The sequence below is a fragment of the Notechis scutatus genome, chromosome 1 (genome assembly GCF_049901735.1).
Source record: "Notechis scutatus isolate UNSWTSFEM ecotype Mainland chromosome 1, rNotScu1.2, whole genome shotgun sequence".
NCBI lineage: Eukaryota > Metazoa > Chordata > Lepidosauria > Squamata > Elapidae > Notechis > Notechis scutatus.
In genome coordinates, this window is record NC_142009.1 from 270369616 (window position 1) to 270441704 (window position 72089).

Sequence of the window (72089 nt, forward strand, 5' to 3'; positions counted from 1 at the left end):
TCCTTCCCCTGCCACGCCCACCAAGCCACACCCACAGAACCAGTAGTAAAAAAAATTGAATCCTACCACTTTGCCACACCACCTGAAGGAAACTGAGGCAGAGGCTGAACTCTGGATCATTCAATTTTGTGAATGTTCTCACCCAGGTTTTTAAATGAGGCTATCTTGATTCACTTTTCTTTACCTGGTAAAAAGCTTGTTATTTGCTCTGCCTGGTTAATTTACTTTTGCATTTCTCTTTTAAAAATTGTTCTGTTTTTACACTTTAATTATTTTTATGCTTCATGCTTTAGATGTTTTGCGCTAAGTGTTTGTTTTCCCTATAAGCTCCACAGAGAACTTTGGCTGGGGTGTGAATACCAAATAATTTAAATCAGTGCGGAAATAAAACAAGCCAAGCAAATAAAACCCAATCAGACTTGTTTGTGTTTGGCTTAGCATACCCAGAAAGAAACTATGGGGATATTTTTTTTGTTAAACAGTGGGCAATTTTGGACATTGTGCCAAACCAAAAGAAAACAAACCACATTCTGGTTTAGCATGATATGTGCAAACAAGCCATTAAAATCATATTCATGTCTCATACACGCTTTTTTGAGTTTGAGCATGTTTTGTCTCTTCCCTCAAATCATAGCATTAAGACGGGTGAGGTTTAATCTGGATATGTGAGTAATGAAAGCTATGAAAACATTGTGCTGGGAGGCATATGTGAAATGTTACAGTGAAATATACACACATGAGAAAAGGAGATAGAGATATATCCAAAAGTATATTAACTGGGTACACAGAGATAACCACACACACACACACACACACACACACACATGTTTTCTTAAGTTTTCGCGGGTATTTACATTTTGGTATTCAGCTTTGTTCGGGTATTTTCCCATGTCATTATAGTTGTGTTTTTAAAGTTGTAGCAACGTTTCGGCAGAATCTCATCTGCCATCATCAGGCTTGTGTATTGTGTTCCAGGCTTGTGTATTATGTTCCTGATTTGTCTAGAAACTTGGAGAACTGTCTCGTATGTGTTTGGGTTAATTATTATTAATAGACATTCTAAAATCCTTGTTTCCACTAAGTATGGACCAAAATAACACCCTATAGCACTATTTTAAAGTTTAAAAATGTTTTGTCCTGGCGTTCAGCATTTTAATTGTGGGCATTGATTTTTGTATTTATATCTTGGCTTCTTAGGATCAGGCATTATGTTGTTTCACAGCCAGAGTGTTGTAGCAATTTAACTCTTGGACAAAACCTCAAGTCTACAATTATTAATTTGGACTTGGCTCTCAACAAGCACCTGGTCTCCATCATTTGCCAAATATCAGATCAAAGGGAAAGTGAAGACACAAAAAAGACCAGCAAAATATAACTCTCATGGTTCTCTGTTTCCATCCCCCAAAAAGAAAAAAAATTGTGGGAGGGGTCTAACCTTTTCCTTTGATGCCATGTATTCCATGGAAATGCCATGATCAACATAACAGTGTTTATTTTAAAACCAGTATCTGTGACAACCAATGGGTGGTCTCTCTGAGTAGTTGCAGGCAAGCATTAGTTGTGATGGAAGGAAGGCGAAGGTTCTGTTTGGGGATACCACTGTATTCCCTTCTTTCAGCAGGCAATTTTTTAAAAAAATTTATTTTATTTTATTTCATTTTATTTTACAAACAGCCTATCTTTCATTTAAACAATTTGTCATCTGGGTACAAATATCTCATGCGATAATATTTCTAATTAATACAAATTCCTTACCATAACAACAATAATTACATTCTTATTTTAAACTACTATATATAATATATCTTATCGTTATAAACATCCCCTTCTTAACTCCTTCTCCTCTATATTCTTATACTTAATTTCTAATTTCCATTTTCAGCAGGGAATTGAGAGCTTTATGGCACATTGGCCCCCAGAAGTACCATAACAAATATATCTTAATTTTGTTTCATTAGTTAGATTTGTATCCTGCCTTCCTCCAGAGGCTCAGGGTGAGATCATTCCTTCCTCCGTTTTTCCACCCATCAGAGCAATCCTGTGAGAAACGTTGGGCTGAGAGAGAATGACTGTCCCAAAGTCATCCAAAGTGCTTTTGTGACTGAAGATGGTCTTAATCCAGGCACCTCTCTGTTCCTGGTTTAACAGTTTAAGGACTACACCACACTGGCTGTCCACTTCAGTTACCTGAGTTGGAAATGCCATTCAAGTTAAGCAAATGTTGTGGTTAGCCAGCAGCAGGTGCAGACGGCTGAGGAGTGTGAGGACTCAGATGAGGGGCCAGGACCATTAGGGAGTGGGCTGCTGCCTTCAGAGATTGTGGGGGCTGGCAGCAGCGATGAGGGAGTTCCCAAAGAGCCTGTGCCAAGTGTGCATGCGTGCAGGGCTACTCGTAAGAAAGAGCAGCCGCAACAGCATGGGTGACTCAGGAGTAAGGCTGCAAGGCTGCCCCTCCTTCAAGAAGATAAAAGCCAGCTGTGAATCAGACGTTCTTTGTAGGAAGCAAAAACGTTTTGAAACTCCAGCCTCGTGGACATTGCAGTATCTTAAGTTGGTATTTGAAGACTCTTGTGTTGTAAAATATTTCTTAACTGTTATTCTTGGCAGACTTGCACAGTTTTGGCTTATGCTTATCAAAGTTAATTAGTTTGCAGCAGCCTTTTAACTGGGGATTTGTAAGAATCATTAAAACGTTTCTGTTCCCTTTGGTTCGGGTTTGTTTTATTGGAAAAGAGTTTGGGTTAGAACAACAAAGGACAATGAGACCTGATTACATGGTTCCAAAGACAAAGAATAGACAATTGAGCAACTGTAGGGTTTTTTTTGTTCTACCTTCTACAATATACTACAAGCTAAAAAGTCAAAGACGAATCTCGGTTTCTCTCTTCTTCTGTTCAAGGATGAACTGCCACATGTTGAACTTATTTCAGTTTTTTCTCTTTTCTGCCTAAATAGGTTATTGCTTCAATTACTATGGGATATGGTTACAGTTTAATAGGACTTCTTCAAGATCTGTTGTCTAGAATTGTTGCTAAACTTTGAAGTCAAATGATCTGCTGGACCCTTGGTGCGTAGAGTTACTACAATTCATACTATTATCAGAGCAACCTTTATTTCTATTTCTGCTGGTACTAAAAGTCATGGTTTAAATAATCCCCCGTGCCTTCTTTAATGAATCTCCTTCTTGTCTACCCCAAAATTGCCAACAATTTATGCTTGCTAAATTGATGTTCCTTTAGAAATAATTACAGTAATTTATATTAAATGGACTCCCACAGTGGGGGAAACAAGTTGTAAAGTGGTAGCTCATTTAGTTTAGTGTATTGCTTAGTCTGTACTCCAGGTGCAAAATTGGTAAAGTTAAAAACAATCATTCCAAATTATAAAGCATCTCATTCACTTCTTTGCCTCACATACACTTCAGTTAAAGCCTAGGTCCCACAAGGCCATTTGAGTCCTTTCCAATTGATCTTTGTCATCAGTGATGGGACAAGGGAGCACATAAAGAGAAGGCCAAGGGCTCACCTATAAAGCACCTTCCCTAGGGAAATATCCTGGTGCTCATATGTGAAGTATTTTGACACCTGTCCTTGTTGGCCCCTGTCTAGCTTGCTATTTCAATCTTTTCAATGTTGTTGCTTCATTGGATTTAACAACAATCATTCTAGTACTCCGTCTTTCTAAATTTTTAGAATTTAGTTTTAAGTGTTAAGTTTTAAGACTAAGATAAAATAATAAGCATTTAAAATGTATCAATGAAATGGAGCATTATTTGGATCCCTGCAACTTTTGATCCATGTTAAAGTCTACCCACTAACTACCTGCCCCCACCTGCTTCTTTGTTTAGAGACTGCTTATTTAGTGACCATGGTTTTGAAAAAGTAACTTTGTGACCAATCCTTGAATTTATGATGTTTGCAGGCCTGTAAAGCAAAGCTGAAGTAAGATAAAAAAACACAATAGCAATTTCACTTTGCGACTGTTATCATTAAAGACCAAATTGCCAGTCCCAATTCTAGTTGCTAAGCGAGGACTACCTATAGTCCCACAGAAAGAATAGAAATAGGATGTTATGAAACTCTTTTTAAAAAAAATATTAAAGTTTACAAATACAAAGATTAGAAACTAATGCAAACTTTAAGAAAAATATAAAAAGTAAATAAAAAAGAAGTGCAAAGAGATAAAAAAAAGATATACTGCAAAGGATGACTTCCCCTTCCCTCTAGACAAGTATAAACAATTTCAGTAACCTAACACCTTCTCTAATATTTAATTAAAAAAGATCTCTTCTTCCCACATCTCATCCCGTATCAATAATCAAATTATAAAAGCTCATCATTCAGTCCTATTCAGCAAAAATATATTAAGAGCTACCGGAAATAGTAACAAATCTATTTTATCCTTAATCAGATAAGTCCATTTTGTATTCCAAATGATGACTTTCTATAAGATATAAAGCAAAAATAAATAAATCAACTTTCCCCATTTATAAACACATCTTCAAAGCCCCCTCATTCAATCCTGATGAAAAAGAAATTCTATTAATTGCTACCAGGAGCCACCACATTTTTATTTGTTTTTATTTTTTATTTTTTTTTAAAAAAAGCTTGATCTTTAATCTCTTCAAATAACTTTCCTTCATCATTTTCTCTTCGTCTGCTGGGCAGCAGAACTGTCTGACTTCAGTGCCAAGGCACACTCAAGGCAAATTGTAAAGATAGCACTTTATGCATTTTTTGCTTTTTTCCTTCCATTGCAAGGACGAGAAGGAAGCATATTGACATTATAAATGGAGAATCCACAATGAATGAGACAATTCTGCAAAGTGAGCAAGGGCATATCAGGTGAATGGGTGGGGCTGGGATTCTACATTGGAGTAGTCCGAATGCTTACAGTACACAAACCAACGCCAAGAGTTAAGCAAGTGTTGTCGTCACTGAGCCATGATGGTGCAGTGGTTAATGCAGTATGGCAGGCTAATTCTGCTGAATGCTGGCTGCCAGCAGTTCACAGTTCAATTCTCAATGGCTCAAGGTTGACTCGGCCTTCCATCCTTCTGAGATGGGTAAAATGAGGACTCTGGGTAGAAAAGGATTTGCTCTTACATCCATATCAGTGTCTTCTCTCCCCAATTTGTCTGGCCAAAGTTTTTGGTAAAGTGGTTAACTGAGCTGTGGTGGCACAGTGGTTAGAATGCTGTAGTGCAGGTTAACTCAATGCTTACTCCAGAAGTCCTACTCACTCACAATCTTGAGTTCTGAATGGCTCAAGGTTGACTCAGTCTTCTATCCTTCTGAGGTCGGTAAAATGAGTACCCAGATTGTTGGGGGCAATATGCTGACTCTGTAAATCGCTTAGGGCTGAAAAGTTACTACAAAGCGGTATATAAGTATAAGTGCTATTGCTATTTCCTGCCAAAATACAGCAGAAAATTGCACCATCCCATGTTGGTGGCATACTGGAATTTTGGCAGGGCAGTTAGAATGCCACTTTACAGAATGTTTCTCTTTTTTTCAGCTGGGGTATTTTATATATGCTGCCTCAGCAAAATGAAAAAAAAAAGACGTGTATTAATATTAGGGAAGCATTATCAGTGAATCTAGCAAGATAAGCTAACGCTATTCCCCCACCTTACTGAAGGATATAGCTATCTGCAATTCATTTAACGCGTTGAAAATGAAATATAAACTGAGAATTACTAGATTAATTTTTTAGCTGTAAACTTAGGTCTGTTTAATTGGGAGTAGGTTTTGGTCATCATTGAGAAGGGCTCATTTCTAAATAAGCTACATTATGAATCAACACGTTCATTTCCAGGTATTAATTGTCCTGTCTGTTTTAATATAAACTCTCCTTTCTTCCCCTTTCTTTAATAGTTGAAGAAGCTATCATGTTTTCTTTTTCTTTGAAAGAAAGGACTGGAAACAGCTAAACAGTCTCTGCTGACATTTTCTAACTGCTAATTAGAAATGTCCCTTGCTTGCAAGGCAGAGACTTTTGCAGAGCTGCTAAAATGTAAAATTAGTATTGGTATTAATTAAGGTCTAGTTGAAATTCCTCATGAAATATGCCTTTGAGGAAGCAACAAGTTATAACAGGTCTTTCACGCACTGTGAGTTTTTGGCAGAATCTGATTGGGCTTTGGGGTTCTTTAGATTAAAATAATAAATTTACCAGCTGGGTTTCAGTCTGCTTTGAACTTTTATTTTGCATTTGGGAGTGTAAAAGTTTTTATTAGACTCCCTCCCCTTGTCTTGTACCTATGTGGTGTGTAGGACACCATTTGTTATAATCTCCATGTCACCTTACCTAGGATTAAGGGAAATGAAATATATTTACATTCTTGATTGGCCTAGGCTGGCGTAAGCAGTTTGGGATTGTTTGGGATTGTTAGGAATTTGTGAGTTGGAGCACTTTACCAGATTTCCTGCTTGCATTCCTAATCTTAAAAGTATGAAAAAAAAAAATACATGAGAGGATGGGTTGAAAAATTCAGTCCTGCCCATCTCTGCAATATCATTACAACCCTCAAACTGGTTTGGCGAAGTTTGTGATCTCCAATCCCGCAATAGGTGCCCACCTATTGGAATCGCTTGTGGAGAAATGACTTGCTTCAGTTAAGCCTTGTTCAGTGGTGGGATTCAAAAAAAATTTCTATAGGTTCTGTGGGCATGGCATGGTGGGTGTGGCATGGCATGGCAGGAGAAGGATACTGTAAAATCTCCATCCCCTCCCCACTTCTGGGGGAAGGATACTGTAAAATCCCCATTCCCTCCCCACTCCATTAACCTGCTTTCCAGCTCTGTTCTCCTATGCAGGGCAACAAAAGAAGTCCCAGCCGATCAACTGGGACTCAGGAGGCAGAGAAAAGATGGGGGCGGGGCCAGTTCAGAGGTGGTATTTGCCAATTCTCCAAACTACTCAAATTTTCCGCTATCGGTTCTCCAGAACTGGTCAGAACCTCTGGCTTGTTTGAACAAGACATCCCCTGCCCCGCTGCCCGATTTCTGGCACGCTCCTACACTTCGGGTGTCCTTCCTCTTGACCTGATTAATCCTAGATTCTGGCTTCCTTCTTAATCCTGTCTCTCCATTGGTTGATCAGTGACTTAATTTTATCATTCCCTGTTCTCCCAGTTTCTCCTCAGTCTGCTACATAGAGCACCAGCTGGGGTCAAAGGAAAAGGCAGAAAAGAAATGCAAAAGCTTCCAAAGGCCACAAAGACTGCTTTACAGTCCAGTGAGAGTTTGTTCAGCATTTGGATGTCTCCTATATCGTTGGCTCAGGTCTTTCTCACCCACTAAAAATTGCCTTGAAAGATATTAGTTAGAGCATTGTAAAAATGTTAACCAAATTCCCTATTTAGTCCTGAATTTGTTCAGTCCTATTGACCAAATTAGAAATACCAGAACTGGATGTGTATATCCATAATAAGATTAAAAATGAAACCTAAGCCCATTTTCTTGAATCTTCTTCTTCCAGAAGTTATACAGGTCCCAATATTGATACAGATGATATTTTTTTCTATATTAATCTCAGCAATTGACATGGTATGATAGCTCAGTTGCATACTGGTGGCTAGTGTTGCATTGTTTTTATGAATTGGAATGTATAACTTGCTTCTGTTGCATCATTGTGCTGTTTAACATTGCACAAAATTTGGAGATGCTTTGCAGGTCAGTTATCTATTCAATGTACAAGAATGAAGCAGGGAATGGATTTGGGGAAATGATGTCCTGGTCACTGCAGATAGTGACTAAGTTGTCACTCAGACAGGTAGACCTGGCATAGGGTAAGTATCTGGATTGATGTGGGCATGAAGATAGCCTTTCTTTCTTTCTTTCTTTCTTTCTTTCTTTCTTTCTTTCTTTCTTTCTTTCTTTCTTTCTTTCTTTCTTTCTTTCTTTCTTTCTTCCTTCCTTCCTTCCTTCCTTCCTTCCTTCCTTCCTTCCTTCCTTCCTTCCTTCCTTCCTTCCTTCCTTCCTTCATTTATTTAAAAAGTTTTTTATAATTGTATGGTGAACTACTGGGTATATATCCTGTTTCCCTGAAAAATATAGGATATATACCCAGTAGTTCACCATACAATTATAAAAAACTTTTTAAATGAAGAAAGAAAGAAAGAAAGATATATTACCCTGAAAGTAAGTCCTAGCTTGATTTTTACATGTGCACCCAATATAAGTCCTACCCCTCAAAATAAGCCCTAATTAAGATCCCACCCACTCCAGAGTGCAGGGGTAAAAATTAAGCTAGGCTGGGGATGGGGGAGTGGAGCTGCCCTACTACTTACATTTGGACATTTGTAGCCAGGCCTCGCACACCCCAACATCTGCCTTACTGGCCCATTTCTTCTGCAACTGGCAAGGCTGGCAAGGCTTTCCTGAAGGCCTCTGTAGCTGATAACAAAGCTTTGGATCGATCCAGAGCTCTGTTATTGTCTGCACAGGCCTTCAGGAAAGCCTTGCTGGCTGCAGAAGAAGGAGTTCCTGAAGGCCTCTGACAGCGAAAAGGAGGCCAGGGGCGATGCACGCAAGTGAGGTTAGTCAGTGGATGACATCCCCCCACAATAAGACCTGGTGCCTTTTTTGGTGGCAAAAAAAGACAAAAAAAGACAGGGTCTTATTTTGGGGAAAACACGGTAGCTCCATAACTGCATATAGCTAAAGTTATCAATATTTGTTTCCATTTTATCCAATAAATTCAAGGTCTACAATGGCTAACCTGCACCTCTGAGAAACACATTTCATATGAACACCCATACTGAATGAACAACTGCAGTTTTAATAGCTACTCAGATATCATTGCCATGGGATATTACTAAGGGTAAATAATGACAGTTATAGAGGATATAGATGCAATGGTTTTGAAAGACTGAAGGAAGAGCTGTTTACCAAGACAATGATCAAATAAGCAAGACTTGAGTCAGAAGGGCTGGAGGAAGAGCTGTTTACCAAGACAATGATCAAATAAGCAAGACTTGAGTCAGACCAAGCAACTGACTTGAGAATAGTCTCAGACAGAACTCTTCCTGGTTCACATGAAGTTAATGTGAGGGAGGGAGGAAGCACATTCAGTCTTGCAAAATTCTATTAATATAGCTTTTATAATAAAAGTAATCCTGAACTGTATGACACTGTTTTTTTTAGGGCTGAACACAATTGAGAGTGGAGGTAATATGAATGAATTTAAGAACATTTCCACCTTAAATATATTATGGTGTATGTGTTATTATTCCCTTTTATGTGTGCTGTGCCTTTTGAAGAGAAAAGAGATCAAATGTGCAGTTGGAAGACTCTTAATGGAGATATTAATAGTCTGAATGTGTTTGAAAGGGGAACAATTGGCAGGATGTGCCCAAAGCTTCCTTATGTAAGCTACAAGATTTAAGATTTCCCCCCAGAAAGCTAGAGGAAGCCAATTAAGGCCAGAGTAGATCAAGTAAGTAACCTTTATTAAGCTAAAGTATCTTGTGCTCACATCTGCCAGCTGCCTTTGAATCTGTTCTCAGAATGGGCAGCTGTAAAACTCCCATTGATTTTCAGGCAGGTAAATTTGAAACCTTAAAGGTCAGAGCACACTTGAATCAAAGTTCTCTGAGGCTATTAAATTTAACATTTGCTTCCATTTATGTGGCTATCTGGCACTATCATTTCTAGGATGGTGTGATGATATTGTGATTTTTTTTAAAAAAAAAATGTTTACATGAAAGTTAATCAGTTAAATGTTCAATTGATCAACTCCATTAAGTTGAACAAAATTATTTATTATTTATTCTATTATATTCTACCTTCGTTATAAATAATTGAAAGTGGCAAACATACCTAATACTCCTTCCTCCTCATGTTTTTCCCCTGTTGGGCTGAGAGGAAGTGACTGGTCCAAGGTCACTTAGCTCAGGGGTCCCCAACCCCCAGTGTATGAACCGGTACTGGTCTACGGCATGCCAGAAACATGTCCATGCAAACAAGCGAAGCCCCATCCATGGGATACAGGCAGCACATGAAACCATGCCCCCTCTGCTATGTGGAAAAATCTCTTTCCACAGAACTGGTCCCTAGTGCTCAAAAGGTTGGGGGGCACTGACCTAGCTGGCTTTCATGTCAAGGCAAGGCTAGAATTCATAATCTCCCAGTTTCTAGCTTTCGTGCCTTATCTGCCAGACTATACTGGCATTTCATTCTAAAGATATTAAAGAAAGTGTACCGTATAGGGTCTTGTCTTAAATGCATTGATTTGTTTCTCAGTATTTATATAATACAAAATATAGAAATAGTAGACAGTTTTCAAAAATAAAAATTCAGCATGTTAGATTAGATTAGAATTAAGAATTTAAATGGAAGCAGGAACCAGACATTAAACTGGAGTGCAAAGCATCAGGTATTCAATTTCCAAAAGTTTGCTGGAAGAGCCAAGTCTTAACAACTGTCTTATAAATAAGAAATGTGGAAAAATCCATCCATCCATCCATCCATCCAACCAACCAACCAACCAACCAACCAACCAACCAACCAACCAACCATATCTTATTCCAAAGTGCCACACTAGTTTTAAGCAAGTATGTTTTTCTGGCCCAATTGGCTCATTTACACCCAGGGGCAAGATAGCATCCTCTCCAAAACACTGAATGGGCTGGAGAGAATCAGTGTGGAGGATATGGTCCTGAAGTCACTGTAGGCCCAAGCTTGCAGGTTGATATCAGCACCTTGAATTGGAAGCTGATGTTGTACCCATTTAATAGATGCTATATCCCTTTTCATCCATCAGGCTGTGGACTCCCCATTGTACTCTCACTTGCAGTTTCAGAATATTCTTCAAGAGCAGCCTCAAGTAAGGTGCACAATATTAATGCTTTATAGAAATAATTATGGTGTGAGTTAACTATTTTTGCCAGAGGCTTCCACTCAAAAAGGGCTGCGGTGATGCACCATTTTAAGCTGGACGCCTACCTTCATCACAATCTCTAGCTCTTGATCCAGCTGGACCTGTGATTCCTGGGGATTCTCCAAGTTGTGGATCTGTTCCTTCAGGAAGAATGTCCTCCTTCTAGAGGCAGCCAGGGATATGGTGGGGCAGATGGGCAATCAACTACTATACCACAGCATCTCCTCTTCAGCTTCAGAACATGTATTACTGGCTATCATCAATATTTGATTCATATAGCATATTAAGAATTTGATTCACATAGCATATTAATAATCCTCCAGTCATCTAATTTTGGGGAAACGGGGGAAAAAAACCAGACAGAGTCTCTTTAGTGTATTAGTAGACACTTCCTACACAGTCTGGTTAATTTGGCATCCAAGTAATCTTAATAAAGTAAAGCAAATTGAATTTTTATTATGCCAGAGATGTTTAAATAGATTTGATGTAATTAAGTTTGTTTTATTTGATAAAGTCTTCTTTGGTAAACCATCCTGAAAGGCAGTACTGACATTTTAAAAGTAAGTAAAGAATGCAATTGGATAAACAGAAAGATACAACTGATCTGTGTTGAAGGCTATCTTCAATCTTTTCCATTTCATTCAATTTGGGAATAGGGGCATGTTCTAATTTCCAACATTGGGGTTACACCAAAGTCAAAGTGGCTTTTGCAAAAAGAAAAAAAATCAGCTTGATTTAGGACTGAAAAACATGCTAGCTTAGGAAATGAATTGATATTAAATGTAATTCTAGGAAGTCATATGTGAACTTATGAATTGTCCATGTAGCCAGAGTACGGACTGCAAAAACATCAGCAGGTGTTTTTACTGATAACCTAGCAAAGTATGTTTCTTTTCCTTTTCCATCTAAAACTATCCTAGGCAGTTACTTATTTTAATTTATTTATTACTAAGATTTTTATGCCATTGCATTCCAAACTGGCTTTGAACAGCCATTCACTCTAGCCAATTTATTGTCTGTTTTAAACACCTTTAAACTCCACTTTGATTGCCTATGTGTATATTTGCACTATACTTATATACTATCTCAAGTTGCATTCTTTTGGCTTCAACTATTGTGATTCTCCTTGCTAGAAAGAAAGCATGGAGAGCTTGACTAGGAATTAAGAACCAGTTGAAGCAAAAATGAATGGCACTCTCATAGACATTTGCTTTATAATGTCATCCTCACTAATTAGTCTGGAGGTGTAATTTGCCATTAAAGTTTTCCTTGTTTGAGCTACCAATAAAATTGATAAAGGCTTTCATTCTTGTTCAGAGCCCTTAAAATCAAACCAAATAAAAGTGCATGCTAGAAATCTTTACATTGCAGCCAATTAAAATGCAATAAAAGTTTTTGGAAGCTTCCATGTCACCACCTGAGATTACAGCTTTGGGAAATCTGAATTAGGTCAGTGTAAAGCTTACTGACATTTTTATGACATTGATTGCTTACTTATTTTGCCTTAAATTACATACTTGCCAAAGTGTTTCTGTGAATCCTAAAAGATTAATAATCTGTAATGTTCTTAAATGGCTAAAATATCTTCCTGTTTTCCCAAGTAGATTCCAAAGACGTTAGAAATACCGATTGCATTCACCCACTCTCACACGCGTGCTGTTGTAGTACATTTCAGTTTGCAGGTTTGTCCCAATCATTCCAGTGGATTGTTTGCTTTCAAGAATCTAATAGACAGGGGATCCCTTTCCAGGGACAAGGGATATAAAAGTTTCCAAGAGTGAACTGTATATTTTAAGAGACTAATCACTGGAACTTGATTTCAGGTTCAATGAAACCTTTGTTGCTATTGTTTTGACAAGTGACAGCACCTAGCCAACTTCCTGTACTCCTGGAAGCTAAGCAGAGTTAGGTCTGATTGATGCTTTGATGAGAAATTACCGGGGAATATCAGAGCAAGAGACAGTAGACTAGGAAATTTACAAAAAGAATCAGAATAAGATAATGACCAACCACTTTCTGCACTGATGCCAAAACAAAGGCATGGAGTCAAGTTTAATATTCAACAAAGAACAGCAGGAACTTGGTGAGGCAGACAGAAAAGATGTGTGGAACAAAAAAGAAATGCTATGAATTAAATTAACTATCTGACTGTCATACAGATTACAAAATTCACAACGAAATATGAGGCCTGCAGCCTTATATTTTCTTTCATGCCTCCCTTTGATCCTTTCCCTGACCTGTCTCCTGAAGAATGGGAGGGCTCAGGAGCCCTTAGGTAATAACTCCTAAAGAAACACAATCAGACTGTTAGAATCAAAATTCAGTATTTGAGTTTTCCTGACTAGCAGGAGATTTCACTTTAAAATATTGATCAGAAAGCAAAATAGTATAATCTTTTAAAAATTAAAATTGCAAAAGGAAGGAAGTATACAACACCTCGCAAGAGGTGGTTTAAAATAAACCAGAGCAAAAAGCAATATACATTTAAATTGCAGGGATGTCTCCTTCAGGCAGCATAAGATAACTCCACAAATACTATCAGATCAATATCAACACTGTGCAAGGCAGACAAAGAAAATTGAAGGAAAAGTAGCAGTACAGATAGAGGTTTTAAGAAGCTATATTATACAAATGAATCTTTGTTTCAGTACAAAAAGTAAAGAGTGCTACAAATCTTGTGAAGGACAGTTATGATGAAATCTTACATCTAGGCTGAATTGGATGCCGTTGACTCCTGGCAACTATATGAACAAATGTTTGCCATCTCAATTTGTAGCCCCTTCCTGGATATTTCAGCAGTTCTGTACGTGTTCTGTACATCTGAATGGAATGTATAAGATTGTGACTTTAATGCAATAAATGAGAAGTAGAACTGGGAGAACATTTCTATTGCTCATAATGGGGAGCCAATATTCTGGTGAGAGACACCATTGCAAAACAAAGATGTGCCAAAAAACCCCAAACACCCATTGATGAAATCTCACAACAATTTTGGGAGTGGTAATCTGGTGGAAGTTACATTGCATTTTACACTGCATTCCTTTATCTTATAAAATATGTTGTGCTTTAAGTAAAGGTCTACATCCAGTTGAAAGGCAACTATTTATTAGAGAGCTGAGCAATTTGACAGAGCTCAGCTTGTAAACAAAACAAAACAAAACAAAATTATATCCTTAATTAGGAAATTGATATAAGAAAGGGGAGAATACATGCAGCCAGCTTCTGCTTGATTCTTTTCCACGTGGTTTGGCTTTTTTTGTGCCAGTCTCTCTTAGGGCTACCAGATCAGGACTACAAAAAGTTCTTTCCTACAGGTTGGCCATATTTATATATTTGCTTCTAAGTTTGTTTGAAATTTATTTGCTGTCCATCTCATTTTAAAGCAATTCTAGGCAGCTTATAGCATAAAAACATTAAAATGATTAAATATGAATGTTCCCAATAAAATCACAATAACAAACAAAATAAAATCATTGACACAAGATGGAAAAAAGGGCAGCTGATGCATGAGGGAAGGCATGGGTCTAGCTCTTATTTAATTAGAGACATTCAATGCGATGCTCCCCAATTGGGGCCCCAATCCACCTGGAAGAGCCAGGTATTAAGGCTCTTCCAGGAAAGTCAGAAAGGTGGGAGCCAATCTTAACTCAGAGGGTAAGATGTTCCAAGGGCAGGAGCTTCCCTAAACAGGCACTCTGCAGTCTGAACTATGTGGGGATAAGCAGATCAGTAGAAATTACATGAATCTCTGTTTAAAACCTAGAGAGAAAAAACATGCTAGTTTATTTTGTGCCAGAGGGGAAACGTTAGCATTATTTCATTGTCTGAGTTGGCCAAGAATCTTGAAAACAAATATTCCAAGGACTACTACTTATGATTGACTATACTCTAAATGAGTAGTGCATTCCAACTGAATTTCAGATCTTTTAAAGAGGAAAAAACACTTTGTTCCTAATAACTTTTGTTCCACTAGACATTTCTTGGGATCAAAGAACTAATAGCTCTGGGCTGCAAAAAAACAGACAACCAGGTTCTGTAATGGTACAGAAAGATCTAGTTCTTTGATGTCATCTTTTAGTTTTTATTTTTACAGCCCAAATCTTGTTCTTCTAGCTGCAATTAAATAACCCAGATTTACTCCTAGTAGAGTGGTTGATGCAACACATCCCTAGATTTCATAGAAGGTTGCTTGTGCTAATTTTCTGAAACAAACAACACTTTCTGCCTTTATCATCATCTTATTCAATAAACAGCTTATTTCTCAGGGAGAATAAGGAGGGAGGGGATGATGAAACAAACATGACTACATCCATTGTGCATGTCCCAGATAATGGAACATTAGTATGCAAGCACACCATTTATGTGATTACATCACCACATGTATATTCTTATTTTAGTGCCACAGCAAGGAAGATCTACCCATTTCCCTTGTTCTTTAGCAGATGATACCATTGTTCTTTCTCCAAAGATAATTCCCCTTCTGCTATACCAATGGGCTTGGTTTCTAAAGGCAAAATTGCTGACATTTAGCAACCACCTAGTTAGATTTTCTCCAGGAGGCTCTGTCCCCAACAGTTCACTCTTTGTTGCTATAATTGAGTCTAGCTATCCTGATGTTGGTTGTCCTCTTCTTCTCTTTCCTTCCACCTTTTCTAGCATTATAGACTTCTCCAGAAACCTAGGTTTTCACATATTATGTACAAAGTAGCCTGATCATTTATGCCTTGCGTGAACATTGTGGGTTAGTTTGTTGGCTCTCCATGCTATCCCTAGAGTCTTCTCCAATCTCCAAGTTCATCAGTGTTAGTGTTACTGTATATGTTATTCTTATTTGTTAGTCAGGAGATCGTAGTTTCCCTTAATAGCGAAATTTCAATCTGAAGATATTTCAGATTGTAGTTTATATCCGGACAGCTGTGAAAATTGGATTAGCCTGAAAAAAAGCATCTGAATTTCAATAAACTGACAACTAGTTATGCAGATATAGTTATCAATTATTGTTTCATGTCAACAGACCTGAAATATAACATTCTAAACTATGTTGCCTATTTCCTAAAATGACACCAAGTGACTAAATAAGAAAGCAAATATTTTTTAACTCAACTGCTTAGACCATGACATAATGCAAGAATAAATGCAGGAGAAATCCACTTTAGATAGATCTTATCAGAATACAAAATGATTTGGCTGATATTTTTTGAGTTTACAGTAGGTACCATCTAGAAGAAAACTATACTACAATACATTTTAAAAAGGAATGGTGGGATACTTGTTAGTTTTAGGTCCTTGTTAGTTTTAGGTCAAAAATGCTTCAAGGCATCATGTTTGCATCTTGGACAATAATATCACCCAATTTCAGGCCCTAAATGCTAAGTTTGATCTCTCTTCTAAAATAATAATCATGAGAAGTCAGAAGAGACATTCTGTAATAAATTTAGATGCCAATGCTGCCTCCATTATTCTGGCAAACCTGCTAGACAAACTAATCATTTCATTCAGTTCCTCAATTGTAATATAACACATTTTATCATCTGCCAACAATATCATTCTATATAGGGCAAATAAACTAGACCATAAAAGTCTAAGGTCTAAGACTATAAAATGTGGTTTTATGCTCCAGGTGAAATGGTAAAACAAACAAACATTGTTTGTTTGATGGTCACTATGGATCACATTATATTTTCCTCACTGCTGTGATATACCATAAAATACCATGAAGAAGGAATGCTACATTCCCCTTAATCTGATCAAGATTAACAGGAGGAAAGGAATCAGGTCTGAGGTGCAAGGTCTTTTTCATCATTATCATCATCCAGCTGATTCTAGATTCTACTCCACGTTAAATATGCACTTGGCAACTGGAAAATAGGTAGAACTCTCTTGGCCCCAAGTCAAACCTCCTAGACTGAACTCCTCCTTCCCAGTTTCCACCATTGAAGTATGTAGGCGAAAGGAAGGGGAGTCACATGACTGCTTCTTCCCTGCCACCACATCAATTGTGGGCCTCCATGGCTCTCCTTGTACCGCATGGTGCAGCCCCCTCTTTGTTTCATTTCATCGTGATTAAACTAGAAGCAGAAGAGTGTGATGTTGCTGCTTCTGCTGATAGACACAACAGCTGGTTAAGATATAGACAGCAAAAGAGGAGCAGGTGGAGCAACAACAGCATAGTTCCTTCCTTGTTTGTGCCTGCCTTCCTCCCTCCCACGCTATTCCTATTGGAGCTCTGTGCAACCTGACTGTTGAAGGGTGGGGAAAAGCTAGTTATCCCCTTTGCCTCAACTATTTGTACAGCCCTACTGCCAGTAACCTATACTGCAACTCAGCCATCTGGGTGATATAGTATTATTTCATAAATCTATACAGTGCCTTTGGTTCCTTTCAATCTAAACTGTACATGTTTAGTTACCTGATTTTTTTTTTACTTGTTCAATATCTTTGATAGTGCGTATTAAAGATCCATACAACTTTCCTTTAGGTAGTCAAAGCATTAGGGAAAGATGTGTAAGATAGCTTATGCTGCAATTTTCAGAATCTCCAGCCAACGTAAGGAAGTAGGGAGTTGTTGTCCAAAAGAACTAGAGGGACATCTACATTTGATTTATTTGATTTATTTGATTTGATTTGTCAATTGCTTACAAAATAATAGGTGAAAGTATAAACATAGTTATGAATACATGGATACATATAAGAAAAATAAAAGAAACAACAGGGCAGGGACGGTAGGCACATTGGTGCGCTTATGCACGCCCCCTACAGACCTCTTAGGAAAGGGGTGAGGTCAATAGTAGATAGTCTAAGATTAAAGTTTTTGGGGTTTGGGGAAGAAACCACAGAGTCAGGTACTTTAAAGTACATGTACTTTAAATGTACCCACGGCTAAATGGGAGTTGCTTTCCTTTCTAGTGATCTACTATATGGGTTGGACCTGAATAATAAAACCACCCAGGCAGTCATTCCCAGGGAAGCTAATATTTCAGTCTTCAGAAAAGGTCATAAAATCTTAAGGACACCATGCTCAATCTTCAATAAATAACTTCTTGGCTGTGGCCCATTCTGGTTATCTCTACCCTAAAATGTATTAAATCCATTTGCTGTAGGTGATGCTCACTATGTCTGGTGCCTTGCATAAGAGAAATAACTCTTTCAAGGTGGCTGGGAAAGATTAGGGAGTATTTATTTAAAGCCAAATTGTAGGCAACTATGAAGTGTAACTTTTTTCTGTTTAAATTTCCCTTCAAGCTGACAATACCATGTTTACACATTTTCCCCTGTGTAGCATTGATCTATAAATGTTGTCTTTCCTTAGGTACTGTAGTAATTAATAAAGCCACATACAATCTTACACATTCTTACAAATTTTGCAGTTCTACAATTTTGTTCCTTTGCTAGGGAATAGCTCTGTGGAATTTTAAATAGTTCCCTCTTATTCCATTAGACAGATAAAATTGGGTTAATGCAATTAACTCTTTTCTTCACCCTAGGTTTCAAAACAAATGCATTTCTCCTCATTTTGCAAACAAACAAGTTGAAAATAAAATGTCTTGCCACAAGTTCCAGAGGAATTCATTAACAGAACTGATATGCTATAGAACCAAGCAGTCTGCTTAATGTGCTTCATCAGTCCAGTGTAATATTAGTCCCAAATCAACTGAAAGACTTATTTCTGGACTTATTTGTTGAATGCCGCAAAGCTGCCTCAGCTAAGGACTGCAACAATAATAGAAACAATAAAAGCAACCTAACTATTAAAGCATAGGCACAGATGAGAATAATTTATTGAAGTAAACATTTCACTTGTAAATAAGCTTTGTTCAAATTGAGAATTCCCCTTGACAAGAAACTATACTTCATTTGGTCAATTTTCAATTATAAGGTTTTTGAAAGTTGGAGGCTCCTATCTGTCTTTTCACTTTTGAAACCTATAAAGCGCTATGCACATTTTATGGATTCTTCATGATAAAAGATGGTATTTAATTACATATTGATGCATTCCTAGGTGGAGAGTTGTACCAAGCAGAGGACAGATAGACTGAACTTCCTGGTGTTTTTTTTTTTAAACTCTTATATTTTGCTGGACCATAATTGTCAATCTTACAAACTGAACAGCATGATTTTGCAGAGAGTGAAATTAATGTACAGTGCCTATCAGCTATGCTCTCTTGTTATGTTATTTTAATTATATTGATTGGCAAAACCTTGTATTCCAATTCTTCAGTTTCACTCTACTGATGATTTTCATTCACTGAATTTTATAGCCTAAGAGTATCAATGCATTGCACTTTCTCTAAAGATATGATCCATCTAACAAAGCAGGTGATTGTCTCTGAAAACTTCAGCCACAATGAACCACTTCTAGTCTAGACCATTTCATGACTAGACTACTGTCCTAGTCATTTGCTGTTAAGACTGAATTGGCATTTCTGAGGAAAGATTAAATTATACTGTACAGAGAATGGCAACGAAATGCAACCTCACAAAAGCAGCTGCTTGGTACAATAATGAAACTAGCTTATAGCAATGGAAAGCTGGAAGTTCAAAAGTTAGTGATAACACAGTAGGATTTTAGCCTGACTGGAATCATTCATGAGCTGATATTTATTTATTCATTTGCCACCTAGCTCACCATGGGGCTACTCTAGGCGGCTTACAATAATGCAAAGGAAGAAAATGAAAGGGGTGTAAACAGAACAGAAGTAAAATAATAGAACCATAAAAGGAAAACAGAATGCAACAAGAATACATCAGTAGGATAACCCAAAAGATGGATGGGTGGAGAAAAGAAAGTAAGGGCATGGGGGGAACCACTTTCAATACTCAGTAGAATATGCAGTGAATGTACATCACAAGTGCTGAATTGTTAACAGACTTTATTTATGCTAAGCCATGTGAAGCAATTCAGTTTCATTGAACTGTGGGTCAAATTTAAAGTGCAGATTCATAAAACCCATCATGGTTTAATTGCAGAATCACCTGTTTAATATTGCCAACTGTTTCTTCCTGCCCAGCAGGTTCCAGCAGAGTAAGTATGCTCCAGCCCCCTCCATTAGACATTGTCATCTTGTAGAATCTAGGAAGCATGATTTCTCTGTTGCAGCCCCCACCTTCTGGAACTACATCCCTCCAGAACATAAAGATGGCACCTTCTCTCCCATGAAAGCTTTGAAAATTTGGATCCAATCTGGATCCAATCTCGATCACCAGGACCAAAAGTTTTGTCTTTTGAGCTTTCAGACTCTTGCTGGAGCCCATCTTCAAGGAACTTCTCTTTAGTCAGACTCCAGCACAAGTCTGAAAGCTCGGAAGACCAAACATCTGCTCCCAGTGACTGACCCAGATTGGATCCTGCAACATTATTCTGGGACACGTATATTCGCCTTCATTCTTAAAAAACTTGGCTTTGATCCCTCGGTTGATGCTTATTATTTGCCTAGGGCCTCTGCTATGTTTTCTTGACTTTTGTCCTTTATTAGTTCATTTTAATCTCAGCTATCTAATGTAATAATTTTAGCTGATTTTATGTTTTTTTTCCTTAGTTTTGTATGCTGCCCAGTATTCACCAAAGTTGGGTGACCAATAAATCCAAATAAATACATCAAATCTCCAGCAGTGATTCTGCTATATGATATAAAGTATTTGCTGCTGAAGGGAGGTGTTTCCTTGTGGCAGTACAGCACAATTTGGTGGGCCTTCTCAGTGGTGGTAAGAATGGAGGTGTCTAAAATTTAGTTGAATGTATTTGAGACATCCGACAACAAACTTTGTATGGTCTTAAGATGCTTAATTGAAGACTTTATATCATTGCTCTATTTTACCTTTTTATCATTTTTTTAAACTTGTATATTTTATTTTATATCTATGTTTACATTTTATTTTTGTTTATACACTTTCTTTGTGCCTTGGTACTATAATGAAAGATTGATGTTTATCCCAGTGAAAAGTGTACCCTTTGATGCCATAATAAAAGGAAACATACAAATGTTTCAGTACAGTTCTAAAGTTTACCACACTCTGTTCTTTGGTCTTTGAGATTAATTGCCTTTCTGAGGCCTAATAGCACTGATGCAGTAAAACGGTATTGCAGTTAATCCTTAGACATGTCATGGAAGATAATGATTCCAAACACAGATAATCAAAAGACTGTAATTAATTATTGGAAAGCTACACATTATCAATAAACTCTTATTGAAAGATTGTAAATCATGACTAGAGAACTGAAGTTCTCTAGATGATACAAACACAGTATTCTAACTCTCAGCAATCCAAGACAGAGTTTACCAATTATGAGGCACAATGGAAGTTGTTGTAGTGTAATAAAAACTGGATGGCAATATTCTTCATTCTTATCAGAATTTAAACATTTTTCAGATTCTACTGTATTGCAATTACAATTCATATGCCAAGGTTTATTGAATAAACCTCAACTGATTTATTCACACATATTGAGCTATAAACCCTAATCATAAACCACGACAGCTAGTCTTGCCCATCCTAATAAGCTGTAAAAATATACACTACATTATACTTTAATTGATATGTGAATCACGTGTGTAACAGGAAACATCTGATACAGTCAGGATTAGCTGATGACATTCATACAGTACAAGTCAAGGAACAAATTCTGGTACCTCAAATAGACCTGACCAATGATTCCTGATTCAAAATTTTGACGGTTTATGGAGAAGCTTCATATTTATATTGCAAAATATGAAGCATATACTGCAAAATATAATGCATATACTGCAAAATATGAAGCATATCTGAAAAGCCAGATCAAGACAACCCCATAATTTATTTCACAAAGCTGAAGTACCCCGAGGTCAGAAAAGTAGTGATCCCTAACAAGACTGTCTACTCTTTTTTCCACCTAGACCATTTCATCTTTACCCGATGCAATATAGGCAAATAATATAAAAAAATTCTCTCCTCTTCACTTGTTGAAGATATAGCTACTTGCCCCAAAAATACAGTTGATAATTTCTCCTTTCTAGTTGGAAATTCTGGAATTTCCATTATTTGCACATCTGGAAGATTTCTGATGGGGAAAACTGCATGACATCATCAGATAACCTAGCAAGATTACCAGAAATATGCTGATGACATCAATAGGAATGGAATGGAAAAAAGAAGATATGCGGATGGATGGCCTTGATTATCTTCTCCAGCAATCCAAGGAATATTTCTTGAAACCCTCTTTAACAACTCCTTGTTATAAGGAGTCCAGCCAGAGATCCCAAGGTCTCTCTTGGAAAGACTGTGCTTAGGTCCATCACAGTTCATCAGTCTGGAACCCACATTACGTATCTGATATTAGCACAGTTGAGAAAGTCCAGAAATATTTCACAAGAAGAGTTCTCCACTCCTCTACTTGTAGAATACCTTAGGCCACCAGACTTGAAATTCTAGACTTAGAAAACCTTGAATTACACCGTCTTCGGTCTGATCTAAGTATGGTATATAAAATCATACATTGCAATGTCCTACCTGTCAATGAATACTTCAGCTTCAACCATAACAACACAAGAGCACACAATAGATACAAACTCAAAGTAAACCGCACCAAACTTGATTGCAGGAAATACGACTTCAGCAACAGAGTGGTCAATGTCTGGAATACTCTACCCGACTCTGTAGTTTCTTCCCCAAACCCCAAAAACTTTAACCTTAGACTGTCTACTATTGACCTCACCCCTTTCCTAAGAGGTCTGTAGGGGGGCGTGCATAAGCGCACCAACGTGCCTACCGTCCCTGTCCTATTGTTTCTCTTATTCTTCTTTTATTTTTTCTTATATGTACCCATTTCATGTATTCACAACTATGTATACACTTATACTTATTATCTTGTAAACAATTGGCAAATCAAATAAATAAAATAAATAAATAAATAAATAAATTGTATCTTTTGTTGAGACGTAGGATACAGGCATTTCACATACTCTAAACCAACCAATTCTTAATTCTGTTGGCCAATGACAATGCATAAATCAAACAGGACATAGAAAAGGTGTTTTGCTCATGTTACACATTACTAAGAAAGGGAAGCAAATGCATGTGGAAATCTTAAGAGCAAGGTTGCTGAAGGCCTTGGGAAAAAAGAAAATAACACTCTGTAGAATATTCACATATTCCTTGAAGGAACAAAGAAACCCAGAGCTTTTGTATTATTCATCTTGGTTAATGACTGGAGAGATATGGAAGACTCTTTAATTTAATTAAAGTGTACACTTCTACTTAATAATAGGAAAGATAAGGAAACTTTAATCATTTCATTAAATTGCAAACTACCCCTTGTACAGTCTCTGTGTTTGCTTTGGTGTATCCAAAACCCCATGCTGATCAAACAAAGTGGTTATATAAAATATACAACTTTTAAAAATTTACTTCAATTCATTAAGTTTCTCTTTTCTTGAGTAATTGTGATCCAGAATAAAGATTTTCTTGTTCTTTCCAGAACAAAAGAATTTACCATGGTAGCTTTCTATGACATACATGGACATCTAACACTTGATCACCAGGCCTTTGCTTTCACCTCTGGATTCAACTGGAAACCCATTCCCCATGAGTTTAGGGAAAATGTTTTGCATGATCACAATCCAGGTAGTAGCAGCAAAAGATTACTTATGATTAAAGCTGCTTATTGAATCTACTGGGAGAGCGAGAGGCAGACCCCAGTTGTCACAGCAACTGCTATGCGATTAAAGGGGAGTTGATTCAAAAACGTTTACTACCAGTTTTGTGGGGTGTGGCTTGGTGGGCATGGCATGGCTTGTGGGCATGGCTTGGTGGGCCTGGCAGGGGAAGGATATTGTAAAATCTCCATTTCCACCCCACTCCAGGGGAAGGATACTGCTAAATCTCCATTCCCACCCCATTCCAGGGGAAGGATACTTAAAATCCCCATTCTCTTCCCACCCCACTAACCTGCTTTCCAGCTCCGTTCTCCTGTGCAGGGCAACAAAAGAAGACCCAGCCGATCAGGATCTCAGGAGACAGAGAATAGATGGGGACGGGGCAGTCAGAGGTGGTTCTCCCAACTACTCAAAATTTCCACTACTGGTTCTCCAGAACTGGTCAGAACCTGCTGAATACCACCTATGCATTAGAGAGGCACAGATTTTCGAATTTAGCATGAAGAAAATAAGCCAGTGACACCCCAACCATTTGCCCTTCATGCTTTATCTTCTAGAGATCATTAGGAAAGCAATTAAATATTCTAAGGGTCCTTAACAACTTTTTTTGCCAACTTCTAAAGTCATTATCCAATTTTCTTCACTTTTAATTCAAGTAAGGCCAAACCTATTGACAAATCCTTCTTCAGCTCTATGGCTTTGCCAGTAAGGATGACTAAACATTCAGCAAAAACTCTTGGGTTGAATGTCGACTAACAATTGTATCCCACATTCACCCAGGCTATTGGATTAGACATATATGGTGGCACATTTGGAGAGACTATTAACTTCATGGAAAGGCATATCTTTTGCATCCTGAAATTCCAAGCATTATTTTTATACATAACTCAAGGCAGATCAAGGAGGCCCACTTCCTGATTATGTGAGCAGGCTATTTGGGGGCAATTTTTAAAAATAAACTTCCTTTGAAAGTTTGCTTGCTGTCCTTGTGTTTCCCTTGGCATTTTCATTCTTTGCAAATATATGATACACAAATTAGCAGTAAAATGTTTTTTTAAAAAGTTGAACTATTTTACAATAATAATCACTGAACCTTTTTTATAGTGTGACCTTATAAATTGCCTGATTCTTTGTTTTCCATATCTGGCACCAGACTCAACAGTCGAGATGTACATTACTTAATTTGTTTATTGAGTGCAGCAATCCAGCCCCTTCAAATCTGTATCACTATAATTTGTAGCTTACATGACTCATATGTTTCTATGGGAAGAACTTTGAAAAGCACATCATTGCTGATTCAGGCTAGCATATGTTCTTGAAAATAAAGATTTGTTGGAAAAATATTGTGATCAAAAAACCATTTATTCTGATGCTGGAAAACATAATTTCATATATACAGGTAGTCCGGTCATTTTACAACCATTACAACCATTTTACAACCATTCAAACTTCACAGAACAGGTGCTTTACAGTCTGTAAAGCCCTGCTAGCCATCATAAATAGTTGCATCACCGTGTTCCCCCTCCTCATAGTCACTTGACCGCATGTTGGGTGGGTCAGTTTTAGGACTGTTGTTGCTTTCCACAGTCATGTAAGTATAATTTTTGCCAGTTTCTGGCAAAAAAAAAAAAACCCACTTGGGTTTGCTTAAGGATCATTGCAAAAAAGGCCAGAAAACTACATCTGCTTAGATGGATGTGATTTACAACTATAATGACTTACAACTGTTAATTCTGGGGTGAATTATGGTCGTAAATCAAGGACTATCTACATGCTGGCCTAAGTACATTTTACAAATGAAAACTTCTTGGGTTGGTAAAGGCCCAAATCAGGTGTGCCATAGTTTGCAAGCCTACAAATGTTGTCATTTCTGAACCATGCTATGTGTGCAATTTGCTATTGATGCGATCCAAATTATTTTGGCATCTATTTCTTTGAGCTATGTAAACATCCAGACAACCACTAGATGGCAAAAAGGAGATATAGAAAACTTAATTCTTTGCTGTCATATAATAGTCCTCCTTATTTTTCCAACACAGATTCCATAGCCCTACTGTTTATATCTGATACGACAGAGCAATTGATGGTTGGCCATTAAACTAGGCCATTTGCTGTACCCCAGCCTTTAATTCTTTCGCGTCCCATCTTTTCTTTCCCTTGGCACTTAAGGCCCTGCATGGCATAGTTACAAGACAATTTGGAGGAAAAATGGTAGAAAAAACTGTTTAATAATTATTTCAATAATCCATACAAAATTGCTTGCCCTATCAGTTGTATGATGGATAATAAAGCCAGTCATGCATTTTAAAAGGCCAGAAGGATAAAATAAAAAACCATTACAAATAGGCAAAGGTCAATCCTGAATAGGCTGGTTTTTTTAGCAATAAGTCTTTCAAATGTCAAAACTTCCAGTCTTCATTATTAAAGTGAAATGCCTACTGAAATTAATTAAGGAAGAATGACAGCAAACACCACAATCCTGATCACAGGCTGAATTCAGGAGAAGAAATGTGAAGTGTGCTATGTTGCCATAACCAGAACTTAGGGCAAGTTTCTAATAGCATCCATGGATGACATCCCAAGAAGGGCCTTTTGTGTTCATGCCTTAATGCAGGGGTGTCAAACTCAAGGCCCGGGAGCCAGAGTCGGCCCATGGGGTACTTACATCTGGCCTGCGGGGCCATCCTGGAAACAGCAAAGGATCAGCCTGCGGCGCCTCTGCCAGCAAAAATGGAGCTTGTGAGGGCTGCGCATGGCCCACCTGAGCCATTTTCTCTGGCAGAGGGTTGCAAGAGGCCATTGCAGCCGAAAATGGAGTTCAGGAGCCCACTTTCGCTGGCAGAGCACTTGGGCCACCACAAGCACCCCCGCCAATATGAATGACATCATGCTGGCCACACCCACCCTGGCCACACCCACCCTGGCCCCCAAAATCAAACACAACACCGATGTGGCCCTTAAAGAAATTGAGTTTGACACCCCTGCCTTAATGCATCAATTGGTAGGTTGTGATATAGCCAGGAGATTATTAGAATTTCTAGGATTAACTGGTTGTCTTATCTTCAAAGCTACAGGTGTTTGCCTTGAAGTGACTGTTTTTTAGCACCATCGAAGTACATGTGTGACTTAACAGATGTCATGGCTATGAACATGTCAGATGGTGCTTCATTCAAAATCCAAGAAAGACACTCTTAGACTCCATTATTATAGAGAAAAGGAACTTTTACTGGAAATAAAGTGGTAGCATCAAAGGAATTCTAGATCTGAGGATTTATGCATGAAAAACACATATACAAAGTGATGGGAACGTTCCCACCTACCATAATTCAAACACCCCATCCAATCAAAGAAGCATATAATGTCATGTGGGACATCTTCAGGTGGTGATGCAGACATCTGGCTGTTGACCTCAGACTAATTTGATAAAGAGCTACAGTTGTGCAATAAGCAAGCAAGTAGGCATAAACAATAAAGTTTTCCCCAAGTTATACAGTTCATTCTCTAAAACCTCCAGCATATTTCCCACTCCCACAAAGCCCAATTATTTCACCCTCCCCCCATTACCATAGCAGTCAAAAGATGCAAGAGAAAGGAAAGGAGTCTTGAAGGCTGACATTACAGTTGTAGTGCCCCTACGAACAATTGTTGTCCTCTTTGAACAGTTGTTGTCCTCATCGTATGTGAATGTGCCATACAATCAATCAATCAATAAGTGGGTGGGTGGGATCTTTGAAATTTTGTTACTTTTGATTTCTTTTAATGTGCAGAAAGAATGTACATTCATATATTCATATATAGCAGCTGTAAATGTTTTGGATCCCTGGATCGAGTTTTATTTTTACAGCTTTGTTACTACTGGGTAAAACAACAAAACACAACACCTTCCTTGGTTTTCTGTTTTCTTTATGTTTCTGCTCACTGTTTCTACCAACTGAGTTTCTGGCTGTACTTCAACACTCAGGATTCCTAAATTTTTAACACTATAGTTTTATTATATGATGTTATATGACTTCTTGGTGGAAAGGAAGAGGGCATCTGATAAGAAAAACTACATTAGGTTAACGAGAAGAGGTTCCATGATGAAATACTGTCAACTACCGCTGAAATACTGTCAACTGCTGTATACTTGCAGATAATGTTTGATGTGTCAGAAGACAGGCTGGTATAAATTTCATTCAGCTGAATGCAGCCATGATGACTGGAGGAGATCTCTGTGCCAACTGTAGCATCTGGAAGATTGTAAACTGGAATGTAAGGGAAATAAATGATTAAGAAATGAGGTAAATATAACTGTAATTATGAAATTAAAGGGCTAAAATGTATTTTAGGAAGTATAAATGGGTGTCATTTAGATTACTGTGAGTACATATAAAAATAGGAATTCATAGTTTAGTGCATAGTCAGGACAGATTGGGGCAGCTTATAAATGTCAACATAAAATAATAAAATAAAATGTGCATGCTCCAGTTAGCAAACACAATGGAAGAATTTGGAATGAGTTTTGAAAAGAGCTGTACAACATTCTGAATGAATGTTTTTCTGCTTAAGAAAATGTCTCCTTTGAATACGTGGCTTGAGCATATCTATTCATTTTTACACATAGTGAAGAAGTGAATATCAGTCTAAGAGCATGATTTACCTGAGTTTTTATGATGAAAGATTCAGGGAATTCATGAAATTTAAAGGATTTCAAAACATTTTGAATGTAGGATAAGTATATTCTTTTTTCTATTGTTAAGACCCCATCTCAGGGAAAAATGAATATAGAAAAAAAATTAAAGAAGTAAGAATGAAAGAAAATATTGCACAAAGTAAAAATAAGGAGCCTGTATGAAAGCATATTACAAGAGAAAATAATCTCCCATTACCGTATAGGAAAAAACAATGTGCAAATTGCTTAGAAGAGACTATCACAGAAAATGTATGGGGGAAATACAAAAGAAAAAGAATCTTGGAATCTTGGATGTAACAAAAAAAGGCTGGGGGTGACAAAAAAAGTTGGCTTCAAAAATTGAGGTTGAAAGAAATATATTACGTCATGTATAAAGACAAAAACAAGAACCACGAAGAATTTAGTGAAATAGGATAAGATAAACTTCACATTAAAAAGGCAGAAAAAAAATGCAAATATTAGCCGTGATATTATAGGAAGGTGTACAACATGTTAGAATTGTGATGAGAGAAAGGATTTTTTTAAAAAAACAAACAAACAGCTTGTGCTTAATGCATGTGTGCAAATATGCATGCACATGCACACACGTGTCTGGGAAGACCCTCACAAAGGAAGGAAAGCAATTGGTCATTGCTTTCATGGAATTAAAAAAAAAAAGGGAGGACACAACATCCAATGGGATGGGAGATTGTAGCCTCCAGCCTGCACTGAATTACCTTGCCAGCTTTTGCCAAATATCTCAGTCCAGACAGGATTAAAAAAAAAAAAAAAAAGGTTTAGAGTCAAGCTAGCAATAATACAGGAAGGAGCAGCTAAATGGTAGCTGCAGAAATGCCTGCTGTGTTATTGCTTAACCCAAAAGTGTGATGCAGAGACATATATAAAAGTATGAAAGGAGTTTTAGATATGTGTTAGAAATGTTCTTTAGCTTCCAGATAAAAAGGCCATAAGCATTCATTCAGTACATTGGCAGGATATACCACTTGCGTAGATATATTTGTTCTGGTTAATTTATATAATCAGAATATGATGCAATTTTTTTTGGCTGAATAGGGAAAAAGTGGACGCCTTCCTCCATTAAGCAAGCCCTATTGAACAGCTCACTTTTCTGGACTCTCTATTGGGGCAAATCAAGAAAAACAGTTATCTTCTTAGCCTGCTGTTCTAGAGACCTTTTTCTCAAGATAACTGTAAAATATTATCGTGTATAACCTGAGAAATCTGAGCACAACAGGACTGGGTCTCCATGCTGAATAGCATCATTTCAAGCCATTTCAAGCTTGAACTTTAATCCGAGCTGTAATTAATTACTCAACTTTGTGAGGAATATTAAAAAATTAATTAATTAATTAATTCTATACAGGAGACTCAGTATATAAATAATTTCATTTTGGAGATTTGTATTCTATTTCATTGTCCCTCAACTCTTGTGGGACATTGTTTATAGCACTTTCCAGCTGATTAATCCTTTTCTCAAGAGAGTCAGTAACTATCTCTTTTAACTTTTTATCCAAGGTATCAAAACCAGCGTAACAGCATTTATTGTGCTTCCCCCCCCCCCCTGCAGGTAGTCAGTGGTTCTCTCATATTGTTCATCACAAGAGACAGGTTTTAAAGCAACAAGCTGTTCCAAATTAGTTACTTATATCCTATCTGGAATCTCTAATGAATCAGGGATTTCAATTGTTATTTGCAATTTATCAGAAGCATCAGTAGCTGCATTGGGCTCTTTTTGTAAAATGGCCTTTTCACCCTCAGTTGTTGAAAAATGCAAAGTGGGAATGAGATTGTTCCCTCTGATGCCTCACCTTTTGGGCCTCACAATTCATCAACCATGAGTAGTACATGAAAAGAAGAAAAAAAATTTCCACTTAGAAATTAAGTATGAAGCACCCAAAATAAGATGATAGACTCCCAAACTGACATGGAAGAAGAAAGATCAGAATGATACCATAAAATGTTTTGAAGTCCATCTCTTGCTTTTGCACATTGTCCAACAGTTAGTAAAGTAATAAAGCTTGAAAAAAAAAAGACTTGTGGCATTTTTTTTGGCTAAGGCAACGCGTTAATCATATTTCATAACAACAAATTCAGCATATAGAACTCTCCAATCCATGACTGAGGACCTCCACCTGATTTATACAGAGAAGTTTGCAAAGATGTTTTGCTAAATGTGCAACCTCACACACATACATAGCAGAGGTGGTATTCAGCAGGTTCTGACCAGTTCTGGAAAATCAGTAGTGGGAATTTTGAATTGTTCAGAGAACCAGCAAATACCACCTCTGACCGGAAATTTTAAAGTCACACCCACCAAGCCATGCCCATAGAACCGGTAGTTAAAAAAATTGAATCCCTCCACTGATACATAGTTAGGAAGGTCTATGCCAACTGCACACAGAAGCATTGTGACCAGTTTTGAAAGACTGGAGGGTTTCTTTTTGATGAAATAAATGAAATGATTTATGGATTTGAAGATTAAGAAAAGCATAGATTAAATGAAGAGCTAAATGGACTTGTATAACATCTAGAAGGGAGATGGGATAATAAGATTGTAATTATGTATTGAAAAGAAGATCCAATTTCATTCATATATTCCTTAACTTGGTTTTTTTTTTCCCCTTTTCATTCTTGCATCTTTTTCTTTCCTTTTTTTTCTTTCAATTTGTCTGTGAAACAAATTGTAACATAAATAAATAAATGAAACAGTAGGAGACTTGTATGTGTACAAAGTCTCCCCCGGATACTTTTAATCCTCATCCATGCAGTCTAGACATTTGCAAAAGGCGATCATCTGACTTTTTAATTAGGTCAGAAATGTTCTTTCCTTCTCAGATCATTCTCTCAACAGGGATTCTTCATACGCTCTGAAATTAAAGCCTCAACTCAAGTAGGTAGGAGGCAGGATGCTACTTTATTGATTTTTATTTGGTATTCTAATTGTTTAACTGTTATCTCCCTATTTATTTGTTTGCAGCATTTACATTCTGCTCTTTAGTTAGGGAGACTTACCAATCAATAAGGAGTGACTTACAGTCTAAAAATACAACGGAGAAGGCAAAAGAAAAAAGTGGGGGGGGTGGTTAAAGAAAAAGGGAAACAAAAAGATACCGGTTCTGAATATTATAATGTATATTTAAAAGCGAAATACCAGTCATTCATCATCACAAAATCTCCAGAACTGTAAAGCCTACCAACTTGAAATTTGGCATGTATGCTCCTCTTGGCTTCTAGGTGCTCACTAAGAAAGGATTTTTCAAAATGACCATCAGAGCATTAGTATTTCCTATATTATTATTAACACTCTCTGGTGCTAAGGAGTTCTACTCCTCCTCCCCACCTGAAAAGAAATCTGTTCTAAATGCAAACACAAGCAGAGGAGTTTCAGTTTTAGTTTCATAGCACCAAGCAGCTCGCAGCAAATACTGTTTCAGTTTCCAAAAAGCCCTCAACTCTCTCACACACTGACAGGATGCTAGCCAGATGAATACCGATGGATGCTGGTAGGCAGAGGCACATTTTCCCCCCTTATTTTCCTCCCCAAAAACTAAGCCTGATCACATAGTTTCATAGCAAAGCTCATATAGAGCTAGTGCTATCATATATATTAATGTAATGGCTACAAAACAGCCAGTTTAGAGCTATAGTTAATGCACAAGTCTAGAAACCAAGAGACTGTGAGTCCCACCTTAGACCCAAACCACCTGAATTGCTGTGGGCCAGTCATTCCTTCTTAACCATAAGTAAAGGGGCAACAACAAACAACTTCCAAAATCTCACCAAGAAAACTGTGGAGACTTGTGCTGGGAGTCACCAGAATTCACAACTGACTCCAGTGCACCACTCCCCTACCTCCAAATACCTATAAAGCAGTCAGAAGACTCAGTTCTTCTTCTTATCATGGCCGCCCAGAAGTGAAAGCTCTGAAAAGCCAAGGACTCAGATAAGCTGAACTGAACCTGGAATACCATTCCTTCTGTCCAGGGGTGGGATTCAAATTTTTTAACAACTGGTTCTGTGGGCGTGGCTTAGTTGGTGGGCGTGGCCAGTTCAATATCGCTCACATTGAGGCACGCATCTCCTCGCCTGGCCTCTCATGACTGTGGGGAATGCTGCAACAGTCATAAGTGTGAAAAAGGGTTATAAGTCACTTTTTTCAGTGCCATTGTAACTTTGAATGGTCACTCCACACAAGCAAAGTACCAGCAAAGGAGAGGAAAAAAACTCCAGAGAAGTTCCTGAGACAGGAAGTCTAGTCCTGCCAAGAATGTAATAAGGATTAACAGAGAGGCAGTTTCTGTAAGCAACACCAGAATGTTTCCTTCCTGCCTTCCTTACAGGATTAGGCAGGTAATTTCTTCTAACAACAGGTTCTCCGAACTGCTTAGAATGTTAACAACCGGTCCTAGTGAATAGGTGCGAACTGGTAGAATCCTACCCCTGCCGCTGTCCTTCTCTCTACTGTAACCCGATCAAAGAGCTGTTTCTCAGCCAACAATTGAGGAAAAGATAGCTTCCAATCATCCATACTTTTCTGAGAAACTACTCTCCCTTGTTTGTTTTATACTGGGACATTTGGCTGCATTGTTTGAAATGTGACTTTTCATACAAATCTTATTCTAAAATTATGCAAAATTGCAAGCCAACCTCTTGTGGTTTTTAGAAAGCTGCATTTTTTTTTTACATATATCTGTGTGCATGGAGCTCTGGACAAATCACTTTTTAAAATCTAAGATAAAAAGAGGCATTCATGTCTAAACCTACAATTGAAAAAGTTACTATTTGGTATTGTGGGACCTGCTGGCTGCCTCTTAAGTTTCTATTCAGGTAAGAACTTCTTGAAACCCATAAATGGATATTAGGTTCATAAGAAATATTTGAATAGTTTGAAAAGAGATCTTTGCCTATTTAAGTTCCACCTTTTTTTTTTTACTCAGATCTTGAAGAATTGTTTTAGATTATGGCTGCATAAATTCTGTTGAGTTTTCAAAGAAGATTTAACTTCCTTGAATCAGAAGATAGTCATATGCTGGCAATATTTTTCTATGGATAGCAAAATTCCTGAACTACATATCCAAGATGGCATTTCTTTGTGCATGTTTGAATAATTTCTGCCTTGAGTTAGTTAAAAACTACTCCAAATTATACCAATATGCTCTGGATTCAGAATTCATCATCAGTTGATGAATAGTTTGGGGCTATTCTCTCTCTCTCTCCTTAGCTACACTCAACAACTCTAGCTCATCTGTTTCCACTGATGAGTCGCTGCCAGCATTGGTGTTGGGTATAAATTATAAAGAGAATGATGAAAGCGTGTCCTGTTGCAATCAGGTTTCTGAGACATAAAAGTTATAAAGAGCATCCTGACACCTTTAATAGCATTTTAATTCTTTATAGCCTCTCCATCTTAGCTGCCTGCAAAGTGATCATTAGAATCAGCTATTTTATACGACCACTCAAGTGTAAGCGTCCTTTCAATGTCCTTTGTCTACACATCTCCTTTCTAAAGGCTTTGTAGTAGGAAATAACACAATTGCAAAGGACTAATACAATACACCATCGTCATCAAGATTTTGGTGATAACTTGGAAGTGTATTTATGTATGTATCACACACACAGAGAGATGGAGGGGCACATTATTAATCCCTAGCATATATTATGTTTATTTGTGGGCGTATGACATAAACTCACACTATTTAGACCACAGATATTTGCTGTTTTTTGCTAAAATACGTTTTAGCAGTTTTAGTCCCATCAATTCAATGATTGGGTTAGTAAACAGCTGAAAATAAGGAAGACATAATCTGTGGCTTAGTTACTGCCTATTTCTAACGCCAAAACCCATGGTTTTCTCCTCTGCTCTCTACTCTGAGGTTCTGCTCCAAATAAAAATTCAACAATTACAGTAAATGGGCGTCCTATTTCATTTTGAACTCCTGCATAAATAAATAATAGAAATAACAAAGCACTAATGCAATTGCTAATTTCAAGTAACACTTTTGCCGTTGAATATGTACGTGGAAACATCTGGACAAAATTCAAATACCCCTGGTTTGCCCTTTTACATATCTTGCATTTTTAAAAATATAATTGACTGAGACTTTAGGAATCATCCAAGGCAAGAGAGATCTGGATGTTATGTACCCAGGTGAATTTGAAAGAAGACCCTTAGCTGCAAAGGCAGATTTTGTGAAATGTGCTGAGGGATACAATCAATTGGGAATAGCTCCAACACAAGCTTCATCTGTGACCTTGAGGCTTTTCAATTATTTCAAGGTATTTCGGCAGATGGTTCTTAAGTCGTTTTGACTTAATGCAAGGAAACAGCTTGTACTAACCATTCTTTAAACATTTTTGCCAAATATAGGTGTTTTTTTTTAATAAAAAAAAACAATGACAGGAGACACTGCTGCTCATTGCTTAGAGCTTTGCCACTGTAGCTTTTGGGGAAGTGAAAATCACTCCAGGTGAGTTGGCAGTGAAATGGCAAAAGGTTAACTGTGATCAGTATGAATATCAGAATATATTGTGGGGGGGGGATTGTTCAAGAGAGCTAAGGCAACCCCAGAAAAGAAAAGATTCCTATGGTCAATGGGAATGTATTTGAGAGAAAGAAAGAGAACAGCAGGTAGGCAATGATCAGATAAGAGGCATCTCAGCCTGCAGAAGAAATGGGGAATGTGGTAAACATCTCAGAAAATCCTTTATGGTTTCTTGGACTGAAAAGATAAGCGGAGAAAGAAGAATGTTCAGATTTGCAAGATTCTGTTATTGTAACCTTACAATAAAGGTGGGGTTAGTACTCATGGTTGGTGCTTCTTGTCTGGACTACCTCTAAGGACTGACACATAACATGTCAAGATTTAAAAGAAGGAGCTTGAAGCATGCCCTACCTGTAGGTGTGTTTGGAGCAGTGATACGTTCTTGGGAGATGTCTTTTCAAAATATTGATTGATTGATTGATTGATTGATTCATTTATTCATAAGGACCACAAATTTTTATCAAAGTGACTCTGGGCATTTTAACGCAAAATTAAAAACAGTAATAAAAAGCAATAGGAATAAACCCAGAACATGCATTCTGGCCATCATACACATCCTAAAATCAAGGGCACATCTAGCATCCTGTTACAAATGCCCAGAGTGGGGGGGGGGGGAGAGACTGGTTTTTAGTTCCTTTGGAAAGGCTAGCAAGGCTTAGGGCTGCTTGCAGGGGTGGGATTCTACAGGTTCGCACCTGTTAAGTTTGGGAAATAATGGAGACCAGACATCTGACCAGTGACTTCAACTCTTTAATAATCGTAAATAGAACAGAACAGAGCAAGGCTATGGGCAACAGCAACCCTTTTATAGGGTTATCTGCTACCTTATTAACCAATGACATGTGCAATAAGTTCAAACTTATAACCAATGAGAAGTGTCAAAATAGTGGCTAATCAGGGACTACTTATGGACCAATCCCTAGTTGTTGTATAAGGGCCAATCAGGTGTGCAGGTTTCCAAACCCTGATTTGCATTTATGCTAGTAACTTTTATTGATTCACAACACCCTCCCCTTGGGTTCCGTTTGAGGGGAGCTGTGATAAAATCTCAAGATAGACAGGCCGTTTGGTCTGTCTGGATGATTTCGTGGCTCCACCGGTTTTGGTCTAAGGTCCGGTTCCGGTGGAGCATTTGGATGATCTTTATTAAATTCAGTTTCGCTGCACGGTGATTCCGTGCTGCTTCCACTGTGGTTGTCTCTGCTACTCCGTGTTTCTTCGGGTTTTGCAGTTCGGTTTCCCCGTATTAAAGTTCCCTGAAAATTCAACTCCCTCCCCGCTTCAAGTTCCGGTGTTTCGCTGGGCCGTAGGGTTTCCGTTGGCCCGCTATTTGTCATATCAAAGTCAATTTCTCGATATTTCCTCCCCTTGAGTTGGTGAACCCGGGAGTCATGGGTGCTGGGTGGTAATCTCGATTGGAGTTGGTCTATGGGGTTTCCACACCCTCCCATCGTCCATTAGCAGGCGGTAAGATCTAGGCCCGGTAAGGTGGGTAACGGTTGCGGGTATCCATAACGGGTCGCCGGAAAAGTTTTTGGTAAAGATTAAATCGCTTACCTTAAATTCCCGGCATTTGCTGCTGGAGCCGAAGGGCTTTTCCGGTGCGAATGCGGGTGGAGCCGGTCAAGGTGCGATCGTAGTTTCGCGCCATAAGAAGTTCAGCGGGTGTTTTGTTGGTCACGCTGTGGGCGTGATGTGCTGCAACAAGAGAATTCGATTGATTTTCTCGTCGATGTTGCCAAATTCCATTTTGTGAAGGGTCTTTTTACAAATTGTACCATGCGTTCTGCATCGTCCATTCGCCGCAGGGTGCACGGGCGAGGTTAGCGCATGGCGGATGCCTCGATCAGCAAGAAATTGTTCAAAGGGTAATGCAGTAAACTGTGGGTCGTTGTCCGAGACCAACACGTCCGAAACCCGTGTGTGGCAAATAGTCTGTTTAATTTATTGATGACTGAGTCCGTTGTAGTTGTATTCATTCGATGAATCTCGAGCCAGTTTGAATAGGCGTCGACAGTAATAAGGAAAGTGTGTCCTTTGGTAGGCCCCGCAAAGTCAATATGAATATGGGACCAAGGTCCCTCGGAGTTTCCCATTCGGTTGGGCTTGCTTTAGGCGGGCGTTGCTGACGTCCTGGCAACGCTGACAAGTAGCGACCCAGGCCTCGATTCTTTTGTCGATTCCCGGCCACCAAGCGTAGCTGCGTGCGAGTGCTTTCATCCGCACGATACCAGGATGTCCCTCATGCAATACCGCCAAAACAGTTTGTTGCAATTTGCCAGGGATTACGACTGATCGCCCCACAAGATACAGCCTTTTGGGGAAAACAGTTCAGTTTGGCGGGCTTTGAAAGGCGCCCATTCCGGTGCTATTTGGTCCGTCGCCACCCCCGCTCAACCCAGTGCAGGATGTGTTGCAGAACTGGGTCACGTTTCGTTTCAAAGGCAATGTCTCTAGCCGTCAATGGTGGTGCATGTAGAGCTTCGATCTGTAGTGTTGAGATGGTTGGGGCTGGATCTACAACAGAGTCTGGGAGCGGTGTTCTGCTCAATGCATCAGCGTGGAGAATTGATTTGCCGGGCGATGTTGCAAGGTGTAGTTGTAGGCCGCTAAGAATTCAGACCAACGGGTCATTCTGGGGACAATATATACGGGTTGGTTTATTACCCGCAATGATCCCCAGTAGCGGTTTATGATCAGTAATTATCGTAGAACGCACGGCCATAAACATATTCATGAAATCTTTTAACTGCAGCCACAATAGCTAAAGCTTCCTTGTCCACCTGACTATAATTTCTTTCAGCTTTAGCTAGGGTTCGCGAAAAAAACGCGATGGGGGCTTCCGCTCCATTTGGTAATATCGTGGGCCAGAATTGCCCCAACCCCAAAAGGTGATGCGTCACACGTGATAGTGAGCGGAAGAGTCTCGTTGTACTGCATAAGTACAGAATCAGAAGTTAGCAATTTCTTTACTTGTTGGAAAGCACATTGTTCCCGTTGTCCCCAAACCCACGTTGCTTTTTTTGTCTAATAGTCTATGCAATGGTTCTGCTACCGTTGCTTTGTGGGGTAAAAAGACATTATAGAAATTGATAAGTCCAAGGAACGCCTGTAGGTCTGCCTTGTTCCTTGGAGTGGGGGCCTTTAATCGCCCTTAATTTGTCTTCGTGGGATGGATTCCTTGGCTGTCCAGGAGGTATCCCAAAAATTCTACTTTTTCGGTACATAACTGGCATTTATCTTTTTTAACTCTGAGGCCTGTGTTTTGGAATCTTCGTAAAACCTCTCTGAGTCGCTTTTCTAGGATGTCTTTGTTAGGGGCGATGAGTACATCGTCGAAATATGGTACGACCCCTCTGATCCCTTGTAACAACCTTTCCATTAAACTCTGAAAGATTCCGGGGCAACGCTTACCCCGAACTGGAGCCGGTTGCATTTAAATGCGCCCTATGCATTACGATAGTTTGCGCTTTCTACCGTGGTAGGATCTACAGGCAATTGCTGATACGCCTGGGCTAGATCTAGTTTAGCGAAAACTTTCCGCCACCCAGGGAATGGAGCAAGTGTTGCACTACCGGCACTGGATATGCACTTTGCTGTAGTGCGTGGTTTAAGGTGGTCCGGTAGTCTCCGCAAATTCTCAGTGACCCATCAGGCTTGATAGGCGTCACTATAGGGGTTTCCCAGCGGGCGTGGTCGGTGGGTTCCAGCACGCCCTGCGCTATTAGCTTATCGAGTTGTTCGTCGATTTTAGGCTTCGCGAATGGCACCCGACGTGGCTTAAGGCGGATGGGTGCTATCTCAGGGTTCAAGTTAAATGAGATCGGGGTCCCCTTGTACTTGCCTAGTCCGGTTCACAAAACGCCTTGAATTCTTGCACGCAGTGCCTCCTCCCAATCGTTGCTCTCGGCTCGTGGACTCGGCTACAGTAATTCCGAGCGGCCTGAACCATTGAAGGCCTAAAAGACTAGGCCTGTTGCAGTCCACGACAGTCAGTGGCAGAGCGACGGCACGGTCCTTGAAAGAGATCTGAATCTGCGGGACCCGACGACGGGAATTCGGTTGCCCTGATAGTCTTTGAGTATAACCCTTTGAGGGTTAAGGTCTTGGTGGCGAATCGTAGGAATGAGCTGTTGAGCGTTTTCCACGACACCATCGAGAGGGAAGATCTACCTCCATCACGCAAGGTTTGTTTTCGATGGCGACCTTTACTCGGATTTTCCCGGCATCAAGGGATGTAGCGTGGCCAATGGTGATTGTTTGGTGGGTCTCTTCCCGCCTGGTTTCTTCACGCCTGGTGGAAGTGGTGGATGGCTTGTTTCTGTAGGAGTGGTTTCCCCATTGGTGGTTCAGTTTTTCTCGGTGTGTGCTGAAGAATCCTGAAGATTGGCATTCGCCTGTCGGGTTTGGAGTTTTGTTTGCTTCTGCAAACCTTGCGATGTGACCTCGTCTCCCGCAATTTCGGCAGAGTGCCGAGGAATTTGCAGCTGGATCGTGGGTGATTCGCCCCACATCCTGCACACGGTCGGAATGAGGGTTGTGTGAACTGGTCTCATTCCGTTCGGAGTCGGTTGACCTCTTCCTCATCGCTTTTGATGGGAATTCTAGGTCTTTGTGGTGAGTCGATACCGGTGTCTCTCTGAGCGAGGCGAGGTATCATTGGCAAGTTTACGTGAAGCGGTGCGTTGGTGCGGCGCATTCGGGCTGCCAACTTCTTGGTCGCTCCGCTGCCGAGGCTTCTTTAAGGGCATCGTTGAGGCTGATGTCCCCTTAGCCATAATTTTGCTCTGGATCGTGCCGCCTTCTAGGCCCAGAACCAGGCGGTCCCGGAGGGCTTCTTCTAAGTCGGCGAATCTGCAGAGGCTCTCCAAGGTTGCGGAGGTCCGCGATGTAATTGGCAAGGCTTTCACCCTTCCGTTGGTCCCTCTGGTAATATTCGTGTCTTCTGACTAAGGTTGGCACGGTGAGTGCGTAGTGAGCCCATAGTAAGGGCTCGAGGATGTCCCAGTCCATCTCTTTTACCTCTGCTGGCTTGGCAAGTGACTTTGCCATTTTAAACACGGTAGGCCCGCAGTGAGTTAGAAAGATAGGTCTTTTTTTGCCGGTTGTTGCATCTTTCAAATTGTTGGTCTCCAGAAACATCTGGAACCGGTCCATGTATGCCTCCCAGTCTTCGGTTTCTGGGTTGAATGGAGCGGGTGGTACGGCACCGCTGGCCATGTTGCCGTTGATGGTGCGTGTTCGACCACATGCTCTGTTGGTTGCTCTGTAACTCAGTCAGCTCTTCGGTCTCCGTATCCCACCTTCGTCGCCAGTGTTAAGTTTGGGAAATAATGGAGACCAGACATCTGACCAGTGACTTCAACTCTTTAATAATCGTAAATAGAACAGAACAGAGCAAGGCTATGGGCAACAGCAACCCTTTTATAGGGTTATCTGCTACCTTATTAACCAATGACATGTGCAATAAGTTCAAACTTATAACCAATGAGAAGTGTCAAAATAGTGGCCAATCAGGGACTACTTATGGACCAATCCCTAGTTGTTGTATAAGGGCCAATCAGGTGTGCAGGTTTCCAAACCCTGATTTGCATTTATGCTAGTAACTTTTATTGATTCACAACAGCACCAATTCACTAGAACTGGTTGTTAACATTCTAAGCAGTTTGGAGAACCGGTTGTTAGAAGAAATTACTGGCCTAATCCTGTAAGGAAGGCAGGAAAGAAACATTCTGGTGTTGCTTACAGAAACTGCCTCTCCATTAACCCTTATTACATTCTTGGCAGGACTAGACTTCCTGTCTCAGGAACATCTCTGGAGTATTTTTCCCCTCCTTTGCTGGTACTTTGCTTATGTGGAGTGACCATTCAAAGTTATAATGCCACTGAAAAAAGTGACTTATGACCCTTTTTCACACTTACGACTGTTGCAGCATCCCCACAGTCATGAGAGGCCAGGCGAGGAGATGCGTGCCTCGATGTGAGTGATATTGAGTTGGCCACACCCAGCCAATAACATGACCACCAAGCCACGTCCACCCAGTCACATGACCACCAAGCCACGCCCACCACCTAAACCATGCCTACAGAACCGGTTGTTAAAAATTTTGAATCCCACCTCTGGCCGCTTGAATCGTGAGGGGAGATATTCGAAATGCTAGGTTTGGGGCAGTAATGGCAATACTTCCTAAATATGACCAGATGACATTGATGCAAACACGGGACCAGGAACATGCCCAGCCTGAACGAGTGTGTGGAATGTGTTATTCTGATATTAAAACTGCTGGTCCTGCAACTAACCTGGCCCTGTGCCATGAAATTAAACAGCACCTTGAATTACACCTGGAAGCCCAATGTCAAGCCTGAAATTGACATTGGGCTTCCATTTTAGTTAGGCTTAGTATATATTCTTTTTCTTACTTTCTCTTTGCTCTTTGGTTATGGGGGAAGGGTTTCAGGCTTGCCACATTCCTAAGGAGGGAGGAGTGGAGATAGAGAGAGTTGTTTAGGCTAGGTGGGAACACGAGCTGACCATGCTGAGGCCCCTTGAGGTGGAGATTTATGACATCAGGCAACATTGAATTACTTCTATTGGCGAATGTGACTTTGGGGGGTTGTTTCTAACTTCTAATATTGTGGGGTAATTCCAGGTTGTGTCACAACCGGAATTACAATGGACTTTGCCAATTTGATGCTTTCCTAAATAAAAGAAATTATGTTGGAAGATGGATCTTTTCTTTTTAAATGGATTTCATCACTTAGAAACCTGACACCCAAAATATTTTATACTGACATTTGCTTCACTTTTAAAAGGCATCCTGAAACTTAACATCAACAGGCAAGGACAGAGTACATTGTATTGATGCTCTGCAATTAGAATTTGATCGTAGAGTTCTCAGCATTATCAGAACATGTGCGTGAAACACAGCTGTGTATCCATACTCTTTGAGTACATTTCCTTGCCTGGATCCTTTTGAAGCCAAACACATCCACATAGAGCCCAATTTCTTCGTAACAATCTTTTATAAAATAACAGTATCTTACCTTCCAGGCAGAAAATGATCTGATTTTTATATTCTGGAATAGACCTCTGGCCTCTAGATCATACATGTACTATATCAATTATGTGGTCTCAGATCCAGTGTGTTCCCGCTGTCCCAGATAGTCACTGCAACCTAATGACTTCATCACTGGCCAGATGTGAAGGTAGATAAACTATGGGAATGAGCTGAGAGTTGGTTGGTAAGGACCATGGGAGTAGGATGGTTTTTCTATTACAACACAGTTGATATAAAGGCATCCAAGGGAGATGCATCAGGTTAGTGGCAGTATCACTCAGGTTTGCTTAGTGTTCTGCAGAGAATCACCTGGAATCTACATCTCGGGTGCTCAACTCATGTGATGTGAGTCTGAGAGTTCATATTTCTTTAAGCTGACCTTGGATGGCATTAGGAGGCAAATATTTGTTTAAGATTGGGACATGGCAGAAAAAAGAGTTTGCCAAGGCATGTTCAGGCAGTGGTCAGATGTCAAAGAGGAAAACTTCCATGGTAGTTTCCTACAGTCCAAATGTTGCATTGTTGGAAGATAACCATGAACTTTAATGATTTTAAGAAATGATTAGGCAAATGAGTAGAAAGGAAGTCTGTTAGGAAATGCTAAGCATGCTGGATAACGATACTGTACATAAACAGGCATTGTGTATCACAAAATATCGATGCTGGTTCCCAAAGTCATTATTTGTTCCCAGGATATTAAACTGGCCAGGTTTAGATCATTGAAAGCTGGACTATTTTGTCTAGGGCAAAGAGCCATTTCTGGCACCAGAAGCTCAGCTTTGCTGCATAAACATCTGCATGGTTTGCAGTTTGTATAATACTGTTATTGTACCACTATAGACAATATCTATATTCCTTGGCTGTGCCATTGCACTCTGATGGCCTCCATTTCCCTGTAAATTAGACTAGAGGGGGATGCTTGTAGCAAATGCTCCTAGCAAATGCTCCTACTATCTGCTGCAGGCTTTTAATTGGCTGTGTGGCAAAGTTGGTCTTAAATGTACTGATCCATTTCTCATTCAGCACAGGCTTAACCAGCATGCGACTGGCATACGGCAATACTCCTTTCCCCCACCTTTGTCCTTTCTAGTTTATTCTTGGCTGGAATGTACATTGGACCTATTTCAAACCTCGGGTAAAACATATTGTTAACAGCAATGACTCGTTGCTAATTCAGCCTCTTATCTGTTCCGATCATGCAATTCTAACCTCATTACTCTTTTCTACCCAGTATTTATTGTGTGCCTCATCTCCCTCTATTTTTAGTTCCTCAGGAATTAACAATTGCATATTGGGGTGGGCCGGGGGGGGGGGAAATGAATATGTTTGTTGACATGATTGGGTCAACCATTCTTGTCTAAATTATTTCGGTTTCTTACAGATCTTTCACATGAGCATATTTCCATGCCCTGAAGGTGAAATTGCAAGCAACATTTAGTGAGAACCTAATAACCCACGAGTCCTTGGGACTGCAAGGCAATCAAACCGGTCAGTTCTAGAGGAGATCAACCCTGGCTGCTCTTTAGAAGGCCAGATCCTGAAGATGAAACTCAAATACTCTGGCCACCTAATGAGAAGGAAGGACTCACTGGAGAAGAGCTGAATACTGGGAAAGATTGAGGGCAAAAGAAGAAGGGGGCGACAGAGAATAGGTGGCTGGATGGAGTCACTGAAGCAGTAGGAGTGAGCTTAAATAGATTCTGGAGGATGATGGAGGACAGGAAGGCCTGGAGGAACATTGTCCATGGAGTCATGATGGGTTGGACATGACTTCGCAACTAACAACAATAATAACAATAATTGCTAGTGAAATAATTTCTGCTGTTTTCTTAAGTATAGTTTTTGATGGATCATCTGCCAATCCAGCTTTCAGTGGCTTAAGACAGACCATCTCTGCCTGTATGAAGCCGCTGTAATGAACCCAAGCCATAGTTACTCTGATGTAATGACTACTTAGAACTATAGGAATGGTTTCCATGTAGATAAGACTGAAGTTGCAGAACCGTACCAAGAATACATAATTCTTGGGGCAACTAAATTAGATACTCCTTCTTTAATTCTGATTTGGATGATATGTGGTTTTAGAATCTTTCCTCTCCCCCAATCAGTACAGTTAACTGAATGGCATGTGTTGCATTGTGTCTCTCATGACAGAAAGTCAAAATAGTTGCAGTTTTTATTTCATCATTCTTGGAGAGCAACAGATGAGCTCTGTAGCCTGTGTCAATCCAATAAAAGCAATTACTGGAGGGCCCGTTCTGCTTGGCAGTTATTTTGCAGCAGATCTTTGCAGCAGATGGTTGCAGGGTGCCCAAATAAAAGATAAATTAGATTTCCAGATGATTATATGATGGCTGTACTGAAGCTGCCAGTCCTTTTGGCTCATCATTCCTCATAGGGCCATTTGATCAGGAGAAGTGAAAACAAGCAAGGGAGACAACATAGGAGAAGAAAAAAATAGTTGGATAGGAAATACTTGTGCTTTTTCTCCATTATTCAAAGTACGAACTCTAATTAAGATATGTTTCATAGATAAATATGCAGTTGATTCTGCATTCTTCTAGGCAAGAAACTAAATATTTAACATTAAGAGAAAACAAGGATCTTGTGATTGGTTAATTAATGCAACTATGGCTTCCTTATCCATGGATTATTGACTAAAGCACATGATGGATTCATATAACATGACTTAATAAAAGGAATTTGGTGTACAAACACCAATGGATTTCATCAACATGCTAAGCCAAAGATGAAATAAGCCAGACACCTCATGGCCCAGAGTGATATATTAAGCCAACTATCAAACCGGAGAATTTGATAATTTTCCATTGCTGACTTTGTTGGACTTACAAAGTATACGTCCCCTTTGAACTTTCAAGTTTCCTCTTTCCACTATGGATTCAAACTGGACAGTGATTAATATAAATATATGTATGGGTGCAGGTATATATTTATGAATGTATATAGCATGTGCATATGTGTGTTATGTATGTGTTTGGGTAGATATATACTTTCTCTTGAGAGCAAGCAACATAATTTTATTTTTAATATGGGCCAGTGTACACATAGTAAAAAAATGACAATAAGGTTATCTTAAATATAAGTATATATTTCAAGCTATCACTTAAAAGGCAAATTCTTTTGGTATCAACGATGGGTCAAATTCAAGACAGGCTTATTTGTGGTTGTTAAGAAATAAAAATGGTACTTAATGGCAGAACCTTAATGGATATAACTGATTTTTCTATTGCTTAAAATTGGGTGGCCTTCTCCGTGTGATGTGTTTAAGGCTGTTAACATTTGTTTTTGTAATTTACATAAAACACTGGATATATGCAATAAAATTTATTTGGATTACTTAAAATCTTCTTCTACTGCAAGCAATTACTCAATTTCTTAGCAAACAAAATGAGTTATAACTGAAAATGTTGAATCCTACAGTGATATATGAGAATGGGCCACTATATAAATATCTACGTATTAATTTATTAGAACAATTTATATTCCATCCTTTCACTTACTACCATAGTGTTCAAGGCAATAATCAATATTCAGAAAATTGGTTAAAACATTCATTAGGAAAAGATTAAAATAATAAAATCTGAAGCAGATAATTAACACATCACTGTCAGCTTTGAATTACTATGTTTCATACACTGAAACAAGCTTGCCTGAATAAAAGTGGTATTTGGATTAATTTTCCTCTTCCTAATCTTGGGAACATATTCTTTGTTGTAAGTGGACCTTCTCAGTGACATTTTAAAAGTCCACCTCTTCCCCACCCCCCAATCAAAATAATGTACAAACTTTTAATGCTGATGCTTTCTTTTAATAGAGTATTTAGTACTCAGTTATGGAAGTTGGTGGTCTTAAATATTTAATAATGATAAAGCAACCCATAAATACCCATCTCATAGAAGTGTTTTATGATGAGAGTGTGGCCATCGACATGGTCCTTCTATTCATCCTAATTAGTTTAGAATACCGTAACCAGGGGTGGGATGCAAATTTTTTAACAGCTGGTTCTGTGGGCATGGCTTGGTGGACGTGGCTTGGTGGTCATGTTATTGGCTGGGCATGGCCAACTCAATATCACTCACATCGAGGCACGCATCTCCTCGCCTGGCTTCTCATGGCTGTGGGCAAGCTGCAACAGTCGTAAGTGTGAAAAATGGTCATAAGTCACTTTTTTCAGTGCCATTGTAACTTTGAATGGTCACTCCACACAAGCAAAGTACCAGCAAAGGAGGGGGGAAAAAACTCCAGAGAAGTTCCTGAGACAGGAAGTCTAGTCTTGCCAAGAATGTAATAAGGGTTAACGGAGAGGCAGTTTCTGTAAGCAACACCAGAATGTTTCCTTCCTGCCTTCCTTACAGAATTAGGATGGTAATTTCTTCTAACAACCGGTTCTCTGAACTGTTTAGAATGTTAACAACCGGTTCTAGCGTATAGGTGCGAACTGGTAGAATCCCACCCCTGACCGTAACTTGCCTGTTAGGATGGATATGATAACGCAGGAGGAAGTAGATCTTTAGATGTCACAAGTAATGGTACTTGCTTGTTCTTCACCTATCTTGAAAATCTTAAGCAAGACTGATTCAGTTAATCGAAAGTTAGGATTCAGATCTCCATGAAATTTCAGAGCTTTAGATGAGATTAGACTGGAAAATTGAAATAAAAAATTATCTCTTTTCTACATCGCTACTAAGAACAGTACCTTAAGTCAAGTTCAGCTCAACTTGAGCTCATTCTTTTATCTAGAATTCAGGCCATTAAAGATGTCATAGTTTGCTTTATGGTTAAGCAAATTATGAAATGACCAGTAGATGCCAGCAAGAGATTAATGATTTTGGCATCTCTTTTCTGCTATTTCCTAGTTATTTCCTGGTCCCTGTGGAGATGGCTACTAGAATGACAACAGATTCCCCCTCCACTCTCTGCTCTTCCCATGCCCATCTTTTTTTACTAGTCCTATTAGTGGTGGGATTCAAATTTTTTTACTACCACTTCTGTGGGTGTGGCTTGGTGGGCGTGGCAGGGGAAGGTTACTGCAAAATCCTCATTCCCTCCCTATTCCTGGGGGAATGTTGTTGAAAAATCCTCATTCCCTCCCCACCCCACTAACCTGCTTCCCAGCTCCATTCTCCTGTGCAGGGCAACAAAAGAAAACCCAGCCAAGGCCCAGCTGGGACTCAGGAGGCAGAGAATAGATGGGGGCAGGGCCAGTCAGATGTGGTATTTGCCAGTTCTCCAAACTACTCAAACTTTCTGCTATTGGTTCTCCAGAACTGGTCAGAACCTGCTGAGTACCTCCTCTAAGTCATAATGAGGTGCTTCCTCCCCCGTTTGTTTTATTTTTCTATTATTTTACTTTCGCTTTGTTTAAACTTCTTTTTTATTTCTTCATTTTTATGGTTGTGAGCCACCTAGAGCAGTCCATGGTGAGATAGGTGGCAAATAAATATAATAACATTAATAATGTTAATAATATTAATAATTTGTTTTCAATCACTGTATATTTGTGGCATCCCAATAGTCATAGATGATTTGGGTGCAAACTCAAAAACAACTGGAACACCACTTGAACACCATCGGCCTCGACAAATGCACCATCAATCAATTGCAAAAGGTGGCTTTACTCGGAACAGCTTCCATCCTGCGACAATATCTGTAACACCATCAAACACCCACATTTTCCTTTCCCAGGTCCTAGGAAAGGTCTCAATAGGTAGACAAAAATGCCAAAGCCAGTCTGCACATCTGGATGTCTCTGTGATGAACCATAATAATTTGTATTTTTTTTATTGATGTTATCATAAGTTGGTTGTATAATTTCAAATGTTATTTAACTTTTTCCAAACATCCTTACAAAATCCAGCTTATATAAATCAAAACCAAGTAGTTAAGGTGTTGGTCCCAGGAGCCAGGAGACTGTAAGTTCTAATCCTGCCTTAAGCAAAAAAACCAGCTGAGTGCCAATCCTTCACTTTCAGTCCAACCCATCTCATATGGTTTTTGTTGTCGGGAAAATAGGAGGAGGGAGGAGGAGGAGGAGGTATCTTTGCCTCCCTGAGAAATTTTTAAAAGATAAGGAGGGATAAAATAAAAATAAAAAGTTTTGCAACATTTGGCAAGCCTGTTACTTTAATTTAGGAGAGCAACAATTCTATAAATATCCAAGCAAACAAGATGCATGCTAACAGAAATCTACAAAAGCTTGCTGGAAGCTTTCAAACAATTCATCTAAATTTCTGTATTTCTAATTTTTAAATTCAAATTCAAATTTAGACCATGATATGGCAAAGGGGACGGGGGCTTAAACATTTCTTTGAAATTTTCCACCCAAAATCATATGTTTCTTTCTCCTGCATTATATAAGGAGGCAAATGATACAAAGCCAACAATTATAGCCAACTCACTTTACTGCAGTGCCCAGGGATGTCTGCATGGTATGATAAAAAAAAGTCAAGCCGTGAAGTTACAATCAAAAGTCCATTTTTTAAAATGTGTACTGCACATAAAACATGGGAGAACCTTTAATTGCAACATTGCAGCCATCTTTTTTTTTTATCATTCCCTGAAGATAATCCTGGAAGTCTCAACTGGGGGCTTCCCATTTTGTGATTGCTTCTTGCAATGAAATAATTGGAACACTTTATGTGAGAGGAGGAGAATTTACAGAGTGACAAGGGGAATAAGCAGGTCACAGCATTGCGATATTACTATCCCTCCTCTTTTTATATGTGCACTGGTGATTTTGCACCCAGAGAAGCACGACTGGCAAGTCAACGACACAATCCCTGAGCATGTTGTTGCGTTAAGTTATTGATTCAAGTCCAAATACAAAATTGCGATTGAATGAAAGAGAATTGAGATGAGTACCTAGTTTATTCTCCTTCTCATTTGTGATTTTTTGCTGTTTAACAAAACTAGGTCCGGACTATTTCGAAATCCTACCCAGATATATAGTAGACACTAGAAAAGATGAACTGGAATTGTAAATATAATAGAATACACCTTCAGAATAACATGAAGTTCGCTCCTTATATCTTCTAAGACAACCTGCTAGTTTTCTTTTTGTGCATCAACTCTTGTATCAATCATATTTGGGGATATTGAGGCAGAACATTTGTTACTTATTACTCTGGAAGGAACGGAGAGAGAAAGGAATATAGCATAGCTAGATATTAAAATCTAGACAGTTTATTTGTTAATACATATATATATGTTTTCTCAAGTTTTCGCGGGTACTTACATGTATGGCATTCAGCTTTGTTCGGGTATTTTCCCATGTCATTGTAGTTGTGCTTTTAAAGTTGTAGCAACGTTTCGGCAGAATCTCATCTGCCATCATCAGGCTTCTGTATAGTGTTCATCTGTGAGTCAGACTTTTACAGTGGTTTCAGATTTAAATTTGGGGCAGCCTATTGCTGTGCCAGAATGGTTTTTTCTTCATCCTGATTGGTTGGGAGTCTTGGTCTGTGTTTATTGGTCTTGGAGTTTGCTGTGTTCTGCTTGATTGGTGTTTCTAATATCTTCTGTCTGTTTTGTGGCTCTTTTTGTATCTTGATTGGCTGGCAACATTGTGTTACTTTATTGGAGGCCTTTAGTGCAGCTTGGCTCCAGGTAAATGGACGGCTATCATTAGTTAGGAAGCTAGGTTTCATCTGGGTGCCTGGTTGGGGTGTGTTTGAGCTGGAGGTATCAGGGGGGATCTGTTTGTGCCCAGGTGCTTGTCTGGCTAGTGGTGTGGAGATTTTTTTGTTTGTGAGTTCAGGCTTCCAAATGATTGACAGTCTGGTGGAATCATCTCTTCTATTCATGCTTTCTGGTCTTTTTTCAACCTCTATGGCTTCTCTGATGATTTTGTGGCTGGGGTTTTCTATAGTGGCTAGGGTTTTGGTGCCATTGAAGTTGATGCTATGACCTGTGGCTTCCATGTGTTGGACTAGTGAGGAAGTGTGTTCCAGCTTTTTGACTGCATTTTTGTGTTCATCCAGGCGGGTACTTATTCTTCTATTAGCCTGTCCAATGTATGTGGCCGGGCATGATGCACAGGGGACTTCGTATATGCCTTGGTTTTCCAGGTCAATTTTATCTTTGGGGTTTCTAAGGATGGCTGCTATTTTTCTGTCTGTTTTGAAGGCAGTCTTGATGTGATGTCTGTGTAGTATCTTACTGATTTTGTCTGTAGTACCTCTTATGTAGGGCAGGACAGCTGTTCCATAGGTCTGTTCATCTTCTGGGTCTCCATTATGTCTCAGTGTGTTTTTGTGGATCAAGCCGGTGATTTTGGTTTTGTGGAAGCCGTTGGCTGCCAGTACTTTAGTCAGGGTGCATAGTTCAGTCTTTATGTGTGTCTTGTCTGCCAGGTGTTTGGTTCTGGCAATTAGTGTTTTAGCCACGGAGTTTATCTGTGCTGGGTAGTGGTGGGATTTGGCGTTGAGGTAGCGGTTGGTGTATTTTCTTCTGGTATACGGTGTGTCCTAGTGTGCCATCTGTTTTTTTGTAGATTAGTACATCTAGGAATGGTAGTTGTTTGTTTGTTTCCGTTTCCATGGTGAACTTGATTTTGGGGTGTGTGCTGTTTAGGTGTGTTAGGAAATTGTTTAGGTTTTCTTTTCCATGGGGCCAAATCACGAATGTGTCACCGATGTATCTTAACCATAGTTTGGGTTTGTGGATGGCATTGGCCAGGGCTCTGGATTCGAATTCTTCCATGAACAGGTTTGCAATGACGGGTGACAGTGGTGATCCCATAGGGGCTCCTTCAATTTGTTTGTATCTTTGTCCTTTGTATATGAAATATGTGTTGGTTAAGCAGTGTTCTGTTAGTTCCATGAGGTGTTTAGCTGGTTGGTATTTATTTTTGATGATTTCAAGGGTCTCTTTTATTGGGACTTGAGTGAATAGTGAAACCACGTCGAAACTTACAAGCAGATCTTCTTGCTCCACGTGTAGATCTTTGATCATTTCCAAGAAGTGGTATGAGTTCTGTACATGTGAAGCTGCTGTTTCAGCATGGTGCTGTAGCTGTTTTGCTAAGTGTTTAGCTAGGTTTTGTAGTGGTGCTCCTCTGGAGCTGACTATGGGTCTGAGAGGTATGCCTTCTTTGTGTATTTTTTTTGTGTATTCAGCTTTGTTTGGGTATTTTCCCACGTCATTATAGTTGTGCTTTTAAAGTTGTAGCAATGTTTCAGCAGAATCTCATCTGCCATCATCAGGCTTCTGTAGAATGTGTGTATATACACACTTCTGTGTGTGTGTGTGTGTGTGTATTTGTTTTCTTAAGTTTTCACGGGTACTTACATGTATGGTATTCAGCTTTGTTTGGGTATTTTCCCACGTCATTATAGTTGTGCTTTTAAAGTTGTAGCAACGTTTCGGCAGAATCTCATCTGCCATCATCAGGCTTCTGTATTGGAAGCCTGTATGGTGGCAATACAGAAGCCTGATGATGGCAGATGAGATTCTGCCAAACGTTGCTACAACTTTAAAAGCACAACTATATGACGTGAGAAAATACCTAACAAAGCGAATACTATATATATATATATATATATATATATATATATATATATATATATATATATATATATGTGTGTGTGTGTGTGTGTGTGTGTGTGTGTGTGTGTGTGTTTTCTGAGGTTCTCGGGTTTGTATGTGGATCTTGGTTTTTGGGTTTCTCCCGCGTAAGATTGGAAGTATCTAGGCAACGTTTGATGAAGTCTCATTCATCATCTTCAGGCTTCTGTCTTCAGCTCTGTGCTTCTCAGAGTGAAGCACAGAGCTGAAGACAGAAGCCTGAAGATGATGAATGAGACTTCATCGAAACGTTGCCTAGATACTTCCAATCTTACGCGGGAGAAAACCCGAATAACCAAAGATCCATACATATATATATATATATATATATATATATATATATATATATATATATATATAATATATATATATATATGGTGTATATATATATACACACATACACATTTTGCAGCAGGTATTGAGCATACACTTTTTTTCACCCCCTAACATTGACGTGATCTGCCTTGTTACAATACCTTCCTCGTTCTTTTAATGTTTTAATTTCACAGAATACTTTATGATTAAACGAATGTCTTCCATAGTTTCATAGCTTATCTAGTTGTCAAATATTGCTTTTTCTTTAACCATTCACACCAAATTTTATAGTAATCACTATCTTTGTTGTTTTTTAATAATTTAGTTAGGCTATCCATCTCTGTGCACTCGTGAATTTTTTTAATGAGCATCTCCTCTGGAGGGACAGTAGGCAGTTTCCAATTTTGGGCATAACTTATTCTGGCTGCCATTATAATGTGCAAGATTAAATATTGATTTTTTTCTTCTATTTTTAAATCTATCATACCCAGCAAGAAGGTTTCGGGTTCAAATTTTACATCTTGTTTAGTTATGTTTAGAATCCAATTTTTAATATTTCTCCAAAACTTCTGGGCATATGGACACGTCCACCACAAATGAAAGTATGTTTCCTGGATGCAGTTACACTTCCAACAATTTGGCCGGAGGTTTGGAAACATCTTAGCCAGTCTCGCAGGTGGCAGATGCCAACGATACACCATTTTATATAGATTCTCTTTGTACAAGACTGACATAGTTAATTTGTAATTTATTTCCCAAATATGTTCCCACTTGTCTAGTTCAATACTGTGGCCCATGTTTTTTGCCCAAATTATCATACATTCCTGAACTGTTTCTTCTTTTAATTTGTAATCCAAAAGATATTTATATATTTTATTAATCAATTTCCTTTCCTCTCCGTGCCAGATCTTGTCTAATTCTTTGTAGGTCATATTAAAACCAAATTGTTCTCTATCTTTTTTATAATGCATCTGTATCTGTACATAGGGCCACCATGCTATCTCTTTTCCTTGGATTTGTATTTGATTCCTACCCTTTAACTCTCCGGTTTCATGTAGTAGGTCTTTATATCTTACAATATTATCAAAATCTAAAACATTTGGATGTGTAACTGCCTCCATTGTAGATAACCAAAGTGGGACCTTAAAATAGTGTATTTTTTAATCTTTTCCCAAATAGATAATAACACACTCCTTATATAATGCCTTTGAAAATATGAGTGATGTTTACTCTTTCCATCCCACATAAATGCGTGCCATCCAAGTTGGAGATCAAATCCCTCTTATGTTAAGATCCTTTTATTTATCAAATTAACCCAGTCTTTGAGCCAAGTTGCTATTGCGGCATGGTAGTATGTTTCGAAAACTGCATGTTTGAGATCTCCCCAAGTGGCTCAATGATATTGATGTCAGGAAACTGAGATGACCACTCCAGAACCTTCACTTTATTCTGCTGTAGCCAATGACAGGTCAACTTGGCCTTGTGTTTAGGATCATTGTCATGTTGGAATTCCAAGTACGTCCATGCGCAGCTTCCAGGCTGATGAATACAAATTTTCCTCCAGTATTTGTTGATAACATACTGCATTCATCTTGCCATCAGTTCTGACCAAATTTCCTGTGCCTTTGTAGCTCACACATGCCCAAAACATCAGCGATCCACCTCCGTGTTTCACAGTAGGAATGGTGTACTTTTCATCATAGGCCTTGTTGACTCCTCTCCAAATGTAGCATTTATGGTTGTGGCCAAAAAGCTCAATTTTGGTCTCATCACTCCAAATGACTTTGTGTCAGAAGGTTTGAGGCTTTTGTCTCTGTGCTGTTTGGTGTATTCTAAGAGGGATACTTTGTGGCATTTGCGTAGTAAATGACTACTTCTAGTGACTCGACCATGCAGCCCATCTTTCTTCAAGTGCCTTCTTATAGTGCATCTTGAAACAGCCAAACCACATGTTTTCAGAGAGTCCTGTATTTCACCTGAAGTTATTTGTGGGTTTTGCTTTGCATCCCAAACAATTTTCCTGGCAGTTGTGGCTGAAATTTTAGTTGGTCTACCTGACCGTGGTTTGCTTTTAACATAACCCCTCATTTTCCACTTCTTGATTAGTGTTTGAAACTGCTGATTGGCATTCTCAATTCCTTGGATATCTTTTTATATCCCTTTCCTGTTTTATACAGTTCAACTACCTTTTCCCGCAGATCCTTTGACAATTCTTTTGCTTTCCCCATGACTCAGAAGCCAGAAACATCAGTGCAGTGCTGGATGAAAGATGCAAGGGTCTGTCAGGAGTCCAGGAACTCATTGACCTTTTATATACACACACACTAATTACAAGCAAACAGATCACAGGTGAGGATGGTTACCTTTAATAGCCATTCAAACCCCTTTGTGCCAACCCTGTGTGCATGTTAACAGGCCAAAACCACCAGGGTATGTAAACTTTTGATCAGGGTCATTTGGGTAGTTTCTGTTGTCATTATGATTTAAAAAGAGTAAACACAGTTGATTGACAATAAATGGCTTCAGCCAACCGCTAACCATGAGTGAAAGAAAAGTTTTTGTGTTATCATTCATATTATCTGAAAAATGGCCAAGAAATCATAAATTCTGTCAGGGTATGTAAACTTATGAGCACAACTGTAACTGCTTTTTGGACCTTTTTTTTGTATCTGTTTCAATGTATGGTGATATTTAGTGAAAGGGAATATGGTTTATACAGTAATTTCTTCTGTGAACTGGAATTGCAACAACTCCCATGAAAGATTAAAATGATTCCCACCCATATATTATTGTAGTGCAGCTTTTCCCTGTCTAAACTCCCTCAGATTGGATTTTGTTTCTCATTATTCCCTCTCAACCTCTGTAGTCCTCACATTTAAAAAAAATGATTTTTTTATGGTTGTGATTAAGAAGCACATTTATGATTTCCAGCCACAAAGACTTGCGAGAAGGGTAGTAGGTGCAGCTGGAATGCAACACTTGACTTCAAATGCAGCAGTGACTGAGGACATGGAAGATGCTGTCATGCCCCTGGTGGAGACTGACTGAGGGAAAGGAGGAACAGCTCACAGGGAGTGGAAGTGTGGCTCTGGAGGTTGTGGAGGAGGCTGAGGAAGGGCAGAGGCGGGCTGGGCAGTCAGAGGAGGACCCAGGCCCGTCCCCTCTCCATCCTATGGCACACAGGGAGGAGATGATAAGGGAGAGATGTGGTCTATACGGGAAGAGAGGGCATTAATCCTCTTCATGGGCTGCAGCTGAATAAGAGGATGGACATGCATATGGGCCAGTGCTGGAAACAAAGCATGGAAATATCTCTAGTTTGTTGTTCCTCTCTGAGTTTGGCGTCCTTCCCAGTATGTGTTCTGATATCTGTGGATGTCTTCAAGCCCTTATCTTGCCTGGTTTGTGTTGTTTTTTACTCTTTATAATTTAAACAGCATTTCCTCCTTCTTGTAACTGCTTGTGTGGGAGTTTTTTTGCCTCCAGTCAAGAGTATTTGGAGCTTGGAAGCAAAGTGAAGGAATAAAAGGGGCTTCACCTGTTTTTTGTGACTGTGTTTATTTTGTATCCCACCCTGGGTCATCCCAGATGCTGAAAGATTGGTGGGCATGTGGGCTGGCTGCTGTTATACAGACCATGTGAAAGAGGAAATAGCACTTAGACTTATATACTGTTTCACAGTGCTTTACAGCCTCTCTCTGAATGGTTTACTGAGTCAGCATATCACCCAGAGGTAGTATTCAGCAGGTTCTGACCAGTTCTGGAGAACCGGTAGAGGAAATTTTGAGCAGTTTGGAGAACCAGTAAATACCACCTCTGAGTGGCCCTTCCCTCATCTATTCTCTGCCTCCTGAGTCCCAGCTGATTGGTTGGGTCTTCTTTTGTTACCCTGCACAGGAGAACAGAGCTGGAAAGCAGGTTAGTGGGGTGGGGAGGGAATAGGATTTTTCAACAACATTCCCCCAGGAATGGGGAGGGAATGAGGATTTTGCAGTAACCTTCCCTTGCCATGCCCACCAAGCCACACCCACAGAACTGGTAGTAAAAAAACTGTTTTTGATACTGGATTTTGTTCTTGGATTATCCCTGGACTGAAAACTGACTGCTTTAACTGTGAATGACTTGGACTGTGTTTGGACTTTGCTTAACCGTTTACTGGAAGTAAAACCTACATTTTACTATACAATGTAGTTGTGTGTTGTTTGTGTGTTATTCTTCACCACTCTCACTTCGTCTCCCTGTGTGCGCTCATTCTCCTAACGGGGAATTACCTCAACAATATCATCCATCTTTATTTAGATGGGAGCGGATCAAAAGGAAAAGAGAAATAAAATATTCTCATCTCAGGAGTTTTTAAAGCTGCAAGTGTGCTGGCCTCTTTTTTTTTTATGATATATTTTCAATTTATCTCCCATTCTAGCTTTCAGACCTGGAATTCTGCTGTCATCCATCTAGTACTAATCAAGTCCGGCTCAGTTTAATTTCTGAACTAAGATTAGCTAGATGCCACTGATGAAGGTAAGATGGAAAAATAGAGAAACAAGAGCAAAGCAAAGAGGGAAAGCTTGTGGGGAAGGCTCGTGTGTGTGTGTGTGTGTGTGTGTGTGTGTGTGTGTGTGTTGTCTACATCTCTGTTGGTTAGACAGAAAAAAGAGTTTAGTATCCTTGCTAATGATAGAATTGTGCTTTAGGCATGTTCAAAGACATTCTCTTTTTTTACGATTATTTAATGGTTGAATTGCAGATAACACAGCAGATAAAAGAAAGAAAGTTGGCCCCAAACAATATCTCTAAATGGGTTGAGCTGTACACATTATATTGCTCACCCCATAACCCATTTGTTATTCTAACAAAGCCGCTATGTTATATTCTTGATTCTTGGATTTTTTAAAAAGATTTCACAATTAAGCACAGGCAATCCTTGTTTAAAATGACAGACAAATCTATCACCCTTGAGAGTCCAACTGGCTTTTTCTTAAACTCTAATTTCATAGCATTCACTTTTTTTACTGCAATACCCTCATTCTGCCATTTCCGACAATTTGATGTTAGCCCAACTGAAGCATAATGATGTACTTGTGGAATGATATATTGCACATGGCTTGGTTGAGATGAACAAATTCTTGTAGTCAGCTGGTTATAAGTAATCAGACTTTTAGCAGAGTTATTCCTCTTTTGCACCAACTAATATTTTGCCCTTAAATGTCAATATGATATAATGCCCAATTTTAGCTTTGTGGGCAAAGTGCCATTAATGTTAGCAGAAACAGAACTGAGAGCACAATTTGTCCACTTCCATTTATGCTTTCATTTAGTTAGGGGAAAAATACTTTACATCTACTCTACTCTTCCCACATCTGCTCTGTATTTCACATTAATTTTCACCGACATTTTATCTATTTCCCACACCCCCTCCCTTTCTGTCACTGAATGTAAACTAAATTTCATATTCTTTGAATTTCCTGTTGATGTAGTTGCTCCACCCTGCTGTTCATCATATTCAGTATTTTGTCCCCGGTATGAACATCCACCTCTGAACTTCAGGTTTCATATGCTGAGTATACATTTAAAAATGTTTAATTTAATTAATTTATTTATTTAGTCAATTGCTTACAAGATAATAGGTATAAGTATAAACATAGTTATGAATACATATAAGAAAAATAAAAGAAACAATAGGACAGGGACGGTAGGCACGTTGGTGCGCTTATGCACGCTCCCTACAGAGACCTCTTAGGAAAGGGGTGAGGTCAATAGTAGACAGTCTAAGGTTAAAGTTTTTGGGGCTTGGGGAATGTTCCATACTAGCAGGCTTGAAGACCTGCATTCCCATTGGTCCGGAAAAGCCAGGCCGTGATTGGACGATATAAACATTCCTGATTGGTTCGTATGAGGCTTGCCGCAATTGGGTAAAACCAAGCGCGGCAAGCTTAAAAGACTGTCATAGGCTGCCTGGCCGCAGCCAGCTCTATATAAAGGGCTGCCGCGGCTAGGCTTCTCTGTCTCAGAATCTGCTTCCTTAATAAAGAGCTGTTGTTCACTACTTGAGCCTCGTCTGTTAATGGACCCACCGACCATACTTTTTTTTTTTTTTTTTTTTAAACAAGTTTTATTAATTTTTAAAACACACAAATTGTCATTATTCATTACATGTTTAAACCTTTTTTCATTGTCAATTTAACAAGTCAGATAAATTATAATTCTGTTTTAAACCATTTCCATACAACATACCAAAACCTCTTATTCAATTTCTCTTTACTTCTCTTTAGTCTTATTCAATATCATTATTATTATTTCATCTGTTTCTTTCTGACTTAGTTACCATTATTCTCAATCTATATTTCTACAATTTTTAACTAATTCTCCCCCAAAAAGACATATACACACAACACACAAAACATAAAAAAATCTTTTGGAAAGTAACTTGGACCCAGGTGTCTCTCTCTTCATGGACTTCAATTATATTCATGCTCATCTTACATATCATTACTTATTTTATTTACCATTCTAAGCCTTCTATATTAACTTCCCCACATATTTCACACTTCTTACTTCTATCTTAATTAATCATCTTAATTTGAATCATTATATTTATATCTTTTGTCCATTTTTTATCATCCCTTTGTCTCATTCCTTATAAAAAAAAAGAAAATAAGTTTCTCCTGGAATCATTAATCAGAGTCTGATGCCTTTCTATCTCCCCCTAAGTTAATCAAATTAATCTTTAAAATAATATCTAATACCCAATCCGATTTTGCTTGGTACATTCTATCTAACTAATACATCCAACATAATTAAGTACATAATTAGACAATAAATCCAAATATTAAAAAAAGATACTATAATAAAAATTTTATAATAACATCAATACCATAGTCTTATTAAACTCTTTAATTAAAACAATATTCTAAACCTCCCCTATTATTAAGTTTTAAAGCCAATCATTTTTAAACATTTTAACATTTTAATCTCTTATCAACTCTTAAATCATTACAATACTACCATCTCATCTTATGTACCTTGCAAAATCTTTTTTTTAAAAAAAATTATACTTTATCCATTATCCAAAAAAAGCTTCTTTTTTTCATTTAATTTCAAGACATTGTAGCTTTTCTCCACCTTTTCCCTTTCTTTCTTCTCCCAACAAACCTTTCTACCCCCTTCTTCTAGCCTCTGCCTTGCCAGCTTCCCTTCTCTGTCGTATTCCTTTTCCCTTTTGTTTACTATCATCATATTGGTTTTGCACCTTATTTTTCCCTTTCTTAAATGTTTTTTAGATCTTAAGTCCTTAAGTCCTTTAATTTTCTTTCTTTTCTCTTCTTTTCTTTTCTTTCTCTCTTCCTTCTTTCTGGATCAAGTTCTGAGATTCATTAAAGATGGCTCCTTTCTTTCTTTCTTGTTCCTCTGCTGTCTTCATCTGTTGTAATGTTTGTTGATAATTAATAAGCGCCATTTCTAAGAAAAGGAAAGCTTCTTCCACACCATCTTTACCATTTTTTTTTGCTTGTTCATATTCTTTTCTTAGTTCCTCAACAGAAAGAGCCATTATAAATCTTTTCTTTTCTTTCCCCTTCTTTCTTCTTACAACAACCAGAATATTCAAAAGAAAAAAAAAAAAAAAATAAAACAGTCCCAAAGTTATCAGTCAGTCCAAACCAAGGCAGAATTCTCACTTTCTCCTTCTGGGGCAATATCAATCCAAGAGAAAGAAAGTCCAAATCTGTTTAAAATCTTATTGCAATATATTCTAGTCTTCAAATCCTTAAGGCATCTGCTCCAACAAATCTTAGCATACAAATGTTTTCTTTTTAATCCTCTCTCTTCCCACTCATCGCTTAAAATCAATTTTCACCTAAAAGAAATAGGTTTCTTAATATCCAGTTATTTATTCCGTAGGAAAAGAGGGAAAGCTATCCTTTCAGCACCTTCACAGCCGCTTTTTTCCTCTTCTGGCAGGTATAATTCAGAAAGTCATACTTTTCAGGAATTTTATTAGATATGTCTTAGAGTCCTAGGAGCCAAGAAAAACTTTCTCCTCTCAATCACTTTCTCCACTTCCTCCTGCGCATTCTTACCCGGCTGCCAGCTTCTTTGTGGCGGCCATTACAGACCGCCGCTGCACCGTCCTGGGAAAAGGGAGTTCTGCCGGCCAGGAGGGGTCTGCAGCACCCCCAAACCCTTCTCCGGATCCCCCTACCTTCAGCTGCCCCTGCAGGGCAGCTAGCTCCGTGCCCGGCTGGGTCGGAGCCCCAAAAACGGCTAGCGCGGCAGGGATCGCGCAGCCGCAAATCCCTGCCGCCGCGGCCGACAAACCGGAAGCCCTCGGACCCACCGACCATACTTGACACTGGTGACGAGGATGGGATTCTGAGACAACTGGGCTGATTAGCATGTGGCAAGTAGCGCAGAGACGACCAGCGAAATGGCCAGCAGCGCCGCGCCACCCGCACCATTCAACCCAGCCAGCGAGGACTGGGAGTCCTACATTGATCGTTTCCAAATGTTTTTAGAATCCAACAACTTAAAGGACGCTACCGGCAGCAAGAAGCGAGCGGTCTTCTTAACGCACTGTGGACCGGCCTTTTTTAAAATGGCCAAGGCACTAGCGAAACCTGCAGATGTCAAGACAATGGATTGGGACACCTTAGCTCCCATCCTCCGGAACCACTACGCTCCGGCTGTGCCAACTCTCATCCGAAGACACGACTTCTATCAGCATGATCAGCGCGAGGGTGAAAGCATCGGTGAGTTCGTAGCCGACCTGAGGGACCTAGGGGGCTTGTGTGGATTCGTTAACCTGGACGAGGCCATGCGCGACCGGGTCGTCCTTGGTCTGAAACACCCAACACTCCAAAGTAGATTGATGGCCAAGGGTGACATCTCCCTCACTGATGCCATAGCCGAAGCCACCGCAGCCGAAGCCACCCGTAAGTCAGCGGTGCGAATGCAGCATTCAAACGGAACCGACCGCCAATCAGCCAGCGAGACGACTACCGCACCAGAAAAACTCGCGACCTCCACCCACCATGGCGACATCGAATCCCCTTCTGACAGTGAAGAGGAAGAAATTCACAGACTTCAATCGGAACGCAAGCGGCGAGACCGGCGCGGTCGTAAGTCAGGGTACCAATGCGCCAGCTGTGGAGGAAATCACCCGCGTTCCGAATGCAAATTCTTGGACGCTGTTTGCCATTTTTGCGAGAAGCAAGGGCATATTGCCAAAGTATGCCGCAACAAAAGAAATTTCAGCCCCCGACGTCGAGGAAACAGCCCGAGAAGACTCGATGGCACCCCCACCAAAAACCGGGACCGCCCAACTGACAACAGATGGAACCGGGATAGTCGAACCAAGAAGTTCAATGACGCACCAAGAAGGGAAGAAACACACCAAACGATTATCATTGGCAACGCTTCCTCAATCGACGCACAAAAGATACGTATTGAGGTCGCCATTGAAAACCAGCCATGCACCATGGAAGTAGACTCTGGCTCCTACCTCTCTATGGTCTCTTGGCGGACCATAAAACACCTGATACCCACCATACACTGCGAAGAACTAAGCGACCAGAAACTGATTTTGAGGGACTATCAAGGGAACTGCATCCTGGTTGCCGGTACAGGGCACTTCAAGATTTCCTTCAAAAACCGTACCAATACCCTACCACTCACAATCGTTGATAAGGACCGCCCCAGTCTACTCGGCTTGCAATGGTTCACACCGCTGGGGATCGAGATGGCAGGTATTAACCACACAGATGATGAAGATTGGGAAGCCACACTCGTACGGGACTTCCAAGAGGTCTTCGATGACACTTTAGGCAAGTACAAGGGGTCCCCAATCTCCTTTAATCTTAGCCCTGACAACGCTCCCATCCGCCTCAAACCGCGCCGAGTGCCATTTGCGCTCAAGCCGAAAATAGATGAGCAATTAAATAAGCTCATTGCACAAGGCGTATTAGAACCTATAGACCATGCCCGATGGGAAACACCAATTGTCACCCCCATCAAACCAGATGGCTCCCTGAGAATTTGTGGAGACTACAAGGCCACCCTCAACCATGCTCTCCAGCAAAGTGCCTACCCCGTGCCAGTAGTCTAACATCTCCTACACTCACTGGGGGGTGGCAGAATCTTTGCAAAGCTCGACCTGGCACAAACCTATCAACAACTGCCAGTTGATGCTGAAACCGCTGAGGCTCAAACTATCGTGACACATCGAGGGCATTCAAATGCAACCGACTCCAATTTGGAGTCAGCGTTGCACCGGGGTCTTCCAGAGCCTAATGGAAAGACTGCTGCATGGAATTAAAGGAGTCGTACCCTATTTCGATGACGTTTTAGTAGCAGCCCCAATAAGAAACAATTAGAAAAACGACTCAGGGCAGTCCTTCAAAAATTTAAAGACTCCGGCCTCAAGGTAAAAAAAAGAAAAGTGTCAATTATGTACAGAAAGGGTTGAATTCCTCGGATACCTCCTCAACAAACAAGGAATTCACCCTACCAACAAAAAACTAAGAGCCATCAAAGAAGCCCCCAGACCAAAAAACAAAACGGACCTCCAAGCTTTCCTTGGACTCATTAATTTCTATAATATTTTCCTACCCCAGAAAGCCACTGTAGTGGAACCCTTGCACAGACTCCTCGATAAAAAGGCTTCCTGGATATGGGGACGGCGAGAAGAACACGCTTTCCAACAAATAAAAAACCTTTTAACTTCAGACGCAGTCCTCATTCAATATAACGAAACCCTATCACTGACTGTTACTTGCGACGCATCACCTTTTGGTGTTGGCGCAATCTTAAGCCACACTTTGCCAAATGGAACAGAGGCTCCCATTGCATTTTTCTCCAGAACCCTGTCCAAGCCAGAGAGGAACTACAGCCAGCTGGACAAAGAAGCCCTCGCCATCGTTTCAGCAGTAAAGAGATTCCACGAATACATTTATGGTAGGACATTTTCTATTATTACAGACCATAAACCCCTACTTGGCATTTTGGCGGGCAACAAACCCACTCCACACATCCTGTCACCTAGAATGACAAGATGGTCTGAATTTCTTGCCGCTTATACTTACCAATTAATACATCGCCCAGGCAAGACTACCTTGCATGCCGATGCTTTAAGCCGCTCCCCCTTACCAGATTTGCAAGATGACCCAGCACCCACATTACCAATTTTGCAAATTGAAATGGTATCCATGCCACCATTGACCGCGCAAGACATTGCCCATGAAACGAGAAAGGACAAACGCTTGGCGCGAGTTCTCAGCTGGGTGGAGAGGGGCTGGCCTGACAGTGAGCAAAACGAACTCTTTAAGCCATTTAAAAACCGACAAACTGAATTCTTCTCTCAAAGGGGTTGCATTTTGTGGAGAGACCGGGTGGTAATACCGGAAACATTACAGAAAAAAGTTTTAGAATTGCTACACGAAGGGCACCCAGGCATTGTACGTATGAAAGCCCTGGCCAGGAGCTACGCTTGGTGGCCAGGCATGGACAAACAAATTGAAACCTGGGTCGCCGCTTGTAACAGATGCCAAGAGACTTGCTCGGCTCCCCCAAAAGCCCCACCTTTAGAATGGGAGACACCCAGAGGCCCTTGGTCGCGCATCCATATTGACTTCGCAGGGCCAACCAAGGGACATACCTTTTTAATAACTGTTGATGCTTATTCGAATTGGCTCGAAGTGAGCAAAATGAAATCTACCACCACGGAAGCTGTCATCAAGAAATTAAATAAACTTTTCACCACGCATGGTCTGCCAGATGTGATAGTATCTGACAATGGACCCCAGTTTACCGCCTTGGCTTTTGAGCAATACTTGGCAGATCGCGGCATCTGACACGCATTAACATCGCCAGCTCACCCGGCGGCGAATGGCAGAGCTGAACGCATGGTTCAATTTACAAAAAAAACTCTTCAAAAAATGGAGCATGGCAGCATCCACAAGAAAGTCACCAAAATGCTTCTATTACAACACATCACACCAAACAACACTACCAACAAAAGCCCAGCTGAATTGCTGATGGGCAGAAGACTCCGGTCACCTCTGGGCCGCCTACACCCTGCTTACACCCCGGAGAAACCCCTTGGCTCCAGCAGCAAGCACCGCGTTTTCAAAGTAGGAGATACCGTCTTTGCCAAAAACTTTACAGGGGACCCACTATGGCTCCCTGCAAAAATTACCCAAATCACGGGTGCTCGTTCCTACCAGCTCGAGACCACCGGTGGTAGGTGTTGGAAACGACATATTGACCAGCTTAGGTCCAGGCTGGCTGCCCTTCCCCTCACAGACGCTAACCAAGAAACCAGTGGGGGGGAGGGAACCCCAAACTCAGGAAAAGAACCGGTAACTGCGCTAGCAGAACACCCCCCCCACACACATTAAATAAAAACCAGACATTAAACCAACAATACTTACCAGCCAGCAGAAAACCGTGGCAGACGGGTACTTCGCCTGGAAGCAGCAGCTGGACAAGCTCTACCAGCCCAGAAAGCCCAGGCGGGAGCAGCAGAGCGAACGACTCAACCAACCCGGAGTCACCAGGCGGGAGTCGCAGCTATAGGACCGGCTCACCCTTCCAGGCAGTTCCATCGAGAAGCTTGAGAGCGACGCGGAGCCCGTCCGAACCTGACGACGACCAGAGACATTATGAACTGTGCAAGTCAAGTAGGCAGGTGCGAAGACCCGCCTACTTGCGTGACTACGTTACCCCGCCCCTTGGACGGAACCAAGAGGGGAGGGGTGTTCCATACTAGCAGGCTTGAAGACCTGCATTCCCATTGGTCCAGAAAAGCCGGGCCATGATTGGACGATATAAGCATTCCTGATTGGTTCATAGGAGGCTTGCCGCGATTGGGTAAAACCAAGCGCAGCAAGCTTAAAAGACTGTCATAGGCTGCCTGGCCTCAGCCAGCTCTATATAAAGGGCTGCCACGGCTAGGCTTCTCTGTCTCAGAATCTGCTTCCTTAATAAAGAGCTGTTCACTACTTGAGCCTCGTGTGTTAATGGACCCACCGACCATACTTGACAGGGAAGAAACCACAGAGTCAGGTAGAGTATTGCAGACATTGACCACTCTGTTGCTGAAGTTGTATTTCCTGCAATCAAGTTTGGTATGGTTAACCATGAATGTGTGCTCTTGTATTGTTATGATTGAAGCTGAAGTACTCATTAACAGGTAGGACCTTGCAATGTATGATTTTATATACTATACTTAGATAGGACCGAAGGTGGCATAGTTCTAGGTTTTCTAGGTCTAGAATTTCAAGTCTGGTGGCATAAGGTATTCTGCAATGAGTAGAGGAGTGGAGAAATATTTCTGGACTTTCTCTACTGCGTTAATATCAGATACGTAATATGGGTTCCAGACTGATGAATGATTGGAGGCAGTTGGCATAACTCGGTGTTTTATTTTGGTGATGGATCCCAATTTACTAGTCCTATTTGCCTGACTAAGCTGCTTGGAATAACTGTTATCCAACTTCTGGTAGATGAGGCCTCTTGCCATCCTGAGCTATAAATATTGTTCCAGCAACTTTCATGAAATAGTGCACTATTTCCTAGGGATTCATGATAGATACATTTTTATATTCTTATGTAGTGGTTGAACATATAATACAGATTTTTTTGTTCTTAATCATGTCCAATTCTTGGAGAACACCTCAACAAATTTTCTTTGCAAGGGTTCCCTCCACCCCCAGAAGTGGATTGCATTGCCTCCTTCCTAGGGCAGAGAGACAGTGATTAGCCCAAGGTAACCCATTTGACTTTGTACCTAAGATGGGACTAGAACTCACTTTCTAAATTTATGGCCTGGCTCCTTAACTACTAGTCCAACTGGCTTTTAATACAGAATTAAGCAAGCATTTAATTTAGTCACAAAAGGCTTACACATGGGTAAACTTTGCTTTCCCTTGTTTTTGGTGGAACACCTATTGGGATTAAAATGGTTTTTCTCATTGTCAGTCAAAAACCCTTGTGAAACAGATATTCCTAACTTGGACATGGTCTCATCACCACCTAATGAAAACGAATATTGCTTATTCTTGACAGGACAATGCCAAGCATCCCAAGCAGCAGAAGACATACTTGCCCTTGGCAAACTCAACTGAGATGAGACCAACAAAACAAGTATAATGATGGTTCAAAGCTTATCTAAGCTAGTTAAGAACTTTCATGGAATGGAATATCAATGTCAATCAAAAAAGGTTAATGATGTTTGTTTTCTGTCTTTGAAGGGATCCACCTACATCATCTCTTGAGATTCCCTGATTGGCCGAAGAGGTGTAATTTTTTTAAATTCTTTGCCTTATTATATTCCTTTTGTCTTGAATGTTCTTATATTACTATCTGGTGTCATGTAACATTTCTAACTATTCTTTTATTGTGGTCTTATGTTGTGTTATTTTACTATACTGTTCTTGGAATAAATACTCATGCTTGTGTGGCCATTACTTCTGAATTCCAAAGAATCTATGGTTCACCTTGCTGGGCTGAGGACAGAAGCAGTCAGCAGCATCTAAAGGGGTAGGGGGGGCAAATAATACCATGAAACCAATTGTGGATTTTTGAGGGGGGCAGTGGTGGGATTCAATTTTTTTTTATTACTGGTTCTGTGGGCGTGACTTGGTGGGCATGGCAGGAGAAGGATACTGTAAAATCTGCAGTCAAAGGTGATATTTGCTGGTTCTCTGAACTACTCAAAATTTCCATTACCGGTTCTCCAGAACTGATCAAACCTGGAGTGGAGGTTGGACACTGTGACATCAAAGCATTTACAAAAAAAAATATTAAAGCTTGTTTTACAATAGTGTAACGATGCTTTCAGTCACAATGGTCTAACATTGTGTAACTCCCACAATGATGTAATACTGTTTTCATCAAAATGAAGACAGTATTATGCCTTTCTTTATAAATGTTGTATTTATTAATAGTTTTTCTACTCACTGGCTCATCTATTCAGAAGATAGCACGGAGGGTACTATCCTCTGGACTTACCACCCAGAGAATATCTCTTGCAGTAAGTAGAGAAACTGTTAATAAATACGTACGTATATCTTCAGGACAGCCTGAACAGAATAGGGTTTAATGTGAATGTGATGGTCTTGGAAAGTTGGGAGATTCCTGTGGTATCCCTTGCTGACTAGCGGGAAGTAATAAGAACCAACATTTTTATCCAGTGCTCTTTCACATTTGCATGCAATTCCTGGGGAAAATCATGTGAAGGCTGGGTTAGTTTCCTCTTTCACTTTAACCTTCTGGTCCAGGTGCAGTGGCAACACACGATCATTGCTTGACATTCTCACCAGTGACAGGATTCATTTTTTTTTTTACTAACGGTTCAATTGGTGTGGCTTGGTGGGCATGGCTGGGGGGTATGGTAGGGGAAAGATACTGTAAAATCCTCATTCCATCCCCACCCAATTAACCTGCTTTCCAGCTCCATTCTCCTGTGCAGGGCAACAAAAGAAGACCCAGCCGATCAGCTGGGACTTAGGAGGCAGAGAATAGATGGGGGCGGGGCCAGACAGAGGTGGTATTTGCCAGTTCTCTGGACTACTCAAAATTTCCGCTACCGGTTCTCCAGAACTGGTCGGAACCTGCTGAATACCACCTCTGATTCTTACACTAATCACTCATTGAAGCAGTCAGGACAGATTGGGGACCAGTTTGCCATCTTCCATTTGTCCAGTTCAAATTCCAATCATTATGAGACATTGAAGCAAACAATTCCATTTCTGGAGCATTTCGCATGAGTCCTAAATGGTCTGGAAACATATTGTCTTGAGAATTACCTCCACCCACCTACTGAGATTTTGCTTGACATTTTTCAAAGATAGTATTGAGCCTTTTCAGCAATGGCCTAAAGTTTCTGGGACTCTCTGTTGAAGGAATTTTCAGCCTGTCTGTTGCTGTTGTTGCTTGGCTTTCAATGGTTAATAAATATATTCCTGCAGCAGATGAGACAGGGGAGAGCACCCTACAACCTATAATGTCCGTGTTGCTCCTGCTGCATTGATGCAATGTAGTCTGTAAAATCTCTTTCTCATTTAATGATGGGAACAGATGACAGGATCTGGGGAACCATTAGCAGCATTTAAAATATACTAAAAGTGTCACCTTTCCGTTAGACTGAAGATTAAGATGAGCTTTTAAAAATCCCCAATAGCTTTAAGTAACATTTGCTGAACATTATGCAGAAATATCTTGGCTCGGCCTAATTCGTTGAGTGCCAGAGCTATGAGGATCCAGAAAGATGGCTAAGAGATCTCAACCCATCTTTTGTAGCAAATTTGCACTCAGAAGCAGCACTTGTCCAGGCACAAAATATACTTAGCTAAGTAATAAACCAAATTGTGAATTTTACATAAATGCTAAGCTATAAACATAGTTACAAACCACAATGCTCACACACCACAAAGCTTGCAAATCACAATGCTTATACAACATATAAATCAAAACAAGGCAAACCATTTTATGGCATTGTATGATGTGTGGATTCAATATATGCATTATTTAACTCCAAACTGATTTAAATGAAAATTCTATTCTAATCAAAAGAACAAAATTGTCCTAATTTTATGTTTATAGATACAATATCAGGTGTTGACCACAAGCAGTGGTGGGATTCAATTTTTTTTAGTACCGGTTCTGTGGGTGTGGCTTGGTGGGTGTGGCAGGGAAAAGATACTGTAAAATCTCCACTCCTGCCCCATTCCTACCCCATTCCTACCCCATATTCTAAAATCCCCATTCCCTCCCCACCCCACTAACCTACTTTCCAGCTCCGTTTTCCTGTGCAGGGCAACAAAAGAAGACCCAGCCAATCAGCTGGAACTCGGGAGGCAGAGAATAGATGGGGGAAGGGCCAGTCACAGGAAGTATTCCAAACTACTCAAAATTTCTGCTACTGGTTCTCCAGAACTGGTGAGAACCTGCTGAATACCACTTCTGACCACAACCAATGCTTCAATTCTTTCTTTGATAACAAGGAAGGTGTTTTTTGATGCTGCTCATTCAATTAAGGGGGAAAAAATCAATCAAGGCCTTCACCCATGGATTTTTTCAAAAAGCAGTGTACAGTTTACATGTAATAAATATTTTGATATCCCTACATGAAAATGTGCTATTTTATTCTGTGCCATGCAAATATTATTCAAAAATGGATTTAACCTGATGACTTTAATTATTTTACATTGAGTGTGGCAAAAAAAAAAAAATAGAATCCAATCTTTTCTGATTACAAAGAGGTCATTCTTTTATAGAGAACTTTTCTGGAAAAATCCTACTTCAAAAGGCTGACAATGAAAGACATTATTATTATTTTATGCAGTAATAGAAAATACAATATTTTATTGTACTGTTATACCTTGATCCATGACTTATGATTTAAATAAAATATAAGATGGTGTTTCATTAGATAAAAAGTAAATAAAGAAGCAAAATAAATGTGAGTTGGTTTAATGAATGATAAATGCTTTTGACATTTTTGAAAAATTCATAATTACTGGAAAGAATTTTATGTTCACAATCCTCTGGAAAGGTTTTTTTAACAACAGCAAATTTTTCATGTTGGTGTTATTACCGAGAAGCAACAAGGCTTTTGAACAAACTAGATGAAAAAATGAAAATGAAAAAAGCAGCTATGCTAACTTTTCTAGGGCAAGATTGGGCAAAGTGTGGCCAGCAGGTAGCCTCCAAATCCCCGAAGTCACACTGTTATAATCTGGAGATTAAATGGTTGGTTTTCCATAGTATTTATTTCCTTCTTTTGCTTAGAAAAAGGCAGACAAGGTGATTTCTGAAATTCATTTCCTTGATTCATCCATTCTCATAATTCCTTGTGGGTTTCTACTTGATTTTTATTCATATAAGTTGTCATAGGACACCTAGATAGATTTTCTTTGTCAAAACTGGGCTTATTTTCTGTTCCTTCCTCAGAACTTTTTTTTTTTTTTGTAAATTTTATTGGTTTTTAAAGACAAACAAAAACAAACAAAACATATAAACATCCAACTTTCTTCCATAAGTGTACAAGCAGTGTGTTGGTTGGTTTACAATTTTTTTGTGCATCCATTTCATAGTCTCAATTACAGTTACAATTGCATAATAACTCATATTATCAATAACTCATATTATCAATCAAAAACTGAATACCCCAGTATCATTATTAATCAATCATTTGACTATAATTTTGTTCATTCATACTTTGCGAGATAACTATAATTTACTTAGTTTATTTTATAACAATTTCATATAATCCTCCCAAATCTATCCTAGAAACACTCTATAGATATAATAATAAAATAAAATAAAATAAAATAAAATAAAATATTTTTTCCAACCACGTGTGGATTTTAGTTCAGTATTTTCTCGCATCCGCACAAGTCCACCACATATGGTAGTATGAGCCAGGTATCTGATGACATTTCCAACATTTTTCAGATTTATTCTTGAACATTCTTGCTACTCTTGTCGGGGGGAAATGCCACCTGTAAAACATCTTATACAAATTTTCTTTAAATGCTGTTGACATTGTCATTTTATAATTTTGAGACCACAGTTTTTGCCATTTCTCTAAATCTTCCTCAGAACTTTTAATTTACTAATTCCTAAATTAAATGTTTCATGGATGAACTGATTCCATTCAGCATCCTTATACCTGGCTTTCTTATTTACTTTTTTTTTCTCTGCTGGTAATTAATTTCTCCGATAAGACATTGCATAGAAGATTTAACAGGGGGATAAGTTGGATCAAGCATTGGTATTAATTTTATATTGCTATTGGCAATTTTTAAGCAGTCTTTAACATACAAACTATGTTTGGTGGTACTGCAGAATCTTTTATGATCTAGTGAGGAAGGGGGGGGGGAGAAATCTCATGTACAGTATTTTAAAATTAAAACCAAATTTAATTTTACGAAGCTTCTCCTCTGGTAATACTGTTTTGCTAACTAGGGCATTCAAAACCTTTGCTAGACCAATACTTGAATTCAGTTCTGCTGTCTGGAATCCGCACTGTATATCTGACATAAATACAATTAAGCGAGTCCGGAAGTATTTTACCAGAAGAATACTACATTCCTCTGTTCACAACAGAATACCCCACAGCACCAAACTTGAGATTCTTGGCTTAGACAACCTTGAACTATGTCAACTAAGATTAGACTTCAGCATAGTACATAAAATCATATGCTTCAACATCTTACCAGTTAATGAATATTTCAGCTTTAACAACAACACTAGAGCGGACAACAGATATAAACTAAATGTAAACCACTCCAAACTCGATTGCAGGAAATATGATTTCAGCAACAGAGTGGTCAATGTCTGGAACTCACTACCTGATTCTGTTGTCACCTGCTCAAACCCCCACTCCTTTGCCCTCAAACTAACCACTACTGACTTCACCCCATTCCTAAGAGGTCTGTAAGGGGCGTGCATAAGCGCACAATCATGCCTACTGTCCCTGTCCTATTGTCCCCATTTATTTGTACCTATTTCTTATATTTAAACTTATGTTTATTCTTGTTTCTGTTATATTGTAAGCTTTTGACAAATAAATAAAAAAAAATATATAACATCACATCTTTCTAACACCAGCTTGATGGAATGAATTACAGGGACTTATTCAGTAACCTTTGAAGTGTTTGAATACATTATAAACTTAGCAAACAACAATAACAATAATTGGTTGTATGCCATCAATTTAGTGTTGACAGCAACCATGTAGAAAGATTTTCTTCAGGATGATCTATCCCCAGCCTGCTCCTTTAGGTATTCCAGTAGTGTATCCATTACTACTTGTAATAGAGTCCACTCAATTTGCTGCTTAATTGTCCTGTTTTTCTTCTCCCTTCCAACTTTCTCATAATTATAGTTTTCTCAAGGTAGCTGAGAGTTTGCATAATTTGTGTTTAAAATATGGCAATTTGAGCCCGATCATGTGTGCCTTAACTGAGTACTCTGGATTTATTTATTTATTTATTTATTTATTGAATTTATATTGCTGCCTATTCACCCATGGTGACTCGAGGCAGCTTGCACAATGTAAAACCATATTTAAAATTAAAAAATAAAAATAAAAATACCAATAAAAACTAACGAAAAGAATCAAATATATTAATGAAGTAAAATAGAACAAAATCTGGCAAAAGTAAAAAATACAAAATCACCCCCAAACTCCCACCCACCCCACCCTGACGACAGCAGATCACACGAGCCATTTGATGGGCTCCATCCCTCTCTGTGTTCCCCAGGCCCGCTGGCATAACCAGGTCTTCAGATATTTCATTGAACATCTCCAAGGTCTCAGAAGTTTCCTTAAAGTAATGGGAATTAATAATTATAGGAATCAATTTGTTCTACAAATCATTGTTCTCTTGGCTAACTATGATAT